This window comes from Pyrgilauda ruficollis, unplaced genomic scaffold (genome assembly GCF_017590135.1).
Source record: "Pyrgilauda ruficollis isolate IOZ18807 unplaced genomic scaffold, ASM1759013v1 scaffold26, whole genome shotgun sequence".
Lineage (NCBI taxonomy): Eukaryota > Metazoa > Chordata > Aves > Passeriformes > Passeridae > Pyrgilauda > Pyrgilauda ruficollis.
This window is the reverse complement of record NW_024523933.1, coordinates 7,314,459-7,386,547: the sequence shown is the minus strand read 5'-3', so window position 1 is coordinate 7,386,547 and position 72,089 is coordinate 7,314,459.

Below are 72,089 nucleotides of genomic sequence, written 5' to 3'. Positions count from 1 at the left end.
CATTTTCACTTGTCCCCTGCTGTTCTCCAGAGATCTGAAGTCATCCTAGGCACTCGAAAGCATTTAACTTTAACCTTCTTGGCCAATTAGAGAAATAAATTTCCTCTGCTTGCTCTTACCTTGATCATGCATGTTGCTCTACTAAGTTTTTCTCTGACCAACATGTATTTAATTCTCTCTGATTCATGGTTGATACACCTATATTGTCAGTGCAGATCACACACATTGAAATCCTGAACCTAATTCTAATGGACATTAATACCAAAGCCTGAGAATGTTTGTATTATTGCAGAGGCTGCCAGGTATCCAGTATGGGCAGAGGCATGTGAATGAAATTATTTATTTAATGACAAAGTCCAGCTTTTGGATAAACAGCATAAATAATTTTAAAAACCCCTCTCTTTTGCTTTAAAGTTTTCTGGTCTAATGATATTAAATATATGGTTAATTTTGCTGTATACTTTGACAAACACCTTCATTTTTAAATAATAATTTATTTTCCTAGTGCAGAAGAGGGACTCCATGGCAACAAGATAGTTTGAAGCAGAAAAGATATAGGCAGAAAACTCAGATGGTCTGTTTTCAGAAATACTCAAAATTAATAAGTAAAAGCACAGCATATGTAAAACAGGGTCTAAAGAATTTTACTTTGTTTAAAACAGCATGTAAACATGAAAGAAGTCCTTCAAATGCCAGTAGGTCAACTCACATTCAACAAAATATAAAGTCTCACAATTTAACTGTAAAGCTTTTATTACTGTTTTTTAAGGAAAACCCAAAATATCTCTACCTGAATGTAAAACACTGGCTGAAATGAAGGGGTTGAAATCTCAGTCTCACTGAAATAAGAGATATCTTTATTCACTGCTGTTTTCTGAGTGTGAATGTGACATTCTGTTCTCTAATTACACCTGAAGTCCCAGGTGTTCAACCTTCTCCATGAGAGCTGGGCCCCATCACAAGTAACAGTGCTTGGGAAAACAAATGCCATCACTCCAAAGGTCCCACACATTTACTCCTTCTTCTCCCCAGCTTTATATACTGAACATGATGTAAATGGCCTGGAATATCCCTTTGATTGGTCTGGGTCTCCTGTCCTGGCTGCCCCAACCTCCCACACAACCTCAACTTCCTCACCAGTGTGGCAACGTGGAAAGCAGAAAAGGCCTTGGCTCTGTGCAAGCCCTGCTCAGCAATAACAAAAGCATCTCTATATTGTTAACCTCATGCTCAGCAAAAATCAAAACCACAGCACATTCTAGCCATTGTGACGAAAATTTACTCTGCCAAGCCCAAACCATCACAGTGTGTCATTAACTCAATCCTAACCAGCCAAGTTTGCCTCTTGTTGTACAGATTATCAGTGTCTCAAAAGTAAGATGTAGTGTAAAATTCATCAGTCTAAATTTTGTACCAGGCAGCATCAATTATGAAAGAGAAGTATGTGCCAATATTTGAAACAGCATTTTTCATCCTAAGTTTTATGGGAAATAATAACGGGAAACAATTTCTAAGAAAGAATAATAGGAAAAATATATATTTATATATACATACAAGTATACATCATATGCATCCATTAGATATATATATTTATATATATATATACATATATATATATATATGCGTGTTGCTAGGTTGTTTTTTTTAGAACAGAAAATAATTAGTAAAACTTTTAATAATTATCATTCGTAAAATTAAATTTTATCCTCATTGTGATGGATTGGCACAAGCCAATTGGCAAGCAGCCACACAGCTCCTTGCTCACTGCATCCTGTGGGACATATGAGAAAATTTTTGAGTTGATAAGTTAATGCAAAGACAGTTAATGGATGAAGGAAACTAAAAAAAAAAATAATAATAAAAAAATAAAATAATAAGAAGAAGGAAATGACAGGCAATTCTTCAGACTTACACCTAGCCAGTCTCTGAGCAAGAGAGAGAAACAACATCTTAGGAGACAACATCCTGCTCCCTACTTCCTCTTCTTTCTCTGCTTTAGGCTTTATCACTGAGCATGGCATCATATGTTATGGAACATCCTTTGGAAAATTCATGTCACAGTCCCAGCTCTGTCCCCTCCTACCATGCCCATCCCCAGCCTTCTCTCTGAGAAAAACATAAAACTTTGAGCAAGAATAATTCAACAACAGCCAAAACATTAGTGTGTTATCAACTCTCAATTTTATAGACACAACTCCAAGACCAGAGAACTATACAGACTCCCATGAAGCTAGCTCCATCCCAGCCAGAGGCAGTACAATTATAATTGCTTTTCTTTGAAAGCAAAAAGCATATGGACTAAGGAATGCTATTATAATTAAAGGATTAATTTATTTTTTCTCTTTTCAGTAATCTTGTTCCTATCTCCTCCATATCTTCAATAAGAAAGGTTATTGGCAGTTTTTTTAGTGAAGATATTTTGTTATAAAGAGTATATATTTTTAGTCCAAATTTCATTTCTTAGATAATTGTTAAAAGCATGGTCCCGCCTTCATCTATTTATTCCTTCACATTATTTTCTCTACAACATACCCTTATACAACAAATCTGAGGGAATCCTTGTTGTGCTCTTAGAAGTAGTAAAATAGTTCAGAAATATACTTCAGCACCACTGGGTATTTCACTTCTGTACTTTGACTTAAAGATGTCACATAGGCTATGTCACTCTCAAGGACCTTAATTGAATGCAACACTCATTCATATTAAATATTATTTGAGATGTTTTTTATTTTTGTACCTGGAAGAACTGTAAACTAAAGTTCTTTACTATGGAAAGCTTTTACTATTGTATATGAAATGTTCAAAATAGCTGAAGAGCAGAGATGAATTGATAATCCCCAGCTTTTCTATAATACAAAAAGCTAAACTAATAGAGCCTTAATATTGTTCTGTATATATGAACAAAACAAAAAAAACATTACATTTAAAAAACATAAAACTTCTAAAAATTATATATGGGCTGACTACTATGAAAAATACTTTTATCAAAAAAAAAAAAAACAACAAAACAACAACAGCAAAACAATATCATGCCTGAAACATTTAAAATTGGATAGGTATCAGATTTCCAGGAAAAACTTGAGTAGTCACCTCTCAGAGCAGATCAGAGCAGGTTTCTCAGAGTTTTTTTGCAGCTGGGTCTTGATATCTTTCAAGAATGGAAGATGCAAGGCTCCAGTACTTGATTATACACATAGAGAATAGATTTTTGTTGAACTGACTCATAAACTTACCCCTTACCTGTTTTTCTCTTTCTTTTTGTTTCAGAAAAATACATAAAATGGCCATTAAATCTCTAGATAATGAATTTTTCGGTGAAACAATTGGTTTTCCATGAAGAATTACTGCTTCTATACCCTCCCATGATCTTATTTCTTTTAAAAGAAAATGAAGCACAACACAATTCATAAGAAAATGAGACCTTTGTAAAAAATGCAATGAGATCATAAGAACTATAAATGAATGTAGCTGTTATTGATGAGGATTAATATGATTTTGTGGAGTGACTTTTGCTTCATATTAATATAATATTCAATTTAGAGGTATGAAATAATGGATGTCAATATGAAACTTACCTAAGGTATAATTGTACCAGATGGTTATGTATCCAATTAATGAAGTAGTTGCCTAAGAGCATACAAGTAGTGCCATTTTTGCTGATTTGGGATAGTCTGCCTCTGCCAGTACACAAGGGGAATTTGCACAGATATTCAGTTGACAGATGACACGGTGACTGTAATTACTAGAAAGTCACATAATTTTATGAGGAAATGACAAGTAAATTATGGATCATTATTTCAAACTCTGAATATCAGAGTTGGTTTTTCCAAAAATAGTACTCAGCTAAACTGATCAACAAATTTAAGTCCAGACATGTGAAAAAAATCACGTCTTTGTTCCCCTTAAATATTTTTTAAAATTCTTACCTTAAAAGCATCTAATTTTTTTTATTAATTTTGTGTACTCTTGATAGGGTAGATAGAGTAATATTTATTCATTGCTGCTGTCAGGAACTTCTGATTCTTATGTCCACCTATACAGGCCCCACTTCACCTATACAGGCCTTACATGCCATGATAAATCGCACCTTAAAATGCCTTTTGCCTGGAAGCCCTGGAGATTCTTTTAAGCTCAGGGACTATACCTCTGTTGGTAAGATTGCTGTTCCCGCCTGTGTTGTGAAAAGGCTTGCCTCTGGCTCATTTCATGGAGCACTCCTGCTCTTGCTGCTCCCTTTCAGTTAAGCAGAACCTTCCAAGAGAAGACAATTAAGTGAAAGTATTTAAAAAGATCCAAAAAGAGAGAAAAAAAAGAAGGGTGAGCTTATCAAATATATAAAAAAGGAACCTTTTCATAAAAGAAGATCATGAGACCAAAAATAGCAGACAGATTGCATGGGAGTTAGCTCTCATGGGCTTAAAGGATTTGTTTCACTCATCCACACATAAGCATCTAACGACAGCTCAAATAACCCCAGACATCTAGAGCACCAGCCTAGATGTGAAAGATATGACAGGATCTGTGATACTCTTGCCTTCCAGAAGCAACAAGTGAACATAAAAAGTGCATCCTAGGACACATCACTGTGCAGATAACTGTATGGACTCTTGGTGTATAACATGTAAGTGGCTTTAAGTGAGTTAGCTGTGTCAACTCCCACAGAGATGAGCGAATCAATACACTCAATTGACCCACCTCACCCGAAAATAAACAGCTATTTTAAAACAAATGTGTAGCTCTCCATTGACTTTACTGACTATGAGATCAATTCATTCGTCAAAGGGAGGTCTGTAGTGTAATTTGGAACTCTCTTGGTTATCTGAGGAATCTGTATGAGGCTTTCAGTATTGACAACATTTGTGGAGACCCATGCCCTTCTGAATCAGCATCCAAAGAAGACATAAGTAGGTGTAGGAATTTAAATGGATCTGTATTCCTATGCTTAAAGAAATGAGTTGTCCTAGATCTTTACCAGTCATAATAGCAACTCGGTGCCTTACACTGTGTGATACACTCTAGACACCAATTTCATGACCAACGTGATTGCCATTCTCCAAAAATATAACCATCCCATATGTGTTACGGACTATATGTGTGGACAGTGAGGTGAATTGAGAACTGCTGAATGGCAGGTATCAGGAGATTGTAATCAGTCTCACAGTGTTGGAAGCCTGTTCACTAGTGGTGTTCAGTATTGTTCACCTTACCCATAAATGACTTGGATGAAAGGACAGATGCCTCCTCACCAAATTCTCTGATGATGCAAACCTGTGAGGCTGTGAGGAGTGGCTAATACCCCAGAGGGCTGTGCAGCCCTTCAGAGGTACCTGAACCTTTTTGAGAGATGTGCAGATAAGAAATAAAATTCAACACAGGCAAATGTGAGGTCCTGGACCTGGAGAAGAATAACTTCATGCACCAGCACAGGCTGGGGGTGGCGGGGGGAAACCTGCTGGAAAACAGCTCTGCTGAAAAGGACCTACGGATGCTGGTAAAAGACATACAAGCTGTCCATGAGGCAGCAGTGTGACTTTGTGGCCAAGGACAATAATGTTCTTGAGTACTTTAGGCCTAAACTTTGCCATCAGTTTAAGAGAGGTGATTCTGCCACTCTACTCAGCCCTAGTGATGCCACATCTGGAGTGCTGTGTCAAATTCTGGATTTCCAAGAGAGACCTGGAGCTTCTGGAGTGGGTCCAGTGGAGGGCAACAGAGATGACTGAGGGAGTGAAGCATCCATCTTATGAGCATCTTTTCTTGAAGGTAGGCTGAGGGGGCTGGACCTATTCATTCTCAAGACATGAGAATGCCAAGATTGTGAAGGGACCTCAGCAATGTCTAAATAAGTATCTGAAGGGAGGGTGTCAAGGGGAAGGTTGGGATCTTGGGGGTGGCAAGAAATAGGACAAGAGGCAATGGGCAGAGAAACCTCTATCTGAGCATGAGGAAGAACTTTACTGTGTGAGTGACCACCCACTGGACACAGCCTGCACAGAGAGGCTGGGAAGCCTCCCTCCCAGGAGATGTTCAAGAACCATCTGGACACAGTTCTGTCCCATGTGCTCCAGGATGGTCAGGGAGGTTGGCTCAGATGACATACTGTGGTCCCTTCCAGCCTTTACCATTCTGTAATTCTGTGATTTGCTCTGTTCTAATTAAAAATATGATTAAGTTGCTCACATGAATTCCTCTCATAATACTTGAAATATCCTGTGTATCTTACCTGGAATCCAGTCATCAGCTCAGAAGATTGATGATCTATCTGAGGCTCAGTATAATAGTTTACAGTCCCATGCAGATGATATAAATTGTTATGGCAAGGTGCTGGAGGCTTTTTATCAGCTGAATCTACTTCTGTATCTTCATCTGCTGCAAGAGGACTTTAGAGATAGCTTATTTGCATATAAAAAGATAGTTGATAATAAATTCTAAGTTTTAATCCCACCCTTGAAGTTTTATATATTAATTATATTATATTATATTATATTATATTATATTAATTATATTATATTAATTATGTCATATTACATATTAATTATATTGTATTGCATATTGTATTACATATCATATCACATCATATCATATCACATCACATCATATCATATCATATCATATCAATTTTCCTCCTTACTATCTAGTAGAGGAGTTTTTTCCCCTTTTGGACCTACAAAGACATGCAATATGAACCTGAACCTTTGTAATGAAATAGCCCCAGACTTCAAAATAATAGTAATAGTAGCAGTAGTAGTAACAGTAGTAGCAGTAGTAGTAGTGTTATTGTTGTTGTTGTTGTTGTTTTTGTTATTTAGGATGTCTTAATTATACTATATATGCATTAAAATTATGGGTTATGTTAGCAGTGTAAGCACTATCAGAGTCGTCTCCATTGTTTCATTCTGCCACTAAGACAAGAAGAACATTTCAATGATTTTCTAATGAAAAAGAAACATTTTCTGTTGATCTCTTTTAGCTTCCACTGGTATTTCTCTGCCTTGGGTGCAAGCTGTCAAGAGGAATTGCTCGACACACTTATTAATAGCACTAACAGTATGCCTAATGTGATACAATTAGCAGAATGTAGTAGTCTCACCCTGTGACTCCTTTAGGAAACTTGACATTGAATTTCAGCTCAGAACCTTAGAGGCTGTGTGAAGCTTATTCAAAAGATATAATTAGAAGGTTTTGGGATGGGGGCGGGTTGGTTTGGTTTTATTTTTAGAACACTTAATTCTGTTCATTATTGGTCTCTTTTTCAACCGTATCTCAGAAATTTTGAAAGCAGAAACCAAATCACAAACCAAAACACAAAACAGAAGAAAGCAACTTATTTTCACAGAAATATAAAAATAACTTAAAATATTTTTCAGGTTTAAATCTTGCTTGATAATACTGGCTTTTACAAACACTCTTGAAACATATTTGCACTGGAAAGGGCAAAGATATAATTGTAGCTACAGTAAATAAATAGAAATAATGACTGTCTTGGTAAAGATCTTGACATTGTATTTCTTGCCTGTAACCATTTAGAGACAAACACATGTCATCTCAGATGATACTTGAAAATGTTTTATGGAGTAGGAAACATAGTTTTTCTACAGGAATGATTAATAACAAAGCTTCCATAAGGCAATAATGAAATCTGAAAAGTATGAATCAGGGTATGAAAATGGGTAAGTGTATAGATCAGAAAGAAAGAAATTGGCAAGGCTTTATAGCCTGGTTTTCTATGCAGGTGAAGTTCACACTGAAATAAACTGAAAAACCTTTGCTTCAATAACAGGCACACAACTGGAGAATAGGTGAGTGGCTTGCCCATGATGTGATAGCTTTTCAACAGACTAAACTAGAAAACACCACTATAAAAGACTCTGTGGTCCAGGAGGAATCTTTGCTGTTTGTATCTGACATTTAAATGCCAGCTGTCCACAGTTCCCTATTTAATGCAAACTGATGGAGAGTGAGACAGTGGAAAAAAGTAGTGAAAGAAGCAAATATAGTGGGAATTTGATACAAGCTGTTCAGACATAATTTGCTCTGGAACTTGGCACTGTCTTGGTTTTGTGAAGATTTATTTCTACACTAAATTAAGCATAACCTGAAGAACTAGAGTAATTTTACCTAAAGTCCATATTCAAATTATTTTACTAGAGCAGAAAAATACTGGGATAGAAAACACTCAATTTCTTAAATGCATGAAGCTGTCTGTCAGTAGCCAGCTTTTTTGCAACTACTTTTTTTAAACTAATTTATCAGTGAAATATACTTTAGTATTTCATTCACCTGCTTCTCTTTCTTTCATGTATGCATTTGTTATTGTTGAACATCTTCCCTAAGTTTCTGTAAATCTTTTTTCTACAAAATCTTATTGGGTACGTGTGTTAAGATTTCACAATTATGTCAGTAAAAGAAATTATAAAATAAAAATATTTTGAGATCTCACTTTTTAACAGCATGAATGGATAGATGAAGCCAACCACTATTGCTGGTAGGGGAGAATGAAGAAAACCACATGAAAAATTAGTGTCATAGATGTCATTGCTCTGAGGAATACCTATCTAGAAGAGTGGGAAAATGAAAATATATTTAAACATTTAACTTGTATAAGCAAAGAACAAAGTAAGTTATTGCCATTTATATCCTGGGGATTTGGTTTAGAAAAATCAAAGACCTACTTCAGAAGTTGCCAGAATTCCCTTAAAAATTAACAATATCTTTAACAATATCAAAAGGCAAACAAACATAGTGGTATTATTTGTTCCACTGAGGCTCCTTTGTGCTAAGCATTTAGTACAACTATTTGATATTTCATCATTAGAAAAAAAAAACAAAAAACAAAAAAAACCCAAAAACTGGCCAGGCTGACATAATGAATTCCAAGTTTGAAATTCAACGGATAATTTTAAGGAGAAAATACTTTAGGTTTTGAAATATTTATGTCTTATCTTCTTAGTGAAAATGCTATCTTGAGTACAACTATATGTAAAAATTTCCTACGTGTTTTGATATGTCTTTTAAAAAAAAAATTTTAAATGGTAGCAGAGACCTCAATGTTTGAATTCATCATTAAATAGCCATACATTTTGTAAGAATTTTATTTCTACCATTAAATTACTGTGTCTATTTCAGTGATTTCCTTGGCCTTTATGACTTGGGCCTGAAATAAATCCCTAAACCCTAAAACTTACAATATGCAACATTCTAGTATATTTACTTTTTATTGATATAAGTGTCTCACCAAAGTTATTTATTTCATATTAATGCAACAAATCATTATCAATTAAGTGATCAAACTCAATTTTTAGAATTTTCATGAATATAGTTGCTTTATGCTTTTAACTTTTTCCCTCCTCACACAGCACTGATCAAAATATGTACATAATGTACTTTAAGTATTTTAGAAAATGTAGCATAAAAAAGTATCAATATTAATGTTTTATCACCAACAGATGATGAAAGCTCCAAGAAAATATAAATAAAATCAAGATCATACTAGCAGTGGTAAAAATCCCAAACAAGTTCTGTTAAAGTAATCTAAGTCAAGGCTTCTAAATACGAGGTATCTTATATTGTGAGAAAGTGAAGCAATGGGATAGATGATATTAAAAGTAACCACAAGGTAAGTGGAAGAAGCAATAAAAAGCAAAAAAAAAATTCTACCAGTAAACTGAAGTTCTCTTCTATAATTTTCATTCATGTAACTTCCACAATAATTCACAAGAGACTGCAGCAATATTTTTGGGTTTGTTTTCAATTCCTCCTCCTAGCTTTGAAAATTATGTAAGGAGAGTGGAGGTTTCCCTCTTTTCTCATTGTCTGTGCTGCGAAAACTCTCATCTGTCTGCACAGTATCTGTCGGTGAAGGTTCTAGGTGACTTAGGCTGCATCATGCTTCTTAACAGCAGTATATAATGAAAGGCACAGCAACACAGAGAGGCTATATGGCTTACAAGACATTTAGGAGATGGAAAAAAAAAAAGAAAAACAATTAAGATAGGAAGATGCAATCATTGTAAGAAAACTGTATTTATAGAACACAGACAGGTAATAAATAACAAGGAAAACAAATAGAAATATCAAAAGAAGGACAACAACAAAATCAGAAAAAGCAAGTCAGTTTGGATCAGGAGAGGGAATGAAAAGCTGCAAGAACACAGGAAAAGGGAATTTTGTTTGTAACACAGCAATGAGACTCAGGATCCCTGTATTTCCTCCTTAGCCACTTTTGCATTGGCTGCATTGGCTGCAAAGAAAACTTTGAGAATTTTTTTTTTTTTTTTTTTTTGCAAGGACTGCCTCTGGACAAACATAATATTTTTGTTTTCCTGACTGCTACTTGACACCATAGGTGTCACATAGACACTTTCAGACATCAAGTTAGTTCCCTTGGTGTGCTGTGATGAAAAAAAAATGGGAGAGAGGGAATATTGTTGAAAGACATGCTATGTCTATCCTTAAGCCCTTGTTTCACAGCAAGAATGTTTGAGATTGGAAAGCATTCCCATAGGTTTTCTTGCTCACACACACCTACTTGCCCCTCTTGCCACTGCCGTTGTTCAAGCACAATAAGCTACAGCAGGTTGCCCATGATGTTTTCCAGTTTGGTACTGAGTATCTCCAAGGATGGAGAATTTGCAATTTCTCTCGTTGGCTTGTTCTGGTGTTTGATCACCCTCACAGTAAGAAATTGTATTCATTGTATCCTGAATACAATACAAATTGTATTCAGGTGGATTTTCATGTGTTTTAGTTTGTCACTGGACACTGCAGAGAATGATCTGATTTCCTTGGTTTTGTTTGCACTGACCTGGTTGTGCCTGGGAGAGGATGAATTTTCTTCCTGGTAGCTGGTGAACTGCTGCATTTTAGATTAAGTACAAGATTAATGTTGGCAACACATTGAAAACTGATGTTTTAGTTATGGCTTACCCTCAGTCAAGATCTTCTGAGTTTCCCATGCTCTGGCAGTGAGGAGATGCACAAGAAGCCAGGAGAGAGCATGGCCAGGACAGCTGACACGATGTAGCAAAAGGGATATAGCATACCACAAAAATTGGTATATAAACTGGAGGGAGTTTTTTGGGATCCATAAATTGCTGCTCAGGGACAGGCTGGGCATTGATCAGTAAGTGCTAAACAGTTGTGCTGTTCATCACTTGTTTTGATTGTGCTTTATTCCTCCCTTTCTCTCACTTTTTCATATCTATTATGATTATTATTTTTATTATTGATATTGTTATTTTTTCCTTTGTTTCAATTATTTAACTATTCTTATCTCAACACATGGATTTTTATCTTTTTTTTTTACGATGGTACTGCCAATCCCACTGGAGTGGGGCATATGCAATGATAATTTTTTTGTTTGGTTTGTTTTAGTTTGGGGTTTTTTTTATGTACTTTGTTTTAGAAGCAGGCTTATTCAGAGACTGATTGTTGGCTTTCCAGGTTTTAAATCCAAAAGACAACACTTGAAATTCTCTTAAAAATTTTGCAGCTGGGATTCCTAGAGAGAACACACTCCTGAAGTTTATATTGTAACTTAAAAGAAACATAGCATAAAGGGAAGTGAGTGATGAAAATAATTTAAAAAAAGTAGTAGTTCTTGCTACATATGCAGTTTCCAGCATCATATGAGTATAGTAAACCATCTAGATTTCTAATAATGAATCCTGGTAAAAATGGGATAAATTAAGTATTTAAACTAAAAATGCAAGATATTGCTTTTCTTTTGTCATATTTTAATAACTCCTTTATGCTATCATATTCAGAGCTACTTATATTTCCAAAAGAGTTGAAATTAGATATCTGGATATTGAAAATCCTTTTCGGGGGCTAGATTTTGTCAGTGGAAGTGTAAAACTGGTGAGGTATTGGGTGGACAACTGGTATATGGGTGAGTCTTGAAGAGCTATAATAAATGGTGTTACATCAGGCTACCATCCAGTCTTCAGTGGGGTTCTCCAGGGCAACATTTTAGGGCCTGTGCTCTTTGATGTCTTTATAAGTTTTCTGGATGTGTGATTTGAATGTACACTGAGTTAGAAAGAGCTGTGAGAGTCCCTTGAGGATAGAGAGACCTTACAGAGAGATCTGAGTAGAATGAAGGGCTGGGAAACAACCAACCATGTGGAGGCATAATCCTTGTTATAGATACAAACTGGGAGACAAGAGGCTGAAGAAAAAAAAACAAAACAAAACAAAAAATCAGAAAGAGATCTGGACTTTCTGATCAACAGAAAGTTGAATATCAGTAAACACTGTGCCTTGGCAGCCAAAAGGACTAACCCTGCCCTGGGGTGCATCAGGCACAGAATTGCAGCCAGGCAAGGGAGGGGATTGTCCCACTCTGCTCTGCTCTGGGGTGGCCTCAGCTTGAGGATTGTGTGTTGATACAGGCACTTCAATATAACAGGCATGTCCAGAGTACGTCCAGAGGAGGGAGACCCGGATGGTGAAATGTCTGAAAGGCAGCACTTAGGAGGACTGGCTGAGATCACTTGGCTTGCTCACCTTAGAAAAAAGGTTGATGAAGTGTGACTTCATCACAGTCTTCAACTTGGTTAAGGGGGACACTGGATGGGAAGATGTTCATCTCCTCTCTCTGGTGACCAGCAACAGGATACAAAGAATTCGCATGAAGCTGTGCTAAGGGAAGTTCAGATTAGACATATGGAGAAGGTTCTTCACTAAGAGGGTGGTTAGTCACTGGAACAGGCTTCCCAGGGAAGTGGTCACAGCACCAAACCTGTCAGAGTTCAAGGAGCATCTGGATGATGCTTTTAATCATTTGGTTTTAGGCGTTCCTGAAGGAAGAAGGGGTTGGACTCGATCCTTAACCCATGTAAAAAACACCTGGAAAATTGTATGGCCTAAACTCATATGAAAATCTTTTCAAAGCATTACACTTTAAGACCTAGATTCTGCATAAAATTGAAAACTGGCATGGAGAAACAATCATTACTTTACAGTAATACAGGCAGTATTTAGAAATGTACACTGCTCTGTTTCATTGCACAACTAGGCAAAAAGTATAGAGGATGCTGTGCTAATGTCCTTTGGCTGTTGTGAATGAATGATTTATTAGAGAATTATGCCTATAAGAGTGAGAGTCAGAAAGATTACATGTGTCACATAGCTCATGTTATATTTGTACTTAATCTGCCTCATCCTACTGCATAATTTATAACCAAAAACTTAACCAGTGAATAATGTTGTAAAGGGCTGCAGTAAAACAAAATTTAAGCTGTCAAAATTTGCTATCAAATTAGTGTAGGAATAGGGAAATAAATCACATAATATGTAATTCATTAAGTCAATGACAATTCAAATGAGTGAAAATGTCCATTCAACCATATCTATGGCATCACACTAAAAATGAACCAGAAAACCTAAAAAGTTTAAAATCTGAATGAACTAAAAGTACATGGGCATTGCTTTCCCATACCCAAATGCAATTAGAGCTTTTATTTTGCAGAAAAAGGAAACTACATGAGTAATTGTAAATCAAGTTGGTACTTAACACTCTTTTCAACTATCTGTCTATACAAAGATTAATATATATTTTGTTTGAGGCTCATGAACTCTGATTTATACTTTTCAAATCTTTCAATATAATAATCACAAGGGTAATTCATAATCAGCTATATCATTATTCCACTAAATGAGAGATTGAAACTCAGCATCTGTATTAGTCTCATTCACCTAACATCAGTTTTTTAATGTTTCTGAATACCAACAATAAGAGAATTTAAATTAAAGACAGTGCATGAACAGGTGTTTTTATACCAATTTTATCACAAGCAAGAACACTCAATGACACACTCACCTACCAAAATCAGCTAGTGCAAATTTTGCTAGTGCAATATTATTCTGTTTTGTGTGACTACCCATTGTTGCTCCCTTTTTGTGAATGTGGATAAAAGACATGAGTGCTGTTATAAAGAGTTTTATAAAACAAGTTAGCAAATCAAAATATTTGAATATTTGCTGTGAACAAGTAGCTTGACATTTTTCTTTATGAGAAAAATCTCAAAGAATGGGCTATTTTTATAAATAATCTACAATATATACTTTCAAGGTCTTTATTTTAATAGGTGGAGAGAAGCGGAATTTTCAGTAGCATGATTCTGTAATCTATGTAGGTGTATTTTTAATGGTAAATTTTACTTTTGAATTGTAAAGTTTTCTATATTGATTGTAAAAGTGAATTTAAACAAATAGTTTAAATGTAAATTTTTATTTGGTGAAGTTTTGTCATGCATTGTCAATCTGCACTTCTGTTGGAAGTTGTAATTTCTCCCCATTTTACTTCACAAACTCAGTAAAATTTTCAAGATTATTTCAGCTTCGCCTTTCCTTTATTTATTTTATCATCTGTGAATTCAACTGCCACATCATTGCTGAAATGTAATATAATTTCAGTCTAGTATACTTCTTCCATTGGAGCAGACTTTTGTTTCATTTGATACCTTAACCGATCTTTATGCTTTTTCTTTCTCATAGTCGAGATTTAACTTGATTAACTGGTTAGAAACCAATAACCACTACAAATAAGCAACATATATATATTTCATCTCAAAAGCACTGCTCAGTGACTATTATTGTAATTTAAAGTAGATGGCATCTAAACATCTATTGTCAAATACAGCCTTCACCTGTCACATCATAAAAGAATGTCATCATACTGCCTGATTCCTTATTTAGCCTTTAATACAAAAAATATCACTAGCTGACAGTCTTTCCACCTACACTTGCCAAGAAACAAAATTGATAATTTTCCATCCAAAGGGAGCAATTTTTCATTGCTTCATAAAAAATTTTTCCTCTTGTGGTATTTTTTTCTGAAGGAAGTATGACAGGATCTTATTGATTTCCTTCCTCAATGTCATGTAAAAAAAAAAAAAAAAAAAGGGAAAGGACCAGCACAAAGAAAAAAGTTTCTCTTTTCCACACTTCCATTTATTTTTTGTTTTGAGTGTCAAAAAATTTGGCCCACATCCATCAGAATTCATGAATTCAGCTGTTTATAATTTATTTGCTTGTTGATTTATTTAACTCTGGTATCTCCCTAGGAGATCTGCCTTATCTTTTGTTTTCTTTCAGTGTCTAAACTGGTAACAAAGGAGGTCCAAAACACTGGTGGCCTTGGATCTATTTTGTTTATGGATAACATCCCATGTGTCATATTGGAATTGTCTTAAAAACTGTCTAAAATGGGAACAAAATATATTAAACAGTATTCATGAGCAGTGATACAGCAACCGAGCTTGTGTTTTTTTGCTTAGCAGTAAAAGTATAGTAGTGCCTTCCATTTGTTTTTGTTTTTTTTTTTAAATTTCAAAATAAATAGTTTGTCATATTCTGCCATAATTATTTTTAGTGTATACCTGCTATTTGTGTCTTCCCACTTGCCTGTTGTTATTCAGCATTTAACAAGAATATCTTTCACATTTTATCCTGGTTGTATTGAGGTTTATTTAAACTATTTTCAGCATCACTTGTGTCTTACAGCTCTCTCTGAAAAGAGAACAAAACAAGGGGTCTGTTTTAATATTCAGGGTTTTTTTACCATGTTCATATTGAATGTCTGCAGAAACTTCTACACATTGTTAGACAAGACCTACTGTGCATATACTGAAGCACATGACATTTTGTTTTAACATAAGTGGAATTAACTTTCAAATTAATATTTGGATCCTGACATGTTACAGCTACAGAGAGATACTATCTCTACAGGGAAACAGAGATACTACAGAGAGTCATTATCTCAGTTCAATTTTTTTCTGGATATCACAATTCAATTTATCTCCCCTTCTCCCTCACTGCCAATACTTTTTTATTTTGTTTAGGTTGTTTTTTTTTTTATTTTTTCTATTCTTTTCTGATTAGAGGCAGTATTTTAAAATCTTGTAATACTGGCCTAAAAGTGACCTTAAATAACACATTCTAGAGGAATGTGTTTTGCAGAAGGCCAATTTTTCAGCTTGTCTTTCACCATCCAGCTATGATGTCAAATCAGCCTGGAGGTGTGTTATTTTGTCAGGTTTTCTAACTAAAAACTACTCTTGATTTTGTTGACACAATGCAGTGTAGCCCAAGGGGCTTTCAAAAAGCCCTTTAGGCACACTGAACACTTTTAAATGTGTCTGTCAGCTAATCTTTCATGCATGAAACTAAAAGTTGCTAAAGTTAATAAGCTAATACTTATTTAAATTAGCATATTAGAAGAATAGAATACATTTAAAATAGTAAAAATATAATATATTCTTCAACTCAGACATACATATTTTAATATACATATTTCCCTTGACAGACTCAATTTTATATTAATCAGTATTCCTCCCCACATCTCGTTTGTGTCTATGATCCTCACTAAATGGTTTGTATTTAAATATCCAACTTAAATTTGCAAATCAATTATTATAAGTTTATATTATTCTTTTTTCCTGTTAAGATGAGGAAAAAGCACAAATTAAACAAGAGAGATAACACAGAATTTGAATGATCAATTAAACTTAAATTTAGATGGAGACAAAGCTCTTCTCAATTGATAATTTCACTGATTTGGGTTCAGACTTCTGAGTTATGTTAGATGAAATTATATTAGCCTCAATTGGTAATGACAACTGTCAGGTTTTATTCTTTTATATGATCACATAATGCAGAAACAGAGGTTTAATTTTTTTCTTCTTCTTCTTAAAGTTAATATTAAGCTTCAGCTGCAATTATGTTCGAACTCTACTTTATTAAATTACTTGAACTTTATGTAACTCAGCTGTCCTTACAAAAGCAACCCAGTACACTTTGTTCAGATATACTTTTAGATTACAAGAATACAGAATAAGATTATTTTCATTAATTTTTTAGTTCAATTTCTTGAATTGAACTTCCCATTTGTATTTTAAATTTATTAAACTGAAAAAGAGATATCTGAATATCGTTGAAAAGAAAGACTGAAAGACAAGCCCAAACCAAATTGAACCAAAAAAACTATTCAGATCAAGATAACTTCATAAAATACTGTTACGGAAACTGCTCAGGATTAGAGGATCATCTCTGAAGATTTTAACCCATCTTCTCAAGGCAATTACAGCTGAAAATATCCTGAGATCTATGGGAAGCAATTTGGCTCCAAATGAAGCAGTTAAATTCTTCCTCTATAGAGTTGCTAAGAAAAATGGGACTTTCTCAGGGAAGTGTGGGATTAGTCAGTCCATCAAAGTCTTTTTCTTGGAAACAAATTCTTGCACTTCTAATCACTGGTTGGAACATCAGAACACTTAGAAAACTAGAATATATTTCACATCTCATTGTTATTAATTTTGTTAAATTAAATAATAATAATCCCCTCCCACATGTAACTATGCATATTTTAGGTGTTGCTGCAAGTTCTAGATATTATTTTTGATCAATTTTTATTTATTTTTAATTTTTGGTCTAAACAGCTTAAATCCTTTGGGGGGCTAAAGACAAAGCCAGCTCACCAAGGTAAATACACAACCAACATCCAGGATTAATTAATTTTCACAAGATGAGTTTTGCCATATGACAACTCTTAGAGGAACCCCTGAAGCTGTGAAGTGCCCAGGGTTTATACAGATAACATCAGTTCAGATGAATCCCAGCCTGAGAGGTTTTTGTTATGGACAGGTGAACACAAGCTAAAGGTTTAATTCCAGGATATGTAGCTCATTATAATTCATGTTTGTCTAAATAAAATCAGATCAATGTTTTATTATTATCTAAATAAGAAAAGGTATTTTCACTTAGACAAGTGTGAGAAAAAAACAATAGTTTAAAAAGAGCAGAAAATGTACAACTTTTTCAATTTAAAAAAAATTTTTAGTGGTTTTGTCTTTAATATGTAATATTTTTATACGTTTTAGAGTTCTCAAATTTACCTAGCAGTTATTCTTAAACATGGCCAACACTCTAAATATCTTAGGAATATGTGGTTATATATGGATTTAAATTACATCAAGCAGTTTTTTAAAAAAATCTCTTGTTAAATTATTATTTTATGTACCAGCAACTATAATTTATAAACACATATATAAATAAGAGTGAAAATCACTTTTGGAAAGGGTAAGGATAAAATAAACATGGCCTAAAGACCCAACAACACTTAACTTATCTGAACTTAAACTCAACAGCATGTAACTTAGCTTAATTAATCACTTTGTTAAGCTAAACAAAGGACTAATATACAATTTACTTGTAGGCCTAACTTGTAAATCCAAATTAGTTGAGAACCCAGCATAGCAGCATTCCTAGTACATGTGATGTAACATCTTCACACTTACATGCACACAAAGAGTTTGTACAAAGCACCAGGGAAAAATTCTCCTTGTATTCAGTGAAATGCTTCAGATGCCCTTGCCTCTTCTCAACAGGCACAGGAGTGGGAGCATCAGCCCAGGATCCATTGTCATTCAGCATCCTCTGAGCAGAGCAGACTTGAGACTTCTCTGGCTCTGAGAGGCTCCACTCACAGCTGGTCACAGCTGCTGTGGTGCAGGAGAACTCAAAGGGTCTCATTTTTGACCACTATTTATAGCACTGCAAGAGAGTGGGTTACAGTCACAATAATTTTTTGTCCTGCCTGCAGTACATGTGGGTAAGTTTCTTTGAAAGTTTGATAACAAAAATACTATTCTATATGGATTGATAAAAAAATAAGTGTCCAAGGCTGTTCCTAAAAAAATCAGGAGCTCGTTAGACAACTCAAGTTCCTGGGAGCAGACAGTACTTCTGATAAGCTCAAGAGGAGCTCAGCGCAAGTGCTGTTCATCAAGGCTGAGGCCTAATGAGCATCTATTCAATGACACTGTTGCCTGGGAGGGGAGGGACGCACCACCAAAACTGGTCAGACATTTGCCTGGGTTCATGGTTGGGAATGTCATAGACATACTGCTGTACTAGAAGTTTTTAAGACAGTGAAGACAGCTGTAGACCATATGGGACTTAGGCACTAAATTTACAAGATAATTACCCTCTAGCTGGAGTTAACATGAATCTCAGAATAAAATTGTGACAGCCAAATAAACATAGGATTTCATTTAAAATTCTGTTATTCTTTATTATATTCTATTGGGGAATCTGACCTCCTTAAGCTTCCAAAGGTGGTCAGAAGTTTTCTTTCAGTCCTGTGCATTATGTATTGCATTATGTGACTAAAAAAATCCAAAAATTCCTTAAAAAAAGAATATCAAACATATGCATATATATTCAACAGACCTATGTTTTATATGAAAATCACAGAAAGTACAGGGATCCCACAGCAAAAATGTGTTTCAGTAAGTTTGATGTTGGAAGCAATCACAATCCTAAAAGGATACATTAGAACAGGAAAAGTTTCAGAGAGCAGCAAATGAGATTGATAAAACTGAGATTTACATGTGGAATGTCGAATAGTCTAGAACGTCTCAGCCTGCAAGAAAGAAATAACAGCAAAGTTATTAGTCTAAAAGTTTTTAAGTGGTAGAATCAAAGCATATGAGACATCTGTTCACAGTCTCTTCCAATAACAGAACTCCAGCCACCGAACAAAATCTGGGGTCTAAAGAAAAAGATGGTATCATTTCAGGAAGAGAATGGCAGACCTCTTTCTGCTTTGCAAAGGACTTTGTTTATCGTGTATAGGGGTTCGCTGTTATTCGTCTCTGCGTACGCCTCTGTCACGCCTTGTAAGGCTGACATAATCTCTAATTGTTCTTGTGAATGTGTTCCCCATGTTCTTAATTTTTGACCTTCTCACCAAGTTCTTGTCATCAGAGCAGTCCGAAGGCTCCTGGTTCCCGTACAGCAGGTGGCAGGAGATGGATTCAGATGGCCTTTCTGATTCCGCTCCGGGCTGTTCTGGTACAAGTTTTCTTCGGCAGAAGTGGAGTGTGATGTTCTCCCCGCTGCTGCTTCTTCTGACCTTTCTGGCTGCTTTCCCAAGGAGTTATCAGCGGTCTCCTGGGAACGAGTCCAGCTCCGGGAACTGCCCACTTGGATGTTCTCTTTGCAGCTCACCGCTTCTTGCTTGCCTCTTCGGAGCTCACCTTCGGTGCACGCTTCAGTGCCCACCTCGGGGCCCACCCAGGGACGCCAGGTATCGGGGTTCGCTGTTATTCGTCTCTGCACCGATATGGGAAAAGTGGTTCAGGGTGGCCGCACAAAGTCAAGCCACCAGACACTTTTGGCAACATTCCAAGGTCTCTGACCTCCCCCCCCAGAGGTTCTCTCGGTGACTCTGGACATCCAGAGCGATGTGTTGTGTTCCCACAGTCGTGGAATTTAAATAAGCTTGAGGAGCAGATAGACTAATTGTTGGAGGAGAGATCCACTGTAGGTTTACCAAGTAGAAAAGCTAAATGTTAGAACACAGAACAGAAAACAGTCAGAAGCTGAAAGAGTATTACAAGGAAAGTCTCACAGATCATTGCCTTTTAGCTTTGCTTGAATATCTATTTGTGGACACAATTTGAAAGAAAGTACGATGGATGAACAATATGTATGAATCAGAGTTGAATGCCATTCTTCCTTTCAATTCTTTCTTTGAATTGTAGATGGAGTAATTCCTTATCTTTCATCCCAATGTTACAGGCACTTCAACATTATCATCTTGAAGATAATAATTTTTGATGATGATTTTTGCCAAATTCTTGTCTCTTGGCAACGTTACTAAGAATGAACCAGGCAATTTCCAATGAGAGGGAATATTAAACTTGCAGGTTGATAAAGATTGATTGCTTTGACAATTAAGAATTCTGGACTTCCACTTATGTTACTCAGATGTATTTAAAAGTCATAGGACAAAAGAAGTAATGACTTACAAGAGAGCAGTCACAGGAACTTTCCCCTTTATTGAGCCACAGAATGATGACAAACACCTGACTTAATAGATACTGTCTAGAATTTCTCAAAATCTGTGGCTGAATTTATATAATGAATATCTAAAATACCATAGAGCAATAAGCCTAAAATTAAAAACCAGAGTCTACTAACTCCCCTTCCAGAAAAATATTCTATCATTTAAGCTACAGAGTCTATTCCATTTTATTTGGCATATGATCTTAAACTATTTTCTTTTACTGCAGCTAATTTTTAGCATGTCTCTACCCCTTTTGTTCCTTTTACTCCTTTTCTTGTGTAACTATGTGTAGTCCCACAAAATTTACAGGATGTTCAGCCTAGAAATGCCAAATTCTGAGTCAGTGCTCTAAAGTTTCAGTCAGTACAGTCAGAATTTCCCACAATGTTCATGTCATGTATAGAAAGAATTAAAATGTAAATGTATTTTGTAAAAAAACTGGTGAGGCACAGGAGAAGGTTGCCCAGAGAAGCTGTAAATGTTACATCCCTGAAAATGTTCAAAGTCATGCTGAGCAGGGTTTTGAGCAGGCTAATTTCATAGAAGGGGTTCCTGCCCACTGCAAGGGACACTGGTAATAAACTTTTAAGGTCACTTCATACACAAACCATTCTGTGGTGCCTTGATTCTGTGATTCTGTTGCCTGACTATGGCTTCCCTAATTAGCTCACAGGGATGAACCATGATACCAAAAGACAATCAGTGCCCATAGCTCTTACTGAGGAATTTAATCTTAGAGATAAATGGTGGAGGCTTCTCAGGGTCCAAAAAAGAAAAAAAGGTGGTATATGGCAAGTTAGAAGACAGATGTTACTACAAAAAATGAAATGTCAAACAGCTGTAACATCTAGCGAGAGGAAAAAATGAAGAGAACATGAGGCCAGACAGGGGAGTTGTAAAAATGCTCCACTGATCATAAAATTAAGCAGCACTTTGATGAACAACAGGATTCATAAATGAGAGTGCTACAAGTACCTAAGATGGTCAATGAAGGTTAAATTGAATATCTGTGTATTACCCTGTGATTTCAGAGTAAGCATACAATAAACTTTATCAAGAAACAGAAAATATTTTCATCAAGAATTGCTTTTGCGTTAAAAAATGTGTCAGTTCACAATACTTCTGTGAACCTTTCCCATTTATATAGGACTTGCTGAACACAGAGAGTGTTTCAACAAGTATTTCTTAGGCACCTTTATGAAATTTTTTCATGATTTTATTGAACAGTAAGTTCTGACTACATATTCACCTGTAATATTCAGAACTTGAAACCCAGATTCTATTGCATTTCACAATAAAACTCCAGAGGATAAAAAAACCCCAAATATATGCCTAACAAAACTCTGTTTCCCAGAAATAAATCTGTGTGGGTAAATTTTTCACAGAATTTTCATTAAATTCAGTCAGTAGTCCACATTTATGGAGAAGAAAAAAAAAAATTCCAAAGAAAAGTATAGTACAATTTGATCCAGAATTTTAATCAGATTTTCTATGGACTTTAGTGAAATTTATGAATAATTTTTAAGTAACACATGGAATTTTGACTGTCACAATCTGCTTGTGAATATGTCAAGGTAATATACCAGTGCTGCAGTTTACTGAGTTCTTACTTAACTCTTCATAAAAAAAAAAAAAAAAAAAAAAAAAAAAAAAAAAAAAAAAAAAAAAAATTAAAAAATCACAACTTATTTATGATTTCATATATTGGTATTTTTGTTTGATTCATATAACCTAAGGTTGATAGAAATATTTTCCAATGACTTATCATTCTGTAATACAGATTCAAGATCAGCTTGCTTGGGCTTTCTTAGCTGAACAATTACTGCTCAGTTCATAGAAGTAACAAAGTAACATATTTAGAAATTATAAGCAGTGAGGAATTATTATTTCTCATTATAACATTTTCTTTCCACATTTGCATGCCCAGTACTTTATGACCTCAACAGTAAAGCAGTCCTCAAAACATAAATAAAACCCACCACAACAAAAATAAACAAAACTGAAAACCCCCTTACAAGACCCTAGAAGATTCTGAACATCCACTCCTTTTGGAAGGAGTGAACTTTCCATGCCTGAAGTGAGCAGCTCTGGTGGGAGCATGATGTGCAGCACTCTTTTATTGAACAAGAGGTCACTCTTGCCCACAGTACCCAAAACCCTTTCTTTGCTAACTCAGTCCACCACTTCCTTGGCTGATTTTGCATCCTCCTCCCCCTGTTTTGTTCCTAGTTAAAAGTCTTATCTGCCTGCCAATAATGCTTTTCCCCTGCTTTAACAGGTGAATCCTAGGTCTCTTCCTAGCACTCTTCAGTCCTCAAAGGCATGATAGTAAAACCCAAACCTCTTTTGCTGACATGAACACATGAACTTTGCAAGCAGATGTTGACACACAGGATGAGTCTACTCCTCCTCAAGCCCTTTACCTGCAACATTAGGTTCAAGTGGGAAACAACCCTTGTTCCTTGTCCCTAGGGTCCCTATCCTGATATGCCTCAGGTCTTTCTTGGTATTATTGTGGGTGCCCATATGGAAGAATATCAAGGCATTAAAGGCCAGATGAGTTTTGACAGCCTCCCCACTATGTCAAGCTTCTGGCAAGCAGCAAAACTTGTAGACAGCTGATCAAATCATCAAATATGTACTGTATCTCCTTGAACAGGGACTCCCATTACTGTCACTCACCACTTCCTTCTAGTGTTGCTGTGTGTCTGAAGCTCAGCTGGTTCAAATGCTCTGTTGGACATACACTCCAGCCCCTCCTGTGAAATCAGGGCACAGGACCACATGTGTAGATACAAATTTGCAGCTGATGCTTATTGTGTTTCACTCTGGGAATATTGATAGGTTTTTGTACATAAATAATGACTGATCTATCTTAAAAATGTGTCACCCACTCAGATTTAGGTAATTATGTGCCACGTGTAGTTGCAGTTTATGTCTTTCGCAGTTTATGTCTTTTGCCTCTTGATTCCCTAATTCATCTCTTGCTGGCTTAGACTCCCCATTCTGCTCTTGAGCATCTAATTAATACAAGTACATTTTTTCTCAACATGTAGGTAAGTAATATAGAAAGAAAAACTTAACATCATGGTAAATAGCCACTAAATAAATGGAATCATAGAATAATCCGAGTTGGAAGGGACCCATCATGATCATTACCTCCTATTCCTGATCCTGAGGATAACATCATGTGCCTGGGACCATTGTCCAAACACTTCTTGAACTCTGTCAGGCTTTTTCTGTGACCACTTCCCTGGGGATTGGGATTCTGTTCCAGTGCCCAAACACTGTCAGTGTGAATAATCTTTTCCTGATATCAAACCTAAACAGGATATTTAGACTTTGTGATGTTTAACCTTAGAATTTGCTGCTTGGACTTTCGTGGCTTAATACATAGTATCAATTAGTCATGTCATTAAATTAATTTTCAGTCATCAGCAATATGATTTCTAATCAACTGTATCTTCGTAGTTAGTATAAATTGCAGAGTTTAAGTGGCAGTGGACTACAGGGGTGACTTGCGTGGGAAGAGACAGTGAACTGTGAAATGACAGTCACATCCCACTCCAGACAGCTCAAACTGCTGTTAGTAGCGTGTCATGCACCAAAACTTCAGAGCATCAGACAAGCACACAACACCCATACTCAGATGTATTTCAGAAATAAATTTGAAACTGCTAGAGGCTGGAGACACACCGCACATTTTTGGAAGTCCTGCTGGAGATATGCTCAGGGAGAAGAAATCTGAAGCCAAAAAGGTCAGGTCTTCTTCTTTTTCTTCATTTATTGCCTTATCAAAGATTCAAAATATATGATGCATTTGCTTGCTCAAAAATAGTTATCATAGTACTTATCAGCATGCACAAATTTCTGAATTCAGTCCCAAGTACCCTCTTAACCTACATGTTTCTCAGATAACACATTTTTCTCACAGGTCATGAAGTACAAAGGGTAGTCAGAAAATTATATCCCCCATGAGATTCTGTAATTCTTATTTTTTGCCTTATTTTCATTCATATGTTTCAAGCATTTACCATGATATTAAAAAATGTTTGCAAAATCTACTCATATGTATAATTTACATAAGTTATAGTGGAAAATTATTAAGACAAAGTTACCTTCTAAGTGTTTGAGCACACAAACACTTAGAAGTATGGTAGGGTTTTTAATTATTGATTAATGAACATTTAATAGTTTATCTTAATAGTTTACACTATTAATCACGTAATAGTTTCTTTTTTTTTCTGCATTGTCAGTTCTCAGTCTTTGTTTTAAAGAATTGTATTGCCAAATTGCAGAAGTTTCACGGTTAACAGGTGCAACAGTTCAAAAAGTTTCACAAATTTATGAAAAAATAGTTCCTCCATCTCTCTGTCCCTTTGATTTTTATTTGTTTTCAAACACTTTATACACTTTAGTGATTCTTTCTTAAACCCTTTTGCAAAGGCAGGTGAGAACTTTCTCAGAAACATGTTTTCACAGGGAAATGTAAAGGGATTTAGAATTAAACGTATTTTCAAAAGAAATTGTTTCAAAGGTAAAAGTTATTCTATATTTGATTAAGCTACTTTAATCTATAAAGCAATACTGTTATCACAAACTCAGTCTGAGATTCTTTAGTAGGAGATTAAAGAAAGTTCCTTTGAAATTAGAATGGATACACACTTTTCATGCTGCCATTTGATAAATTTTTGGATGTTAATTACATACTTGTTAAAGAATAAATTTGGAAAGTTTTCTACTTCTTGAATTTATCTGTCTGTATTTGGCTTTCCACTTCCAATTTTAATAAATGTTAGATTTGTGCTCAACCACCAGTTTCATAACTACCTTTAACCTCAGACATACTCTCTTCTATTCTATTTGTGGTTCTCTCTCCTTTTTTGAAAGGATTCTGTTATGAAAGCACTCAAGACTGTTAACAAAACTGTAGTATCCTAGGTGCCCTATTTGAACTTTTTTTTTTTATAATATCATCTTACATTTGGGAAAAATATTTTTTTAACCTCTCTGTTAGCTTATCTTTATCAGCTTTTCTATTTTCATGCTTATGTAGCTCCCCATAAAATTAGGACTAGATGATGAGAAAAAAAATCATATATTTATGTTTGTCATATCAAAGTGTTTTAGTAACTCAAGAGCTGGACTCACTAGAGCAATTTGAATACCAAAGAAAAGATTTCTAGATTAAATACAGTTCAGGAATATACAAATGCATTCATCTACTTACAGAACATGAGCAGAAGATATTATTGATAAAAATTTTTCTAAAGGGAACTCTGGATGTCCTCAATTTGTAGGCTTTTCCCTGGCAACCCATCACACTTACTGTCCTCCTAATTGTGCTTTTCATAAATGCCCATTCATATATTACTTCCTTCTGCTGTATTAGAACAGATACTGACCAATATTTATGATTAAATTCTTTCATCCCTGCTCTTTTTTGGATGTCTCAGGTCTCTCTTCCATCAAACACTATCAAAGGGTCAATGCTCCTATATCTTTGACAAATTGAATTTGTTGTTAGTAGTGAATATGTCTCCAGACTATTTGAAGTCTAGTTTTTCATAAATCCACTTCCTGTCTTTGCCCTGTGATGATAAGTTATAACAGACCACATAGATATTCAAACACTTTGGAGTACAAGTACTTTTTAGAGTTACAAATTCAGTGGCTTTGGGTCTGTGAAGAGGTTTGAAAATCCAGCTTTCTGCTGTAGCAAGTACTGAACATATATTCCTGTTCTATTATATCACATAAGAGGTTGCTACTACTGCTGCTATCATGAGTAGATGAACTGCAGGATGAAAGGAAGAGTGAAAACAGAAAGAAGCAGAGTGGTGGCAGCAGGTGCTGCTTCCCATTTTTCCATCAGTTTTCACTGGCAGCAAGAGCCTCCTTCCGGATGTTGTAGACACTGGCATTCACTGCTTAGGCAGCTGCCCTCTATTTTTTGAGAAGAAAGAAATTAAACTGTATGGAAAGGTCTGTCGAAATGTGGAATAAATCATTAATGCCATTTATAACTCTGTTTTCCAGGATGATATGCAATTCTAAGTCCAAAAAATAGCATGAGGAAGAAACATCTTGTGTCATCTAAGGTAAATCAGAAGTAAAAACCCACTGGAGAAGTAAATCAGCTTCAAATCAAATAAGTCTGTGATAGAAAAGGTGACAGACTTAAATTCTCATGTGGTCTCATTCTTGTTCTTCGACTACAGGCCTTTTTCATGGTTTGTGAATTGTCTACTAGGACTCTAGGTCTGTGAGGCTGAATATATAAACAAAAAGCATTGAGTAGTGACAGAATATTTTCTGAGTGAAAGAAAAAAATAATTACTCACAAAACGTGTTCTCTGTCTTTAGAATCATTATTAGTATGATCATGTTTCTTAACTTTCTAAATAGTCAAAAAATATTTAGATGCAATAAAAGTTTTTATAAAAAAAATAAATTGAGAATGGGATGTCAGCTATTACCTTTTCCAGTAAGAACTAAGTAAGGATCAAAAGTCAGAAAAAGCTAGTAAATATGGTCTAGGGAGCCAATGGAGTTTTCAAGGAAACACTGTATTCTTGCAACAGACTATGTTGTAGAGCATTGCAAGCTGTACTGCCAAATCATATACAGTATGAAATGTCAGTTAATAGTCTAAAGTTCAACAAATGTAAAGACAAAAGTATTCAAAAATGTGAAAGTGCTCGAACACATTTAAAATTCTGACACAATTTAGACTTTCTTTCTGTATTATAAAGGTGTTAAATTGTATCAGTAACAAAAAAAAAGTTCTTTCCTGAAATCTGTACCTTTTTTAAACTATGTTCAGCTGTGTAGAATTTAACACATATACATGTAAGAAATATGAATTAGCAGAATGAAAAATAATTAATGTATTAAATATTTACAAACATTTATTTGCATTATATTGATAAAACTGCAGAAAAAGAGATGTATAAATTGAAAGATCACAATTATCCCAGTTGAAATGTTTTAAAGTAACTATATAGTAATTGCTTGAAAATAACACTTGGAAACATTATGAACTGTCAAAATATTGTTTTGAAGCATTAAAATTAACTTAACAAATTACTGTTATATAGCAAACAGTCTCTACATTGAAAGAACCTTTGCATCCAGCACAGAACATCAAATGCTGATACTGACAATAGCAGCTGAAAAGGCAAATTGAAGTGTTTTTATCTCAGACACGAACACCAGCTGCCATAATGCAGAAATAAAAGTGACTGCACAGTCTGCAAAGGGATGTGTCATTTGGAAAGATCTGCAAATGCCAATTTGACTGGAAAGTAAATTGTGGAAATTTTTCCAATTTTCTCAGCCAGTCAGACACTGGCTTTACTCCTACATATGCGTACTGTAGTACATATACATACATAATTCAGAAATTCTCTTGAAATCTATTTTATCAGAAGCAGACTGACATTCATGATAATTTTAAACATCATTCCTGAAAATGGTTCCAATGTAAAAGGTAGCATAAAGAAAGCTTCAGAATAATAGGAAAAAGGCCTGGTGCACATTCTTGTAAATAAGAAAATTAAAAGCAAAGAAAACTCCATTAGACACAGGGATTGCCTGAACTCTACTTTTACTGCCTTTGTTTCATAGTAGCAATACTTTCCCTATGAATCTGGGTATTTTGGGCACAAGTGTGCCCAGCTGGATAAGCTTTTTTGAGAAGGTTGCCGATTAGCATGAAGAGCTCACCAGACATGTTCTAACTAGGGATCTCAGTAGGAGATGATGCGTAATACTGAGTGAGAATTAATCACTGACACCAACAGAATGGCAGTCCTGCCCAAAGTCTTTGCAAGCGGCAGAGAATGTAGCTTCCAAAACTGAGCTGACAGACTTGGCTGATCCACAACACAAGGGAGACTGGACTCTCATCTCTGCTCAAAGCAGACGGAAGACTCTCCCTCCTGTTATGAATGTGACCTTATGTGATAAGATACTCTGGAGCTGGAAGGTGAGGATGCTACATTAAGCAGTCAAGACCAAGAAAAAAACAGTGTTAAAAAGTTGGTGTGATCAACCACACATATTAGAATGAGTACCACCAAAAATGCACAAAGTGTGTTAGTAATTGGCGACTTCTCACTGAGAGGCCCTGAAGCACAGGTTTGCTGTCTGGACAACCTCTCCAAATGAGTTTGGTGCCTACTGGGGCCTGCAATAGCAATGCCACAAAGGCTACCAAGCCTTGTAAAGTCACAGGACTATCATCCACTACGCCTCCTTTGCATAGGGTCAAAGAATCTTCAATGAGAAGATTGCAAGATATTGAAAAAGACTTCATGTCTCGAAGGGATCAGAAGCACAGGTAGTGTTCTCTATCCTCCCATTTGAAGACTGGGACCTAGGAGGAAGGAGATGCATGGATCAGATGAATGACTAGAGGGGCTGGTGCTACAGTCAAGCTTTGGGGTAGTATGGTGTCAGTTGCATCTTTGAGAGAGTGGCAATATTGACAGTGAATGGAGCGCACATGACCAAGGGGTGTAAAAGTGCTCTGGGAAGCAAGCTGGCTGGACTTAAACCAGAACTTTTAATCAGTTTTGGCAGGCAAGGGGATGTACTTCTGAGTGTCAGAGAAACAATAACACTTTGGGAAGCAGCAGGGTCATACCAGTAAATTGTCCCAAAGAAATTAGGGAAGGTTCCTCCTGTTAGAGAAGGCTCCTCCCAAAAGGTGAAGAGGCCCGTAGCCCAGCTACAGTGCCTCTACACCAATGCACATGACATGGAAAACAAGCAAAAGGAGTTGGACACCATGATACAGTCACAAAACTATGACCTAGCTGCTATCATGGAAACATGATGGGATGAATCACACAACTAAAACTGAAATAAGAAGAGTACTACCAAAAAATGAAAACAGGAAAGGCATTGCTTGCTTAATATGGCAAGTTGAGAGAACAGCAATTGACTCATACTGATGTTGAATTTTGACTTTTCATCTGAAATAAAACTCAGTTTTTCTTTATGTTAAATCTTGCAGCTTAGTACATTTGCTATGTGTAGGAATGAGGTCAGAAGAGAATAAAGACAAAAGAAAATGCTTCTGTATATATCTTTCCTCTCATGGCACAGGAATTGCTTAATGCATGAGTAGTAATATCAGTCAGACTGTCACAAAGATTAAAGAAACAAACTGAAAAAGGGTAGACAAAAAATTGTTGTCTTGACATAGACTTGCCAGAAATTCAAGACATTCAGTGGTATCTCAGTGTGAGCTATAGCTGACTTGACTGTTTCTTTCCTGGATGTTGCTCACTAACTCATGTTCAGCTTCTGAATTCCTTAGCCAAAGTCAAATAAAAGGAACGTCATAGTGTTCTGCAATTTAAGAGAGATGCTTCAAATCTTGCACATCAATATTTAAACAATAGAGGAGCTACTTTAAAAATCTTGGTTTATAGTGCTGCATCTTGGCTGCAAGAAAGGATAAAAAAGTTACTAGTAAATTTAGAAGTCAAGCAAAATAAGAAAAAGGGTAATATTCAATAAAAAATTTGTTAATACGATTGAGTTCAGCAGATCTACCCTAAAGTTAAATTTAATGCAATATTTTACCAAGGAAATATCAAGTTAAATTCCTTGAGAATGACTGAATAATTTAGAACTATTGCTACATAAGATTCTTGCCAGAATATCTTAAAGACCCATGTAATAATGGTTGATTCTTAATGTAGAAATATTTTGAGAGGACTTTATTTAAAAATTACAAAAGGATTGTTCGATTCATAGAGAGACAGAAAAAGTGATGCAGCAGGCAGATTCTGTGCAGGCACAGAAAGGCCAGAGAGTCACAAGGGCAGAAAGTTCAAATATAAGTGTATGTGACGGCTATAAATGTTGTATCAGGGTCAGGGCATGAGAATTCACCTAAGATATTATTATCCTGTTAGTATCCTAAGTGTCAGAAGTAGTAGTTTATCTGGCTGTGCATTCCTGTTTCTGTTGTTAATTGTATTAGCCATCTGTCACCATCTTTGACATGAGAGTGATTCAGGAATGACCAAAGTTTGTTTTTTCATCAGTCTCAATGGGTTTTGGTGCATGAAGTTGCCCTTTGCAATCCTTCAAATGATGCAGAAAAGTTCTTCTTTCTCCTGTTCATTTTTCACCTGAAATTTTATGTCCTGGTTTCCAGCAAGGGTAGAGTTCATTTCTTCTCAGTAACTCTTCCAGTGCTGTGTTTTGGATTGTGATGAGAATGGTATTGATAACACACTGATGTTTTGTTTCTTGATAAGTTTTGTTTATCCTAAGCCAAAGATTATTTTCCTTCTTTTCTCATGCTCTGCCAGTGAGAAGCTATGCAAAAAGAGCTGGAGGGACCACAGCTGGCACAGGTGATCTGAGCAAACCAAAGGGATATTCCATACCATAGAATGCCCTGTGTATAAGCTGGGGGGAATTACACAGAAGGGTGGCTGATCTGCTTTTGGGAAGGGAAGTCTGGCATTGGTCAGCAGGTGTTGAGCAATTGCATTGTGCATTCCTTGTTTGTTTCCTTTTTATTATAATTATTATTACCACCATACATTTTGGAGGGGTGAGACAGAGCATACCATTTAAATAAAATGGAATACAACAATTACCATTTACCTTTATTACTCTAATTTACTTTATTTTCACTTATTAGACTGTTCTTATCCCAAAGTAAAAGTTTTATTTTGATTCTACTCCCCATTCCACTGGGGTGGGTTGGGGAAAAAGGGATTGGGTGAGTGACTGTGTGGCATTTCTTCTCCACCTGAGCTTAAAACCACAACTTATTACAGGGTTTCTCTTAAAAAAAATAATTTTGCTTGGCCATATGGCTCATACTTCAGAATGATTAAGTAAACCAACAGTAAGTTATGGGTGCCACCTTATCTGGTTTACGATTTGGGTGAATTTTATCCTATTAGGATAAAAGATATCAACACAAACAAGAAGCTTAAAATCAATGAAGTATAATACACTGGGACATGATGAATAAAGGTCTTGCAGTTAAGGCTTCAGGAGTATGCTTATAACTCCAAGAGCAGTTACTTCCTTTAGCAACTATCTGGACATAAATTGTGTCACTGAATATGTAGTAGAATATGTTATGCACCAACTTGTTTTTAAGAATGATATTTCAAGCCAGACTAATCCAGGCTACAAAAAAAATCCCAGTATACTTCCCATGATTGTAGGAAAAATTTCCTACATAGCTAAGAAGTTTTCACTGAAATATGTAACCTTTTTGTTTCTGGAAATTCAATTCAGCTGACCAGATATAGGTATACACATGGAAATTTTTGAACTATTTTTCTAGTCTTTTTTTTTAAACCAGTGGAAAAAGTAAAGTTTTGTTTAGTCCATGAATTTTCTCCTCTCAAGGCAAAGTAAAAGAATAGGTCAAAAATGCCTGATTTTGCCACTGACTACTAGACCACAAGAAGACTAGTTCCATCTGTAAATGTTGAGAATTAAGAAAGATGAATCCTATTTTGTTGCCTGCAGAGGATTGTGTCATGTTTTCATGTTTTCATGATGCCCTTAAAAAGGTCTGTCTGTTATTTCTTCTATCCAGTACTCACAGTAGCTGTATCACAGCTAACACTTAGAGGACTAGCTCTTGTATATTGGTTATGTGACATGCACATGTTCCTTGATAAAGATCCGTTTCTTGCAAAATCTAGGAATCAATTTGAGCATGTCTCCTTCAAACAAGGGAAATGCTCAAAGCTTTGGAATGTGTCTCAGAGAATTTTATTGGTGGTTTTAAAAGTAATAATTTGTTCATTTAACTAACCTAGGAGAAAAAAATCTGTCAGGCAAAATAAAAATAAAATTTTAAAAAGCAAAGAAACATTATGGGTTATCAAGAGATTAGAGAATTCCTCAAAGGATTTTAAGAAGGTATCTCAAATTTAATTTCTGCAATCAGTGGTTTATCCCAGAGACAGGCCATTGAGATCAGTTCCAGAAAGACAGAATTGTACCTCAGAATCCAATACTCAGCATGACAGAACAGGTGGCATAATGAATATATTTAAATAGTTTTTTAAACTATTTAAAAAATCTGAGCAGTGGCTTTCTACTTTGAAAACAAATTGAGCATTCCATCCTCAGTGTCATCAGCTGTCCTGATGGCATGTTAAAAATATTGTCTTTGCAAGAAACCTCCATTTCTTTAGAAGTTCATGTACAGTTTTCTGCAGTGGTAGGATTTCTAAGAGTACCCAATTTCCAAAATAAAATGTATTTACTGGAAAATACACAATTACTTATAGGAATAGGAAATATTTTCTTTAACAGGTAAAAAAAGATTCAGTAATTTTTTACATGTATAATACATGGAACAAGGAATGTGAATACTTCTTATTTCATCCTTCGTGGACTTCACCTTTCTCCATTGTAAGTTTATAATCTCCAGTCATTAAAATGAACCCTTTAAAACAGATCTGTTAAAATATAAGTGGTTCACATGCAGACTGGAGCTGGTGATCATATTTTCTAACTTTTATTTTAAGTGTTCCTATATTCGTATATATCACCTAGCTTAAGAAAAAATAAATAAACCAAAATGAAACAAAGCTAACTGCAACATTAGCACTATTTAAAATGCCTTATTGCATTCAGCAGTGTTCTGAGTAGTAAATTACACCTAACTGGTCTATCACAGCCAGCTCAGACAAATGATCTGGCAGCACATGATGGTGTTAAGTGCAATCAGGCACTTAGCAACACTGACATCAGACGCTGGCATCTTTTGTTTTGAAACAGGATTTGATCCAGAGAGAACTAGCTGTACTTGCAAATTTAGTGCAGTAAAGCAAAAAATTATGAGTCTTAGATTACACCTGGAAATTGGATATCCCCCAAGAAAAACTCAAAACTAAACACCTCATACATTTTGTAGAAGGGTTTTGAAGTCACTGAAAAAGGATTTCTCTTGCCTATTTTGACTTCTAGTTAGTGGAAAATGTTTAATGTTCCAGTGTGGAGTTTCATTTGGTTGGTTGGCTGGGTTGCTGGGTTTCTTTTTTTTGGTTTTTTTTTTTTGGTTTTTTTTTTTTTGGTTTTTTTTTTTTTTTTCAACTGTTAGCAATCCACAAGCAAGATATCCTGTTTGTCCACTAAGCCACACATCATGAGAATGGTAGAAATCAGTGCCACATTCACAAAGATAATTTTCCCTGTAGAATAAAAAGGAAAAAGAGACAAAATCCATTTGAAGAATACCAAACAGGAGTTGTAGTTGGGTTATGGAAATACTAAAAATGTAACCAAATTAAGTTTGAAATTCTGACAACTTATAAATCTGTCATATGTTTCTTTTCCTTGTATACATTCCTCTCCCATTTTTATTTCTTCATGGTTGCATTTGACAATGCACTAAGTGTTCACATTTCTCCTTATACAAATCCTTCTTCTTCTTTGTATGCTTGGTTGAAAAAAAAAAACTGTCTGAAAAAATCGTACTTTTTTAAAAATTACATTTACATATTATAATTAAAAACTTAGTTCACATTATGAAAGAAATACAAGCATTGTTCAAACTTTAAGAGTCTCTGCCATACCTAGGTTAATCTTCCCACAACAACTTGTTAATAAAAAACAGTTAGTTAACAAAAGTACCTTTGAATAGGTAGCTTATTTTAAAAGATCTGTAGAAACAGAACACGCCATAGTGCGAAGCTTTAGCCTCACAACTTCATGGATACTAAGACTGTAAATTAAATATTCCACTGAACTCTGAAATCTCATCAAATTAACATGATAATAGAAGCTTATATTACACATCTTTAAACTCAGTGATGATTTATTTATATTTTACTTCCTCAGTAAAGGAAGTAAAATATGCAGCAATAGAGTAATACAGTGAAGTTTCTAGGATAAAATATTTTTTCTATTTCCCTCAATTTTACACAAACAAATTTCTTATATTTTCCTTTAGCATTATCAGCTAGAAAAGAAGACAAACTGTCACCAGTTTGCCTCAATTAATTTTCTGTACATTTTTTTCCTCAAAATATTTCTTACAGACAGTACAACAGTGCTTCATATACACGTAGTTATCTATTGCTATCAGAAATATGTAGGTATATCCACACTTTAAGACTTCAGTTACTATAAAGGAAACATAGGCCACTTTCAGTCAAGTTTCAGTCTGTTTCTCAAATGGAAGAGAACTGTCACACTGACAGCACTAGAAAATATTTGGTCCTGTCAAGATGCAACCTTGTAGTTTTAAGAGAACAGTCATGGTACAGATCCTTTTCCTCCATTGCAGGCTGTAAAACTAGGAAGGCCATTTTGGTGACTCCTGCCCTGGCTCTTCACACATACTTGCAAAGTAAGGAGTTAACATATTAAGGCCCTATTTAAAGCTATTTCAAGTTATCTTATGGCTTTTAACAAATTGTGGGGTTATTTTATATCACAAATGCATTAGATCTGTAATATAAAAATTATTTTAGCTTTACTATAATCAAATATATTAATACATCAAAGTTAGTAGTTTTTTCTTTTATGTTTTGGGATAGTACTTGATAGAGGAAGAGAAAAGCAACACTAGTAATCCATTTATTACTGAAGGAACTTATATTGTTCTGTGACTAAGATTTACTTAATTCAGTGAGTGATCTGAATCGCTCACTGAATTCTACTGGCAGATCAAGGCTGAATCTGTCCATTGCCCTTGACACCACACAAATCATGGATCTTAGACCGTGCTTTATTTTGAAATACCTTGCATGACTCCTGTTCTCTGCTATGATATTCCTTTAACTACAAAGATTATAAGTAACTCAAAAATTATAAATCAGATACTAGTTACTGTAAAATTGCATAGCTGACTCAGCTAGTAAAGAATCTGCTTATTGATTACCTAAAGCTATTTGTTTGCTTAAGCTGTTGTAAAGAGTGGACCTCTAAAGATTAAATTCTTTAAAATTGAACTAATACTTTAAATTTGGTCATATAGAACTCAGAGCTTAATCACTGAGTATTAATTAACATATACTATATAAATATTTTTAGTATATTTCCATGACTATTTGATTCACTCTGCTTATCATCTCACAATGTGTGCTGGATTTTTTTATATCTTTTTCTTAGGTAATCAAAGTGTTGTTGGTTACATCTGACATACATACAGAGAATCATGTAAATAGCTGAATTTTGTAGTGTATATAAGTGGTCAGGTGGTCTACCATATTTCTCCAAGAGTGAACAAGGGGTCTGAAGAATTAAGTCATGCATTGTCACTTTATTGTCAAATGATGCATTGTCACTTTGTTTTTAGAATTAGGATGTTAACCTGACAGATACTACAAAGCTACAACTCTCAATTTGAAAAATATCCTGGGTTCAGCTCAACAGCTATCAGATATCAAACCAAAGCATCTAAAATTGTCTTCCAGGAAGGCATTCATGACCTAAAAAAGGAGGTCATGAAGGTACACTCCAAGATTATTTTGTGAGAATAATTCATAGAGAAGTCACCTTAATTCACATAGTTAATAGGGAGAAATGCATTGCTCCAAACTAATACTCAGAAGAAGCAAAATTAGATTCCTTCCATGAATCATCTTCATGATAAACCTCTTGATTTACTAAAGGGATTATTTTGATTGATGCTTAAATTCTTAAGAACACGACAGTAGGTGTTTTTGTGAATATTTCAACAGCTGCCTTAAGCTCCTGCTAAAATCAAGTAAAAACACTTCTAGGAATGGGGCATCCATAATCTCCGCTGTCCCAGAACTTCACCACCTGCTGAGTAAAGAATTCTTCCTAACATCTGCCTTCTTTCAGTTTACACCATTGTCCCTTATCCTGTCACATCTGCCCCTATATCTGCCACTCTCCCTCCTTTTTTTTAAGTTCCCTTCAGGTCCTGGAAAGCTGTAGCCCCCAGGTCTCCCTGAGGTCTTTTCCTCTCCATGTTGACCAGCCAGAGCTCTCTCATCCTGCCAGTTTCTGCAGTCAACCAGTGCCAGTGTTTGGCCACTCCCACTGCAGCAAAATAGAAGTTTTCCTATACTAGAGTGGAACTTCCTATATTTAAGTATGTGTCCTTTGCCTCTTATTCTATCATTAGGTACTGACCAGTGACAAGAGTCTGTCTTCAGCATCTTCATTTCATTCCATGAGGTATTTATAAACAGGGCTGAGATGTTTTCCTATTTACTTGAAGGGAGGTAGCAACTGTTGAATGACTAGGAGAAACGTTTTACTCTTCAATCAGGGGACATGATTGTAGCAATAAGTGTGCAATTTCCTCTGTGAGAAAAGTACTAACAAATACAAGTAGAGATAGAAGTTCTTATAACACTTAAAAGTGTTCTTATCACACCATTCTTTAAATATATGCTTTGGGGCTTTCGTGCTGAAAGCTGTCTTTGTACTTTAGGATGGTAGTGGAGAAAATGTTTCATCTCACTTTCAAACTCAGGTCTCAAATTTTTTTTTTCAGGTGGAAAAAAGAAAAAAAAAAAAACCTAAACCAAATCAACACAAAAAGAAACAACCTAAAATCCACTACAGGTCAAAGATCTAAATCAATTGTATGTGGTACTAATTAAAAACAAGTAAAAATAAAGCAATGTATTGTGGACATTTTTAACTCACATTTACTCTTTTCCCTTCCTCCTTCTTATCTGAATTGCACACTTGCAAAACCTAAGCTGGAACTTTCTGTGAAAGTTTCATTCAAAAGCAAAGCCATATTTTGATTCTACGTTCTCTTTTAATAAAAGTATGAAGTAAAGCATTAACATCACAAAATTCCCCCAAAACCCCAAAACAACAACAAAACCAGACAGGACAGAATGTAATGAAAAGGAATCTGTAAGAAGGATCGATGCTCTGTCATAACATGGGATTCCCACAAGTGCAAGAATGGATTTTGTTATTCTTTGTTTATGGTGATTTTTCTGCATTTCATCTTTGGTTGCTTTCATAACGTCTAGAAAAGAAATTTCTGAGCCATTTTTTTTTTTGTTTTGCTACATTTTTATAGGTATCATAATTAATTTCTTAGTTTTTCATTCTGGCCTGGGTCACTCACTGAAAGATATTCAACTGAAAGATATTCACTGAAAGATATCTATACATAATTATAGATATAGATTTTTTGTCTCTGCTTTAAACTGCTGAATTCCCTCAGACTGTTGCAGGTTGTTACATATAAAATGTGTTTTGGCTTATTTTTTTCCAAGAAGTAATCAAATGTTTATTGTGAATGTTTTTAAGCTAAGGGCTTTTGATCTCCTAAAGGTCTTTGATGATTATGAAAGAATTTGTCACCATGGAGTTTGCGGTAACTCTCCAACTGTGTATCTGCAATTTCAGATAAAGTTGTTAGATTGTCTTTGTTACACTCCTGTTCTTATTCCATGCTGCCATGCTTTCAGTTTTATTTAATTTGTTTTGGTCAGTGTCCTAATAATAGCTGCTGGTAGTTTTGAATATCAAAAGCTGAGGTAACATACAACTCAAATGACTAATTACAAAATGACTTGCTTGTAACTAGAATAAATTCAGTTTAGAGAGAGTCCTTTTCACAGAATAACTTATGCTTGCATTTGTGCTGATGCTTATTCAAGAGGGCACTTCACTGCCAACAGCACAAACTACATGAACTCTGTCTGCTTGCACTGTGGCGCTGGTTCCATTTTATAGCCATTGCAAGATGCCTTGATGAAGAAGTCACGCTGTCCTGGCTTTTCAAGTGTAACATTTGAATTGCTAAGCTGACCACCAACAGCTGTACTTTCTGCATGGATGGTTAGCACAGGAGGATATAAAACTGCTGGCAAATCCAATCCACTCTTGGAAAGCACAAGGTATCATGGGGCCTGTTTAATGTGAACCTTGCTACTTTTTTGTTTATATTAACATAATCCACCTAAACCTGTTGTAACTAAAGTTTAAATGACTAAAATTAATTATACTGGCTCAAAAGGTTTCTGCTCCTACCATCTAGTTAGTAACTTAATTCAGTGTTCTATTTTACCTTTAGTTAGGAAGCCAGTACCTTGAGATTTCTGTCACTAGCCAATAGCCGTAAACTGGAATGCTCACTGTGACAATGTTATATGGCATTCATTAATCACATGCTTATACAGCACTTACAAAATTACTGATATGTTAGAAAGTTTAACAGGTTAACATTATGACAAGGAAATCCTAGATCTTTGCTTTGTGGATTGTTAATTTTGTTTTGGTTTAGTTGTTTGGGGGTTTTTTTGAGTTTTTTCCTTTGTGGGGGAGTGGGGGAGGGTTTGGATGGGCTGGAATTTGGTTTTGTTTTTTTCCCCCTGCCATTTACCTGTTTCTCATTTCTCTCCTTACCTTTGGATAAATAGACATTAAAAATAATATTTAACATCTGGCATAAAGATTAATTTTTTTTTTTTTAAGGAAAGCATGCATTACCTAAATCAAAGGTTAAAGTCTTGTGAGAGTCCTCCTGAGACACCAAATTCTCTCCTGTAATTGCACAATCATAATATTTTGGTCTAATTTCTGATTGATACTTAAAAGAAATTCTCACTTACCTGCAGCCACCTTTCTTCCTCAGAAGCCTGGGTCAGATTTTATTCTGACTTCATTTCTGGTCAGAACTTTAGCTAAAAACTCACTGGTTTTATTCATTTATGCCATGTAAGTACCATATATTTTACAAATAGATATGGCTGTTGCAAACATATTTTTATTGACTGTAAATAATCCTAAAACTTAACAGGGAAGAAAAAGGATGTCATACTGCCCAACGTTTTAGGTTTTTGGGTTTTTTTCCCCTCATTCCCCCCTTCTTTTTCAGTTATTCTTGCTTTGGGACAGCAGAGCTTCATCTGTTCACCTGTTACAGGTTCTCCTAATGTGTCCAAATAATAGTTTAAAAAAATGTATATATGCTTACTTATTTTTGCCTTTTTTTTTAGTATTTCTAAATCTGAATACTACACTTTTGTAAAATCCTAAATTTCAATAAATATTAAAACATGGTCAATATTTAAAAGATAGGAAATCTTTTGTCAGTAGACACTGGGGAGGTATAGGTCACAAAATTCCAAGAGTTTTCAAGTATGTAAGGCTGTATAACAAGCAATCGCAAAGCATTGTGTGGAATCCTGGAAGCTCAAAGAAACTAAATATTCTCATTTCTTATTTCCATTGTGATATCTGTGCATCTGAGTAAACTAACTAAAAAAACCCCATGACATTTAAACTCTGTGTTTCAGTTCTTCCAATTCTTGGTTTCAACAGTGTATGCCAGGTCTAGATGTATGCAGCATCTATATAAATCATCTCATATCACTAAATTCTCATAAAAAATAAAAGGAACTGTCCTTAATGAGCATTGTTTTGTTAATAATTAGGGAGTGATTCAACAAGCTTTGGATGAGCTTTTAAAAATGTAGGAGGGAATTCAACATGTCTTGTTAATTTGAAGTATACTGTGTGTACCATTGAACTTATTATTCATCATCATCAAACAGATGATATTCCCAGACATGAGTCATTGCAATTAAATGCAGCAACAACAAAAATATGCACATCATATCTTATCTATGTATTCACACTTGGCTCATTTGCACAGTTTGTCAAAGAATCATTTTGACTACTTTATAACTTCAGTGGACATGTAGTTAAGTAACAGTTTTTATATGAAAATAGAATGTTATTTTAAAGCCCTGTTATTATCCCTGTATTTATCCTTCAGCAAAAGACTCAGATATAAAAGAACAGAATACAAAAAAGTGTTTAATGACAGACTTGAGTTACATAGGATGTGAAATAAATTAAGGGTGCTACAATATAAATCTATTAGGACTATGAGAAAAATCAGAGAAATTTCTTACTCAGGAACCTTATATTCTCTCTTGGAGAATGATCATAGTGAGATTACCATTGTTAACCATTTTATCACAGAAAGTGATAAAGTTTTGTTGGATGTTGGGATACAATTAAATGGAAAATTACTGGGTAACTGAAAGTAGTGCTGAAAGCAATTGCTGAAAGCAAATTCTTCATGACAAGATATTTACAGGCCCAGAGTGCATATTTTTGTGGTGTGAAACCATAGTCTTTCTCATGGAAAATTAAACATGATGATCTACCACTGATAGGAAAAAACTTTTCTGACAATATTCTTGGTCTGGATTCTCTCTTTTCTCTCCCTCCTTCTCCTTTTCTGCTTATTCTGAGTGTAAGATTCCCATCTTTTAGGTCCTCACAGAACATCTCTGCATCCTCAGTGAGTGCTTTCAAATCCATCCATAGAAGATGTACACCATAGTAATAACACACCATCTGGATAACTCACCATCCTGCACCAAGTTTCTTCAAAGGATCTTATTCTTTAAAGTTCCTTTCTGAAGTCTCTTAATGTAATCTGGACCATGTTCAAGTATGTCTACTGAGGTATCAATCAAGTTTTGGATCCCTGATTCTTCACCGTGGGGATGTAGATTTTTTTTTTTTTTTCTCCTCAAAGCCTCTGGTAAGGAAGTGAATAACATTTCCATGTGCTCATTTTACATAAAAGTAAGAAATTACTGTTGTGCACCTTTAGTAGTTCACAGTATAGTACAGAAGTAGTCTTGTTATGTCAGTCTCTCTCTTTTTATAGGGAGACTAGCCTCAGAATTTAAGTTTCATAAGCAGTGTAGTTATCTATTGCATTTTCTTCAGGCTGTGATGAGAAAATCCACTGAGGTCTAAAATACTGTTTCCACAATAGCAGAAACATAGCAATAATTTAAAAAGAAGTCTGATATAATTTAGAAAATATTGTTCAAGATGAAATAGTGATTTGTTAGACAGCTATCTAAATATAAATCTGTAGTGAATGCACAATATAGTTTCTGATTTATTTGCTTTCTAAGTTTGTGATGGAAAGAAAGCTTATGTTTGAATGACAGTTAAATTTTTAATGTCAGTATGAAGCAAAGATCCTCAAGAATATTTTAATAATCTTATCATCCAAACATTCCCTCCTGTTATATTTTGAAAATCCAGGACAATTAACACTTTTTAAAATAAAAGGTTAAAAATAAAAAGGGTGAGAAAATGATCAATTATGGACTAAGTTACCATAAATAAATTTAACTAGCTGACAGATTTACTAGGGATTTAAAATGATATTCAGTCTACTGAGTTTGAGGGTGGCTGTTAAGATTAAATAATTATAAAATTATATTTTTTTAACAAATAGAATCCTTCAGTAATTTTTCTTCCTAATTATAAATTTCTAAATGTCCTTTTAACTAACAGCTGTGGAAGAATGGGGGAGCTTAAGCCATATTGATCCACATGCCACTGCTAATTATATTAAATTCAAAGGAAGATAGAAGGACAGATCATCTTTCTGAAAAGCATGCAGATAGACCACAGGAGATGTAACTTCTGAATTTTTCTTAAGGCATGAAAAAGCTTGGATTTGAGCCTTTTTAACTTCAGTACTTATCATATTCTTGTGATCAGAATGTACAAAAAAAGGATGATGATAAAATCCTTAGTAATACATTCATTAATCCAGAGGTTATCCCTTCCTTTTACAATCCCCTCAAGCACTGCTTCTGTCTGAATTTTAAACATGATCATCTTGGAGCCTGACCTAAGTCACACATTGAAATTCAGTATATCCTGAATAATTCATAGTATTGATGTGCATTGGCGTTTAAAATAAAATAGATAATGCTTAGGGTCATGAACCTCCTCTTCATAAATACTTTGGGATTGTATAAATGTTAGCTGAGGACTCTGATACCCACACAGAAGAGCAGTCAATTCTAATTCGGGGATGCTCAGACTTTTATCCCGAGTCAAAACTCCATTGACACATTGCCTTGGGATTTTGGATGTGCTTGATCATTTACCTTGTAAGCTTGTACGGTGGGTTCAGTGACATTTATTAACTATTCTGATCACCTGAAATAACTGTAAGAAAAATAATGAGGAACCCTTTGAAGGATTAGGGAAATTGCTGTTTCATCTGCAAATGAAATGTTATAGGAATGATAATATATATTAAAAAAAACTAAAACAAAACAAACAAAGAACCCCCAGAATTTTGTCAATGCATGAAATCCAATGGAAGCTGCACCACTAGCATCACTTTGATGTTTGCCAACTAGAGTTCTTCTCGTGGTTATGCAGTACACATAAATTTTTTGGCAGTCAGTAAAATGACATCTTTACCAGACAAATCCATCACTCTCAGTAAAGCCACAGTAAAAAAAAAGATGGAGTATATATGTAAATTAATATTTTTAGAGGTGTTTTTTTTTTTTTGTTAGACCACATGTAATGAAGGAGCAAATGTTCCTTTGAGGTTATATGATTAAAGACCTCATCAAAATGGGATGCTAAGATGAAGTAGCAGCCAAAAACATGGTAACAGAGACAATACTGAGAAAAAAAACTTGGTCAGTTAGGTCAGTTTGTAAGAATGTGTGAAATGTGAGCACAATGTCATTGAGACCTGTCTGAGTGAGGACAAAAAACCAAACCATATGTAGACACAGACGTGACAAAAAACAATGGAGCTCATGAAACCCTGTCAGATACACAAATTTATGGGCTATCAACAAAATGCAGGAATCATTTCAGAGAGGACCATCATGGGTTTTGCAATCCATTAGAGTGCCAGCCTGGGGTTACAGGCTGTTGATTGGCGTGTGCAAAGAAATGAAGGAATGTGCAGCAGAAAGGAGGAGCTGTAAGGACCAGAGTGGGGATAGAGAGCCTGGAACATGAAAGGGGACATTGTGTGTTAAATGGGGCCTGTCAGTGTGCTTCTCTGCTCACTGTGAGCCTGGTCTGTCTTTTTGTATCTTATTAGTTCCTTAACTGTCTTCCCGCCTAATGACACTGTTGCCTGTGCCTGTGAGCTGCAGGGACTCAGGGTCAGCTGGTGAGATGTGAGTGTGGAATGAAACTTGGTGCCAGCTACTGGAGTCAGACTTGTGTTACAGGCGCCCCAGCCTGTGAGGTCTCAGAGTCAGCTACTGGAGATAATGGGGACCTTTGTCTTACAACGACTGAGGCAGGAACACAGAGAGAGACAGAGATAGAGACAAGAGACAGAGACAGAGAGAGAGACAGAGACAGAGACAAGAGACAGAGACAGAGAGACAGAGAAAAAGAGAGTCAGAGAGAGACAGAGTTCCAAAATCAACTACTGGTGGAATTAGGGTGAATGAGGCAGATTTTAGGAATCAGCACCAGAGGCTGGAAAAGAACTATGGGTTCTGTGTGCCTGGTTCCAGGTGAGGGGTGTCTGTATCTTCCCAAATCAGCTATTCATGGGGTTTGCCTTTGACTTCCCTGTCAAACTTCAAACTGGAGAAGCCATCAAATTGAGGGGCTGGCATTCAGACAGGGCTGCTGGGGCAGGTAGAAGACCTGTGCCAGTACCGCCAGTGTTGAGAAAATTGGTGAGTGAACGCGTGATTGCAAACCTGGAGAGAGCTGTATGCGCTGCACTAGTGACCTCCTGCCTCTACCAACACAAGAGAGCACAGGACACAGCTGTCTGAGCTTGTGTTTGTATGTGGCTGCTGCTGAAGGCAGCACCTTGTCTTTGGCTATCTCTGTGTCCTGCAATGTCAGTGTTGTCTGCGTAGGTCTGCATGTTTTTGTTTTACGTTGGGGTTTTTTGTTTGGTTGGTTTTTGGTGTGGGTTGTGGTTTTTTTGTTTTTGTTTTTGTTTTTTTTTTTTCTTTTTGGTTTTCTTGAGGGAGGTTGTGGGGAGAGATTTGGTTGTGTTTTTCTTTTTTTGGTTTTTTTTTTTTTTACAGTATGACTATTTCTGTGTATATAACCCAAAACCCGAGATTAAATACTGTACTTCAAATTATGTTCTAAGAATTGCCTTTGTTTATTTCTCCTATGTACTATAAATTGCTTAATGTCAGCTGAAGAAGCAAAACAATAGTTATGTTGCAAATTATATCATCTTCTCTTTTCTGAAATGAATTATGGAGCAGCAAGAAAAGAACTAACCCAAACTTGGTCCAATACTTGAAATGTAGTTAACCAACATCAAAAAGATATTTTTACCCCATAAATGACAATCTTATTTAATTAATTTTTATAAGAAGGCAAGATGGAAAATTTGTGCAAACAGAAGAAATCAATGATATTTTTACATTCAATCAATCATGCACAAAACATAAAACAATCTGAAACATTATAGGTAAGGATACAATGGTCTTCTGTGGCAACACAATTATTCCACAATTTGTAATGGAAATTTTCTTTCTTTCTCCCTCCTATAAATTCAGTAGCATCTGCTCTCAGAAAAGAGTGAAAATGCAAACAGGTTTTTCTTCAATTAGATATGACTATTCCTCAGTTTTCTAATGGAAGTATGATTGTTCAGTCAGCCTTCTTCATAGTTAAATAGTTATAAAACTACAAAAGAACTAAAATCTCCAGATTGCATGATCTGTTTAAACAAAGAAACAAAATCCTTGATATCTGAGTTAAAGGCTAGAATAAAAATTGTGTTCTTCCCTATTCAGATAATATGGAGTATGGTTTCTTACAACTTTTATGCTACAATTCTTGCTGCAGAACAAAATATTTAAAGCACAGTTCTTTCTTAATAGTAGTATAGTCTAAAGGAAAAACAAACACATAAACAAATAAGCTCCCCTAACTGTAATTACCAAGTAAAGAAAAATATATTAAAAAGTGACTATTTGCATGTAGAACAAATAAAGAAATCATACTGGGAAATCAGCCACAGAAAAATGAAAATGATCCAAGCTTCTCACAATTTTAATTAATTTTTTTACTTTTTTTTAAAAAAATCACTACTTAAATATCAAGATGAATATGCATAGCATATTTGTTTGTGTATATATAGTATGTATCCAGTCAGCTTTGTATGAGATAGAATTACCTAATTTACATTTTTAAAACTAATTATATTTCATTAATACTGAACCTTACCTTCAGTTTCCTGTTTATTCTTTCTGGCCCCTATTTCATTCCTGCCCTCATATTTGTGCTCACTACTTTTCTGTAGTGATGCTCCCCAAATGCTGATGTTCGTCTTCTTCTTTGTATCATTTCAGAGAAAAGTGTTTGTATTTTTGCTCCCCCAAAATTCATTAAATCTTACATGGTTTGAGAGGTCCAAACAACACATAGCAACTGGATTTTTTTTCCATTAGACATCTTAAAGTAAGGACTGACATAAACAGAACAATATGTTTATTTAATATGTCTCAGAATACATAAGCTCTCTGTTACTTGTTCATGAAATCTTAAACATGATAGCAGATTTTCTCTGTATGTTTTACAAAATCTCCCAGATGGCTGCAACTGAAAGCTCACAGATCAATGTAATTAATGTTTTAATGTTCAATATTTATAATTTCATTATTTTGTCAATTTGACAGCATTTAATTTGAATTAAACCTCTACTTTAATTTTTAAACATAACAGAGGACATACTCCCTCATGTTTTGCTGCTTCCTCTCTTCTCCCCTTCCTCCAAAATTAATAATTAAAATTCCTTAATATGTAAAGGAATACCAATAATTTTTTTTAATATGCTTAATTATAAACTATTAGTGTCTGAGCAAAAGCAGGAGTAATTAAAAATTTTAACCACCAAAACAACAACAAAAATCCAAACCAAAAAACCCCCAACACTTCCCCTGCAAAAAGGAACCCAAAAAAATTTTTGGGAAAGCCAGGAGAGGGCTGATGTAGCTCTTTGTAGCTGGATGTGCAGTTGTTAGTTAGTTAGATGTGCAGATAGGAAGTCGTGGGCTGCTGTACTGAGTGCTACTCTTTGCACTAACAACCATCTTATAGAGTATTTGGGGGGTTTGTTCACTTGTGAAGATATAAAATACAAAAATATTAAAAAGAACATAATTTAAGATTTTGAAGATTTTTTGCACTGGAGCAGAAATAGACCTTGACATCCACCAGGGCTAAAGAATGAAAAAGAAAAGGGATAAAAAAAAAAAAAAAAAATTATCCTCCTATCTGTGGGCATTTCAATTATGCAAGGTGAACCCAACTGCTGTTTTGTACCAGATCTGAATAAGAAATGCTAATATAGAATAATTTCATATTCCTTCAATAGCTCTCTACAATCTCAGTCAAAAAATTATATGGATTACTGACCTTCACTGTAAAAACTAACCTTAATTGCTTTCACTCTGCATTGATAAAAAGATTTTAAATGTTAACTTGTTCATTACCAACAGGAACTGGAAATACAGATAAAATCTGGCAATTGTTAATGCTGTTTATATGCCATGCTTTACCTCTTTTTCATTTTTTAAATAAATCCTCATATTTTAAGTTTTAATAAACCACATATTTGAAGTAGATTTCTTAGAGAAATGGAAATTACTATCAATCAATTTTATATAATTTTGCAGGGATACAGAGAACTTAAGATCAGTGATTTTCTTCTTTCATGACACACTAAAGACCAGCCAGCTGAGCAGAGGAGACAGAATGAACTCCGCAAATTTGACCCTGAAGTTCCCAAAAGGAAACATTGTAGCTTTATACATCAAAGGACAGCAGGGAATCCAGCTATCAAAGAAAATGGTCTCGGAGAGCAGGCTTCATTTGCTTTACTGCTTGGGGAGCATATTTATTTAGAGTGAGTCTTAACTCATCCTTGGTCTTACAAGAAATTTTTTTGAATTTTGAGGAGTCAGGAAATTCAGATGCAGTCATAGATAGATAAGTAACAGGTCCACACTCCAAAGGCAATGCATAAAGACATTTTTTTTTCTTTAGCTGTCTTTCAGATGCTCAGCAAGGCTCTTTGTAGAGTTATTGTGGGTCATTTGTTATGATCTTTGACATTATATTGGTAGTTATCAAGTAACATGTGGTGTTCTGGGAACTCTCCAGTGATCTTGGTAACAAAACAGAAAAGTCAGCAAACTTCAGATTAACATCTGAGAGGGAAGAGATGATTTTATGTGCATTGCTACAGTAGTCTGCAATTAACCTAACAATTACAGGATGAAAATTCTTGTCTATATTTAGGTCTGATACTTATGTAAGCAGAAAGCATTTTAATGCCTGAGAAATCAAGATAATTAAGCATGCCTTTATTTGCAAAAGAGGAAAAAAAGAATGTAGGATAGCATACATGAGGTTGTTTGGTTTTTGTTTGATTGGATTTTTACATTTGCTTCATTTGCTTTTTTGTGTGGTTTTTTGTTTTTTCTTTTTTCTTTTTTCTTTTTTTTTTTAACTGCATTGACCTGTTTAATAAAAATATGTGTAAGGTGGTTTTCAGTCTTGAAGCATTCTGTTGTAACATTTAGGTCAGGACTTTGTTAATTCCAAGCTCTGTGATATACTTGCAAAGCTGGATTCTGGCAACATTGTGGCCTTTCTGAAGCTGTTAGAGCAGAGGTGATGAAAGTGCAATGTCAAATCAATGAAAAGCTGTTGAGACGTCAGGATATGTCAGTCTGTTCGCTAGAACAGAATACACAAACTAGACATAAGGTGGCAATAAAATATCCATTCCTTATTATTTTCTCCAAGGCTATTTTTATGACATCTGCCCCTTTCTATCTTGCTGTAGAAGAAAGCAAAATACTTATTAGGGAAAATAGCTTTTTCATTAAAATTTTCCTGCTCCCACATGCACTTGAGGATCTTGTTTTTTTTTCTAAATTTCTAAGGAATGTGGTTACTTGAGAGGAAACACAGATTTTTGTCTGAATTACTCTATTGGGGGGGGGGGGGGGAAGGTGAAGCAAAACTTGTATTAGAAGGATCCAAAGACATATGTAATATAGGAATTAATTTCTAGTCAGTGATAAAGCTCTTTTCTATTAAGATCAAGAATTTTGTCAAGTTACATATATCTATTTATGACTACTGATGAATCAGAGCCTAGCGATAACAGCCATAAACATGAAAACTGAAAGATTCAGGTAAATCAGCATCAGCTCACCAGGAGCATGATAAATATGTGTCATACCTATGCAGGAGATGGGTCTCAGGTGATTTGGTATTGTGAATTCAGAAAACATATGACATTTTTTAAATCCTGATGTGAAGGTAACTGTGGAGCTGGAGCTGAAAGACTGAAATGTGTTCATCTACTGATGATTGGAATCTGAGAAACCTAAAACATAGAGTTTTTATAATAGTCCACTCAGTCCCTAAGGAGCCCGTGTGACATGCCTGTGCCTTTATGGCTTCACCTTGTTCTAAGCAACATAACCGCTGCAATTATTCAGACCGTGTTGAAAATGAACATTCAGAAAATAAATCTGAACATTTAAAAGCTGCAACCAGGTGGAAATTGTGAGAACAGTTATCTCCATCCCATTGTTTCTCATTCATACTCTCCAAATGTTTGCCTGGAATTTATTTGAAGTACCTTGAGAGTTTGTAGGAAAAATGGGTCATGCCTGAAACTGAGAATATAACAGCATTCTTTGTATGTTAACTCTGTACAGCCTTTTTTTTCTGAAAGCCTGAAAGACATGAATTTGAACAGATGTTTGTGAAGAAAGCTACACTGAGGCTAAGACATTATATTTATAGGTTATAGGAATCCTTGTAATCCTTAGCAGCTTTCTAACTCCAGAAGGAAAAAACTCAAGGACAGCAGAGAAAGGAGTAATTAATAGGGATAAAAGAGTAGTGCAAGGAGTAAACTTGTGCATACATTAAAAAATCAGCAATGAAAAATTCAAATTATTTTCTTTTCTATAGACACAGGGTTCCAAGGTTGATTTATCATACAGTACCTGTTCAAAATGGTATGATTACAAATGCACAGGTCTCTATTGCACTGGCACACAAAATGCATTTATAAAAAGATAGATAAAGAACAAAAATAATGCTGCAAATATGTGGTATATCATTTCATGAAATATTGATTATATTAATTTAAAAAATCTAACATTTTTGTCTTCATTGGTATGAGATTTGTTTTTCTTAGGGTTTTTATTTGGATATCACTTCTTTAGATGACTTTTGACAGAAAAATTGTCTAAGAGCACTTTAGCATAAATGAAAATTCCCATTCTTTCTGCTTAGCTATTCACAGGAATGAAATGACAGTTTAACAAATGAACCAGACTTGTAGATATTTGATTTGTGCAAACACGTAAGTGCTTAGCTATTTATAATTTGGGATCAAAAATTAAAAATATTGATGATAATTTAGTTTTTCTTTGTTTGTTTTGTTGTAATGCCTTTTCAGAGTGAATAAGCATCCTAATCAGTGAACTGACATATTTTCTCTGTCTTCAATAAGCTGACTGTTGAAAAAACAAAGAAAACATCTTGGGTTATCATGCCATTTTTATTAACATTCACAAGATGCAACAGCTGTATCTGGCAGCAATATTTGCAGTTTTTATTTTTAGTTTGCTGACTATTGGCAACAACAGCCCCAGAATCAGTTACCTACTTATGATAAGTTTCATAATATTGTTGTTGTTATAGAATACAAAAATCCTTGACAACAACACCAGAGATTTAATTAATCCAATTTAATTTCCTGCATAAGATCCTTCTAATATGTGTAGATAAGCCATTGACAACTTTTGTATTGCATTAAGATGTCCCCTTATATAACAAGAAGAAATTAATAATCTGGGAAGAGTTTATAGAACTGTTAATGTCAATGGTAAGGCTTCTTATGACTTCAAAAACTATGGAGGAAAATTTGTATTATGTCAGTTATGCACATGATTAATATTTGGGCTTAGGTTTTGATGTAATATTTTTCATATCTCTTCTGGATATCAGATAAGTATATAAAAAGAATGTTTATTTTCTTTTACTCTATTTAAAGCCTCATTAAGGGCCATTAAAGTGTGTGCATCCATTGAAGCTGTTGATGATGAAGAGTCAACTACAGTGAAGGCTGAATTGCACTTTGAGATTTTCTATAAAGAAACAAAGCCTACAATTGCACAAATGATGCTGTTTTATAATGCAGTTTGCACTAAAAGATGCTTAGTATCCTGGCTTGGGACAACATCAGCAAGAAGATCTATTCAGCTTTCAGAGAGGCTCAAAGTCTGCCAAGGCTTTTCTTAATTTTGCAGTGCATGCTTTTCTCCAAACTTTTTGGAGAGGGGTTTCTGTGTGTAGTGTCATTACTAGAAGATCAGTTAAATCTGTGATTAAAATTTTCTTCACCCTTTTTTTCATTTTTAAATGTTACTCCTCATAGCTGCTACTATGTTCACACTGTTGCACAAATAAATTATCTTAAGTAATTATTTTTTGCAATCAAGTCTTCTAAATGCTTGGTTTTGGTTTCGTTTTTGTTTTATTTTATTTTTTTTTTCTTTTTAAATTAAGAAGTTTTTGTTTTTATTGTCTTCTTCTCTGTTATCTCAATTGGTAGTTGCTACTAATCAAACTCTTTGTAATTTCCCAAATCTCAGTAAAACTTCTGCAAACCATTCCGCTACCATTTATACTCTATGTGGCCATGATGGTCTTCTGCTGCAAGCTGGGCTACATCTATAATTACAAATGCCCAGCTCTCATCTAAAAAAGTCATCTGGAAGAGAAACATGAATTTATTAATACTTAGTGAAGGGTAATAAATGTTCTTTTGGAAGGAATACAATCTTACTGTTTATTTATTTTGGTGTTAAAGAGAAACAAGTAAAGAGAGATTGCAATTCAGTTAGGTGTTTTTACATGCAACAACTATTATCTAGGACATAGTCAAGATAAATCTCTGAATGTAATAGCCTTGCAACCAATTTTCTACTGTTTTCTGAAAAGGTCAGAGGAACATGTGTTGTGCCTTGAAGGACAAATTAGATGGGAAAGAGGTGGAGCTGTGCAATAAAAGCACCACAGCAATAATCATTCTTTTGTATAGCTGCTCAAAGAAATACACTTGACAAATCTGTGTCAACATGTGGCTCTGAACAAACCACTTTTCACCTGTCAAAGCTGCGTGCTGTTTGAGCAATTTCTTCTTTTAGTGAATCAGAAGAGTGATTCTAGTGATAGGGGTACACAATGCATGCATTGAGGCACATTTATGATTCGCAATTTTGTTATGCTTAAGGAAAATTCCTAAACAAATTCTAGTCTTTAAGAAATGAAGCACTATCTAGAAAATAGTTCTTCAGTGCTTGGTAGATGCTGCTTAAATGTGTTCTTTTTTTTTTTTTTTTTTTTTTCTGCATGCAATATAATTGAATGCATAATTTTGTAAGAAGTTTTTTTAAAAGTAAAAATAAACATTCCGGTCTGCCTGGCTTTTGCCTAATTTTTTTCTGCCTGCTGTACCAGAAATCCTAAACACCAATTAATGTAAAGAGGTCCATTTCTTCTTCTATTACACAGAAAAATAAATTCAAAAGCTAATCAATTAATTGAGACTGGATATCTTCAAGTAGTGAAGCTTTGGAAAAAAGTACACAATTTCTCATATGCTTAGCAGTATGATCTCTTTCATCACATTATAAGTTCCTAATAACTACTCGGTAACTGTTGTTTGTCTGGATATCTCTATTTGATAATTTGACTCAGGGGGGAAAATCACCTATTTTTGTTTTTATAAGAAAATAACAATAATTGTATCTAAGATAATTAAGATGATATATAAACATCTCAACAAGAATGTTCCAGTTAAGTAGGATAAAGTCCATTCTCATACTAAGCTTATTTTCTTGGACACCATATCTATTTCCACTCTGTTAAAGGAGCATGAAAGAATAAGCACTGATCTATGACTTACAGCGTTAGCTAGCACATAAAACTAAGTTCTACTCTAAATTGCCTGTATTGTCAGCAGAGAGGGTTAGATAAATTTTTAAGCTTCCAAAAGGAAAAAGGCTCTGATAAACTTTTATGAAACAGTCAGGTGAATATGATCCTTCCCATGATATCTTCTTAAATGTGCCCATTGATTAGATCGTGAAGTTCAAGAAAACTTTTATAACCAATTTAATTTCAAAAGACAGCCGCAGTTTTCATGCATGATAGATGTTTAAATTAGATTGGATCTCACTTCCACTTTCCATTTTATAAACTTATTTTTTATTCTTTTTACATTACATTATACATGGCAAGATATTTTAATATTTTCACACCATCTAACCAGTTCCTGGGGAAGCTAATATTATCACAGCTGTGGACCACAGATATGACTTTTTGTAGATAAGATATTTTGCTCTATCCAGTTGAAAGATAAAATTCCGTTACACTGCAAAGTAAAATTTGAAGCCTAAATTTATGTTTTTCAGTTTAGGAGTTAATTTGGAAAAAAAAAAAAAAAAAAAAAAAAGAAAAAGAAAAGAACAAGCCTGTAAAAAACTTGTATATATTTCTACTGTCTTTAAGCTCTGCTATGAAAGTTACTGATAAATTATCAGAAAAATAACATAACTCTTTTTAGACTATTGTTTCTGATGTATAAGTGTATAATTCACAGAATCACAGAATATTGAGTTGGAAGGGACCCACAGGGGTTATTGGGTGCAGCTTTTAAGTGAATGTCTTCCCCATGCAGGGGCAGAGAATGAGCCCACAGCATGAGCATGCTTTAATCAATGGAGCTAATCAGTTGGGATGCATTCAAATATACTGCCATTTGAAGATCTTGTCAACTTAGAAAAGGTGTTGGCTACATTGTTCTTTTATAATATCAGTTGCCTTTGATGTGGTAGCCAAAGAGATGAACAGAATACTATAAAATATTGTGGAAAGAAAAATGAGCAAAATAAAGAAAATAAATATTTGCATTATTATGCAAATAAATAAATGCATCACCTCTTTCTTGGTTATATATGATTTCAGCCACTTCAGCTATAAAGCAGAAAATAATAATAAAAAAAAATAAAAAGCCACAACAAACTAAAAACAAACAAAGAAAACAATGAAACAACAACAACAATTTAATGGGTACTCTTGAAATGAAAGGGACTCTTCAGTTTAAATAAAAGATATCTGAGGCATACAGGATACACACATACAAAATCAGGAATTCGACAAACAGTGAACCCTGAATCACTGTATATTATGTCATACAGTGCAAGAACTTGAGAGTATCATATGATAGAAGCTTAAAATATGTGAATCACTTTTCTTGCATGATTTGCCTCTGGTACATTTTGCCAGAGATATTGAAGATAATAACAGTGTGAATCTCTGAAAAAAAAAAAAAAAAAGTAAGAAAAATCATGAAAGTTAGGACAGCCAGGAGTTTTCTATCATCATACAGCTGATAAAAGCAGTTCTAAAAAATCTTGTGATTCAGAATGTCTCTGAAGCATTTACGTGAGGGGGGGGGGGGGGGGAAACCCAGACAACCAAAAATATTTTTTTAGGCGGGGGGGGGGGGGGGGGGGGGGGGGGGGAAACCCAGACAACCAAAAATATTTTTCTTGGTTTACTCTTCTCTGAAGACATTGCATGATCTCCATCAAGATTTGCTCCGAGCTGATTGTTAGCCTAAGACCATATATAAATACTGCTGAAAATTTTCTTATATGCAAAGGTGACCACCGTTTCTGAACTGGTATGTAAATGCTATTTGGTACAGATAAGCATTAAAAGTGATCACTACTCATATTTGCCTGAAGAAAAATGCAACACATCATCCTTTCCTTCAAGAAGCCCAGCAATCCATATTACAAGTTTTCCTGCGGGGTTCTTTATCTTGCTGTCTTTATTACCGAGCAGTAAATGATGAATGTCTCCTCTCTCCTCCACCGTACAGTGTTGCAAGATTGTACCTGCCCTTCTGGAGCACTAGAAAGAAGTTTATTTCATATTTTACATAAACATTTTTTATCTGATCTCTCCTTATGCTAGACAAGAATTCTCATAGGTAACAAATCTGAGGAACAACACACAAACAAATGATCAATCTTGCTATTAAGTTTTTAATTTTACTGTATTTTGTTCACCATTTTTTAAATATATATTTATGGAAGCTATTGTTATTCTGTTTCTTTTTCTGCTTCTTTTTAGTGGATCCTAAACTCCTAAAAATAATATTTATACAGAACTATATATTACAAGTTCTGTCACTTATTCCTTCTCTTACACAATAAAAGAATGTCCAAAAGACTGCTCTCACTTTGATTCTGTAAATGTGTAACATCCTCACAGTGTGAACTAGCATGTTTTCTGCTCTCAGAAGTTTCAAGGAACAATATATATTTCTGCCTAGCTCTATGAGACCATATTTTTCTTTGTTTACTGGGTTTTTTTCCACTTCTTTACTTGTATTTTTCCTTCATGGAAAAGGAAAGGTTAGTTTTGAATGCACAGTGATTTCACTGAAGAGACATTTGAGCAGAATGTTTTGGTCCTTATTCTGTCTCATTGAACTGAAATATGTACATGTCACGGTTTTTCTAGTTTTATAGCATTATGACATATTCTGAAAGTGACCGACATGATTCTGAAAGTGAAAGCTAATATGTAGAGAATAAACATTGCCACTTTTTTTCATTGTTATGTATTGAGTATTTTTAGAGGAAAATGATGTTAATTATGTTTGTTTGAGACCATTTGACCTGTTGTAAGGAAGATGTTCCTCATTTTATTACTTAGCTAGGAATTTTGACAGATGACAGAAAAATCTAAGCAAAAAAAGTGCACACAAATGTTATTAATTATTACTGGGATTTTTTTATGTTTTTCTTATATCTAATCTTTCTTCTCATTAATTTCACTTTTTTTTAAATTTTTTTAAATTTTTTTTTCTGTTTATTCTTCCAAATAGAGAAATAATGGTTCCCCTTTCCTAGTTATTCTTGTAATTAATACAATCATAGAATATCCTGGGAGGGAAGGGATCCAATAGGATCATTAAGTCCTACTTATAGCCTTGTACAGGACGCCCTAAGAATCATACCATATGCCTGAGAGCATTGGCCAAATGCTTCTTGAACTCTATCAGGCTGGTGCTGGGACCACTCCCTCCCTGGGAACCTATTCGAGTACCCAGCCTCCCTTGGAGTGATGAACCTTTCCAAAGGTTCCTAAGATACTGTGGTTAGGTCTGACCTTACCCCAGCTTTGATCAATTTAAAGTAAAGCATCTAGTTTAAATTATTTCAAAAGATTCCCTTAAAAATCAATAAAGTTGAATTGCCAATTTCATAACTTAGAATATGTTCAATTTCACCCTGGCTGACTCATCCTCTCTCTCTCTCTCTCTCTCTCTAATAGTTTTGGGGTTTTTTCCCCAGTTTATTGAAAAAAAATACTGTCTCAGAAGTAATGCATGCTTAGGTCAAACAGCCCAGCAGTGAAAAGGTCCAGGTAGCATAGTTCTAGTGTAATTGTGGTACTCAGCCAGGATAGCTGTTTTACAGGCTCAGTCAGAGCTGAATGATTTTAAATGGTTTCTTTAATTCCTGGCTAATCTATGGTTATGCAGCTACAGGTTTTTGGGTTTTTTTTTTCAGTTCAGAATAACACCTCTAGTTCTACATTGTCAGAGCTTATAAAAAAACCCATAAAGAAACAGTAAGTGTTGCCAGCTTTCTCAAAGGAAGATTTTCTTTCTTATTTGTCATTGACTTCCTAGTAATAAGGTAAGACTCCACTACACCGTGTTAGTAGCAGCCATAGATTATTTCTGGCTTCCCACACACTACCAAATTACCATGCATCACAAGCCCTATTGAAGGGCTAAGGCTAGAACAGAACAGGAAGATGAAGCAGAAAAGTTAGTAATTCGTGACCTGAACACAGTGATCTGGGTCAAAATAATACAGAGACTATGGGTGGTTACAGAAAATAAAAGAATCTTAAATAAATCTTATGAAGTATCTGCTGAAGCATGAACACCAAAAAAAAAAAAAAAAAAAAAAATCCACACAGAAAGACTAAACTTCTATTCCATGATTTCACTTTGAGGAAACAATTTGGGGGTTTTCCATGTCCTACTGGAGTGAGAAGCACCATGGCAGGATAGCCAAGGGCAAGGCTCTAGGAAATGGAAACAATTTGAGCAACACCAGGGACCTCCCCTAAGTGTTAATGAGGAGCCAAAAATTTGGATGTGCTCGTTTCTTTTGCCCTTGATCCCTTACAAGCCTTTTTACCTGGTTCTTATTGATCATGCCTTCTCCACTATCTTGTCTTCATTTCTCTTTCCACAATGCTAATGTTACAGATAATTGAAGGCTTCATTACCCACAGAATTATCTTGATGTCTTCTTCTATGATATTTCCTTTGCTGCATATCTTAGTGTCAAGCAATTTGCACAGGGTTACATAAAAAGGAGAAATCTCATAATCTATAAAATGGGACTAAAAGTGACCCACCTCAAGCGTATGCACACAAATTAGGAAAGATCTGTAGGACAGTATAACAGGGGAAACGTCTCATATCTTCACTGGGAAATCAGCACAATTTAAATGCCTATATTTCTCTGTCTGCATGCAGACAGAGAAGAAAGAGGAAGAATGAGATTTCTGTCAGCAATTGAAGGGGTTTGATCTCACTTGGATGACAGAAACAAGGTCAGATAACTCACTCAACTGGAGGGCTGCAGTGGACAAGACAGTCTGGGCTGGTGAACAGGGGGAGCTATCATTTATGTGAAAGAGCATCAGGAGTGCATGGAGCTCTGTCTCAGGTCACATGAGGAGCCAGCTGAAAGCTTGTGGTTCGGGATTACTGGAAAGAGCTGCACAGGTGATAATGCACTGAATGACTGCTGCATGTCACATAAGGACGAAGTAGCAGAAACCTTATTCAGACACTGTAAGAAGCCTCATGTTCGCAGACACTGGTGCTTACAGGTGACTTTAGCACATCCATATCTGCTAGAACAGCAGCACACTAGGGCACAAGCAGCCCAAATATTTTATGGAGTGCACTGATGACAGCTTCCTGGAACAAACAATTGGGAAGACATTGATGGGTGATGCTTTTGTCAAAGTGACACAAATAAACAAGGAAGACCAGGTTGGGGTCAGCCTTGGCTGCTCTGACTGTGAGATGGAGTTTGGGTTCCTCAGAGGAGAAAGCAAGCCAACTAGCAGACTGCTGACCCTGGCTTTTTGGAGAGTATACTTTGGTCTTTTCAGAGATCTGCTTGGATGAATCCAAGGTAAGAGGAGTCTGGAGAGAAGAGAACTCTCTACAAGAGCTGATTCATTTTCAAAGGTTGACCTCTCCAAGTTCAGACCAATGAGCAGAATATCAAGCACATATGGGAGGAAACTTGCATGAATGAGCAAGCATTCCCTGACACAATTCAGCCATTGATGGTGTACATACAAGGAGTGCCTCCTAGGCATTCCTAATAAACTATTTTTGATTTCTTCAGTTTTAATAGAAATGGTGGTATGACTAAAGCAAATTCCAGAAATCGTTGGTGAGCGAGTGAGTGGAATAAAACTACTGATTTATAGTCCATTCTTTTTATGGCAACCAGAGAGTGAAGGACAGTATTTGACAATAGAAACATGTCTTCTGAGGCACTCTAGAACCCTCTATAGGTCAGCATCAAATATATGCAGTCTCGATACAGCTTCTTTTAAAATAAAGCCTTTTATAGTTACAATGTTCTAGAAATTACTTTAATAGTTGTAACTTGGTATCTTCATACAGGTCTCCATTAGAATCAAAGTGGTCTCAAGCAAGTTCATAGGCTAAAAACCAGACTTGCTTGAAGAAAAGAGGATTCAGTCTCAGCCTTGTATAACAGACACACCCTCACCTGTGTTGAATGAATGGCACAACCACATGCTTCAAAAGACTAACATTTAGCATTTCAATAAAGTGAAATCAAGTGGACTTCTCTGCTGCATTTAATAAAGACTTTTGAATTCATAGTTGTGCTAAAATGTGACTTTTAGGATATCTCTAAAAAACGTAGGAAACAATCTGCTTAGCATGTTCGCGCGTTACCATTTAAGAACGGCAGTCTAATGTGCATATATATACATACATTAAATTGTTATTTTAAAAAGTGATAAGGAATACAGAAATCAAGTGTTTGTCATCAATTATTTAATTCAGTAATTAAATAATTACTCCAGAAATGATAAGCAGATAAGAAGTTGCCAGAAAAATCAATGACTGTCAAAACTTTGATTTTCTTGTCAGGAAATTAACTTCAATACTTCTTCTTGCTTCTTTGCTTGTCTTTTGCTGTCTGAAAGGCCTGTTTCAGTAAAATCACTGTTCTTTCTTATTTTGCCTAATGTGTAGTGAATACCAATCAGCTTCTGAAGAGATTTGAAATGTTTGTTTACAGTTTCCTCCAAAGGCAGATATTCTTTTCAGGAACTTTTCAGGAATTCTTTTTCCAGTTATTTAAAGAAGATTCCACCTAACTTCCCCTTTTTTATCAGGATTTTTGCAACAGATTCCCCAACTCACTCATTCTGGTCTATCATCCTGTCCTCAAGCAGCTCATTCTCATTTCCATTTTTTCTCCACTGCAAACAATGAAGATGCATTAATTGTAAGCATTCTTCCTCAAATTTTTCACCTACCTTCCTGAAAACTTTGCACTCAGACACTAAGGCTCCACCCATGCAATTTGCTCCTCCACTTCTCTGCAATCCCAATGAGGTCAAAACTTTGCAGCTGTGGACAGATTTTAGCTTCTTCTGCTTGTTCTCCATGACGCATGGGTTTAAGTGAAGGTATTCAAGATGGTCCTATTTTCCTCAAAGGCCCTAAAAGCAGTCAGCTTCCTTTCCACTGATGAGGTGTCTCACATTCCTCTGTTCACCCTGTTCTATGTGTTTTGAGTGATTATCCTTCATCCACCCAGCCCAGCTCTCACCACCTTCATTGCAGAATCTTGAGGAGGAATTCTGGTCCCCTGTGCATCCTCGCTGCACTGTCTGATGAGAAAAATGCTCAGCTTGCCATTGAGATGTATGGTTCAGTATGGATATATAGTGTAGTATATTGCATATATTATTGCCAAAATGTTCCTGAAAGAGAATAACATCCCAGGGAAAATGTTCTTGATACATAGATACCCTGCTGGAAAAAGAGACAGTTTTCTTTAACATGCATGGTTTTTTTTCTGAAGGACTTGTTTAAATTCATGTTTCTTAGACTAATTATTGAGCAGATTGTTGCGGTTTTTATCAAAAAAGTAATTTGAAAAAAAAGTTATTTAATGCACATAGAAGATCTTGCTATCTTTCATTCATCTTTCTGAGTGAAAATTAGCATAATTCTAACACAAACCCAACAAAAAGTATTTTACTGAAACTAACATGATGTGTGGTGCATGCATAATTATGATTTTCAGCTTTAAAAACCAGTTTAATATACAGTGAAATTCAGTTTTGCTTTCACAGACATGAAAACTTTCTGCAGTAAACAAAAATGCAGATTTTCAAGCTACATAGATAAGATTAATAAAGCAGACATATTGTGGAGTATTTTTGGAAATATTTATGGGAATCTGTTGATTGAACATCAAAAAATATACTTATAAGTAGGCATATTGGTCAGGAGATTTTTAAAGGATATGAACATTTATTGTAAATCCATATAGATCAAATCGCCAAGAACAAATATGATCAGATAGAGTAAGATAGTTCCTAAATTTGTCTCAGAAAACACAGTCATAATTTGCTTTCAGCTTTTGATAAGAATCGTTCTGAAGATTCGGTTGTCTACTTGCAGTGTCAAAAATAGTCTTGAGTATATTTTACACTTAATTTAAGTTAAAGGCCATTGATAACAGTCCCTTCCCTGAAAGATGTGAAGACATTAAGTTTACCTTTCACAATATAAATCAGAAACTGCCAGATGGAATTAAGATTCTAAGTCTATTCCTCCCTGCCACGCACCTCAATAAGAATGGTTTTATCATGGCTGAAGCCACAATCCCATTTGCATAGTCACTGTCACCCTTACACCCCTAGCAGTGCCAAGAGGGATGGGGGACAAGATGTTGTAAAATAACTCAGAAACACCCTGGAAACGGAAGAAATACTATGATGTCCCTTAAACCAAATAGGGCTTTTCTGTAGAATAATCATTCACACCAGTTATGTAAATTATGAAAAATCCTGATAGGAAACTTATGCCTTCTGCCTTTTTAAGACATTGAGCCCTTTTTTCACTGCAGCCTACAGTGCAGAAAAGCTAAGTGATAGGCTCTTCTGTAGCCAAAACAGATACCTCAAAGCACGAATGTATGACTATTGTTATATTCCTAGGAGATTTTCATGCTAAATGGAGAAGAACTTAAATGGTATAGCTCCCTACAGGTTAGTCAGCTTTAGAAAATAAGCAGATTGGAATACTTGTAGGTAATCAGGACAATTTGGCACCTGACTCCTTGCATTGGCAGGATTTTCATGGATTAAATTATTTTCCCTTTTCATGTTGAAGTCTTTTTACCTTGCAGGCTTATTTCTATATTACCTGAATTTACAGACAAAAATCTCTAAAATCTTGTGATGACTAATAAACTATTGTTTTCCTGCCTTTGGAATTAACAAATTAACATAATTAATCTTTTTTTAATAAAGCTTCTTTATAAAGACTAGTTTGACATAAAAGAAAATAAGAAGATTAAAATTGCAAGCAACTTTCGTTGTTTTGACTTCTGAGTTTTAAAAATACACATGACTAAAAAATGGGTTAAAAAGAGATTAATTATCATGTAAAGTAGATCTCTATTTAATTTCACAGAACTGTTACCATCTATTTGATAAAGAGAAAATAATCCGTATGTTGAATATTTTGTAGTAGGTATTATTTTCAGTTTCAGTGAATCGAAACAGGATCAATGAAAAGATATTAATATTGTCAGTTTTTGATTTTCAGGGCAGGTAGAAGTAGAACACTAAAACAAATGAGAAAAAAAAGCCATATCTTGGCAACAATAGTCCAGTCTTATGGATTTTCTCCTTTATGCCATCATAGCTGGTGTTACCAAAATAAATAATGCTTACACTTGATGGTAGCCTTCACAGTGGTCATATAGAAGAGAAGCTGTCTCACAGGAGAGACAAGGGATCAGACACAGACAGCATGGGTTTAGGAAAGGCCTGACCAACCTGATCTCCTTTTATGACCAGGTGACCTGCCTGATGGGTGAGGGGAAAGCACTGGATCTTGTCTACCTGGAACTTCAGGAAAGCCCTTGATGCTGTCTCCCATGGCATTCTCCTGGGAAAGCTGTTTGCCCATGGCAGGTTTTCTCTTTGCTGAATGGCTGTGCCCAGAGAGTGGTGGTGAATGGTGTTGCATCCAGTTGGAGGCCAGTCACTAATGGGGTTCCCCAGGCCTCAGTGTTGAGCACAGTCCTATTTAATATCTTTATTCATGGTCTGGGTAAGGGGATTGGGTCTGCCATCAGTAATTTCACAGACAAGGCTCAGCTGGGTAGCAGAGCCAGGTCCTCCACTTTGGTCACAACAATCCCACGCATCACTACAGGCTGGAGAAAGAGTGTGTGGAAAGCTTCCCAGTGGAAAAGGACCTGGGAGTCCAGGCTGACTGTTGGCTAAACATGAGCCAGCAGTGTGCCCAGGTGGCCAAGAAGGCCGATTGCTACCTGGTCTGTATCGGCAATAGTGTGGCCAGCAGGACCAGGGCAGTGATTGTTTCCCTGTTCTCAGAACTGCTGAGGCCACGCCTTGAATTCTGTTTCCAGGTCTGGGTCCCTCACTACAACAAAGACACTGAAGGGCTGGAAAGTGTCCAGAGAAGGACGTCAGAGCTGATGAAGGTTCTAGAAGGAAAGTTCTATGAAAAGCAGCTGAAGCAAACCCCAAAACAAAGCAAAAAAAACCAAACCAAAACAAAAAAAAACCCTTCCAAAACCAAGCAAACAAACACACACACATTAAAAAAAAAAAAAAAAAAAAAATCCCAGAAACCCCGCAAGCAAACCCCTTTTTTTCTGTTTATATATCTGAGAAGGGTTTGTTCCCCAAAAGTGTTGTTTTTTTTTTTTTTTGGTTTGGGTTATTTAATAGCCTTTGTTCTAAAGTGTTTTCATGCTTTCTAGAATGATGTATTTCTTCAGTTAACTTGGGTGTTTTGTTATTTTATGAAGATGGGCTTTGTGTGTTTCATATTTATTTTACTAGAAAGCTGAACCTGCATCACACTCCATGGGATATATTCATAGCCACCAAAGTTCCTTCATTCTTTCATGGAAGAATTTGTGATTCAAAACATTTTCAAAATTCACAAAGATGAAAAAAATGATTAGAGAGGAACTGATTTTCCGAGGAAGAGCAGGTAAGAAATAGAAGTATGAAAGGTGCATGTCTATTTCTCCAGCTGCATTCTGCTACACCCAGAAGAGATGAATTTTTATATTGTGTCTGCTCCATAGAATAAGTTCTATCTAGAACAAAGCAATGGAACAGCACCTCACCCCTCCATATTAGTATAAATACATTATTCTTGTCCACAGTTTAGAGTTAATCTCAACTTTTTCCTTATATATTAATAACTCTGAAAACTGAATAGCGAAGCAATGTGCAGATTTTTTTCCTTTTCAAAATAAAAGGGGAGAACAGTTTTTGTTACTATTATAGTCTTTTTAAATGTTGCAAAGATAGTGCATAAAATTTAAAGAGTGTATTTATTTCACCTTTTAATAACAAAATAGGAAAGGGATATAGTAAGGCCAGATAATCCACGGTTAAGTTTCTAAAATCACTTAACATTTTAAAATTCCTAATATTTCAATAGCAATCCATGACTGAGGCATAATTATACATTTTTCTCTTTTTAACCCTTTCAGACTTTCATTATTTATTAGAAAATGCAATGGTTCATTATCATTTATACATGTAAGCACAAATATTAAAAGTATTTATTTCCAGGATGTTCTGGAACCAGAAAAAGTGAAGTAAAATTCCCACTTAAATTGCTACCAACAATTTCTTGCCAATTTCCTTTGTCTGAGATCCTTAGTGGGAATAATCCCCACAACATGACTCCCTCTGTCTAAGATTTACTCAGTTTCAGGTACACAGACTGTCCTACATTTCTACAAGGACATCACTCACAGAGAGAAGAATTAATGCAAGCCAGTGAAAATAAACTCACTGAGATAAAGAATAAAATATCAGCAAAAATTATACATCCTTTATTCCAGAAAATAATTTATTTATTTCCCAACAGCTCTGAAAAATTGAAGGATTTTTTTTTTTTTTTTGCTAGCAGTTTAAATACAGGATAGATTTAATCAAGGAGCTAAAATTACTTTCCTTTGAAATGTTAAGTTTTATAGTTAATAATATCCTTAACACTTGAAATTTTACTAATCTTCTTTGTTTAGGATTTTCGTTTGGAATGTATGAGTGCTGTAACAATAGGTTCACAGGAAAAACAAAATCCTCACTGAGCTGACTTGATTTTGTCATTTTTAGACAAGTTTCAGATTAATGAACTCTGTTTTTATAGTTAATATACATTTTGACTGCAAAGAAAATGTCAGTGGAAATTAATAAGGACATCAGTTTTCTGGAAGGTTTGAATTTTTTTTTTTTTTTTTGTGAAAAACACTATATTGATTATCATAAAAAGCATAATTAAAAAAATTACATGCGTGTCATAGATAGTATATACTGATTAGTTGTCTTTTTCTAATTTCATTTTGATTTTCCTGTTACTCAATTTAAGAAAGTTCCTTTGTCACATATTCTTTATAATTTTCCAGGTATTATTTCCTTGACTGTCTAATCTGTTCTTTTCTCAGATGACTATAAATAGCTGCAGCTAAACATTTTAGGAGGTGACATGATCTGAACAAGAAAGTTTTGTGTCAGGATGATCATTATCTAGCAGGTGAATAGGGAGAATAGCAGATATTTAGGCTACACTAGCTCTTAGCAGTTATCCTGAAGTTAATTTTGGGAATTGCAATATATTTTTCTTTAAAAGCAATCTTTTTCTATGACTTCACACCAAGGTTTCAGCTACATTTTTTCTTTATGGCTACCTAAATAAATATCTACAAACATTCTGGCCTCAGTGTGTGGAATATTTTTAAGATCCAAAGGAAGATTTGGTTTTGCAACTCATTTAAAAAATAGCAAAGATTTATATTTTACCTAAACAGTTATTCCATAGTTAACAGAAAAATTTCCTTATTTGCAATTCTTTCTCTCAGCTAAGAAAGTGATCTGTCTAGGAATTTGTTGTCTTAATGGAGTTTATGGTAATTCAGGTTCCTATGGTATTCCTCAAAACTAAATTTATTATTTTTTTTAGAGTATCACACATCCTGCCTCTGACAACTACTGATTTGGAGCTTCTGATTTAATTCATACTCTGGCCAGGAAGCAATACATGGAAGAGTGATGCCTTTAGTGCTAACTCTATATTCAAAATATTTTTATAAACACTCATAACTGAAACAAATGTATATGTTCTATTCCCTGGCATAGATTCAATAGGTCGGCCTTAATTTGAAATGTTACGTGTATACGTCTTCTTCATAAAATTTTTGAAGTAAAGTGATGTAGTCAGATGTTCTTTGAAGGTGTAGGTCTGGCAGGATGAGAGTAAGAAAGAAAAGAAAGCTTTGGCGGTGTTGTGGAGAAATCAATCATCTTCCATCAGCTCTAGAAAGCTTGGGAAAAAAGGTGGTTAATTAATGGAAACAGAAAGAATGTGCTTTTTTTCCTAGTACTATTTTAAAAGTGAATAAATCAACAAGATTTAAATTAAAGCTCTCTACAGATGGGTAGAACAGCAATATATTAGCATTACTGGCTACTTCTGATGGCTCTGAACTTTTGGAAACCTATCACTTTATAATGGGTTTAAAAAAAGGATTTTATTTAGAATAGTGGCGTAAAAAATGTAATATCTTCTGAAGAGACAATCTAGCGACTTTATAAGGGATTTCTTTTATAAAAATATGCAATCAGACAAGGTTGTTCTTTTTTTAATTCCTAAATACCAAGTTAAAAAGCTAAATTACTAAGGGAGATCTAAACCCTTAAACATTGTATTAAACCTGCTAAAGTCTGTCTTATTTCCCAAATGAAATGCATACAACCACACAAGCTCAATGTATCTAGAAATTCCTGTACAAAACCAAGAGCTAAACTTGGGGAGGAAAAGCAAACTTCACAAGTCATGATTAAATACTTCAGTCTTGCAAGATTCTTTAGTTTCAGTTCCTATAACAGAACAGTTCAGTGAAAATCCACACTTGAAATGTGAAACAAAACATTTATAAAACCTCCAGTTTCCACAGATGTTTCTTATTAACTCTTTTGAGGTAAAACTGTGAAATCTCATGGACTGATGAAGGGTAAAACCAAAAGAAAAAGAAGTTTCTGAGTTATTCAGTTTTTCTGCTGAAAAAATGATGTGCCAAATCAAAGTATGGCAATATATTAGTGAATATAATACTTAGAAACCACTGGAAGAAAAACAACTTTAGGCTTATATCACAGTATGAGATGAATGAGGAAATGTCTTCAGACAGAAGTGAAGCACTTTTTATATCTGTGGTGGGGGGGATAGGGTTGTGCTGGGACAAAGGTAATTTTTTCAAATATCATCCATAGAATTTGTTGTTAATGAGTGCCATTTGTAGAAACACATTAATTTCAGTATATGGATTATCAGGAAAACTAAGGTATTGTTTGTTAAAAACACGCAAATCTGACTTGTTTGTGGTGAGAAGGAAGATAGGACAAATGATAATGGATGAAATCAAAAACAAAACTGATGACCCTGTAATGTCACTCAGGCAAAGGCCTAAATACCACCATTGATATTTAGGAAAGCAAATTGCAAAATACAGTATCAAACCTTAACCTTCTTAGTAACATAAGGTATCAATCATGCTGATATTTTCTGCTGGAAAAGGCTTAGTCTTAGAGTGTTGTGAATGAAGTGATCACCTATGTGTTCAAACTTGTCCTCAGAGGACATACCTTAACTGGATCTCATGGAGGTCTTGGATCCTTCAGGATGAGCACAGCACAATGCAATTCAGTGGTTAAATGTTTACACTTCCCTAATAATTTTTTGTCTGGATAGCTCATTGGAAAGTGATGGTGGGGTTGGATGGGTTGGATACACTGGTCCTGTGGAGCAGCAGTTGTGGGTCAGGATTACTGCTGCCTTTTGGTCATAGCTGAGTAACTACACCCATATCATACAGAACATGCCAAGATGGAAAGAAAGAGGAAGTAAGCTCAGATAACACATCTTTATTGTCCTAAACTGAAGTAAGGCATTTAATATAAGTCAGATAAGTCCCTTTAACTCAAGTTGAGCAGCAAAACATGTCCTAAAACTTTCTGAAAGGAACTGTATTGGGAATCTCAAAAAACTTCATGTCTTTCCAATAAAAGAGTTTTTTGTTTTTTTTTTATTTTGTATGCCAGCTATGTTGTTGAAGGAAACTGATCTTTAGAACTCACTTGGGAGTTGAAGAAGGTCATAATTATGTAACAAGTTTATGTCTAAATTTAAGGTGCTCAATCTGACAGCTTCACTAACATTCATAAGCACTTTGTTAAGTTTTATAGGACATAAGATGCACTTTTCCAGAATAAAAGAAAAAAAAATACATTCCTAAAATATGAAATAAAATAGGCCTCTAGGTTAAGCAGATGTTTCCCTTAGCTTAAAAAGAAATTAGTGAAGATGAAATCTTCATCATTCAAATGGTGATAAAAAGGAGCCATGAAATAATTTCTAGGACTTTGAAATATATGCTATTTTAAATACCCTGTCATTATTTCAGATTCCTCAACCAGCTATTGAGTGTATTGAGAAAACTTAAGTTAATAGATAAAAAAATAAAAAAATTAAAAAATTAAAAAAAAAAAAGAAATTATGAAAAGGGAAAAAGAGAAAACCCAAACTAACCCAAAGTCCCTCACAAAGATATATATATTTTTTTACATAGGTTTTGGCTCTGAGAGCTAGCCACAATGTTACAATATGCTGTTCTGCAAATTTCCTTATGGAAAAGAAAAACATCCCTCTTTTTATTTTTTTCTTTTGTAAAAACTGAAATTTCACAAAAATTACAAAAGAAAATTTATTTTATTTTACATAGGTTTCAGTCTTCATTGAAGTGAATTTAATTATTCTTGAGGACTAATGTTCTATGATAAACATATCTCATTTAATTTTGCATAATGCCTTTATCTGCATCAGGGGTGTGCTGAAAGATGGTCTCCTTAGTGTGCATTGCTCTGATACCAACAGATGGAAGACATTATATTTCAGTTAACTTCTAAGCTTTAAAAATATATGTTCATTTCCACAGTAATTATATCAGCCCTTCCAGCATTGTCTTTAAGGCAGTTTGATTGTGGGAGAAAAGATCTTGTCCTCTACCAGAGCTTATCAGAAAGTTAAACAAAGACATGAAAAGACTAACACTTATATTTTTAAGGCATAACTTCACATTGTCTACCTATACATAATTTCATTAAACTAAAGTAGTGAACAAAACCAGTAGTCTTTTCTTAAATAGGAAAATTTCCCATTTAAGTTCTGTTTTTTTCTATAGTTGTGCATGTCTGGATAACTTCTGGTAATATACTTACATATCGCAGCAAAAATCCAACATAAAATACCACCTGTTCTTTTAGATAAACTTTCTGTTTTCATCTTTGAATGGAGCCACATATGGTAAATTAGATTAGCATGAAAACCAACAAATTCTGTGATTAAAAAAAAAAAAAAGGTTAAAATGGGGTAGTTCACAAAGGATCAGTAATGTATTTATTTTTATTTATTTCTTAATGAGATGAGGGATAACTGGACATTGAAATTCTTTTTTATTAGAAGCCTTTTTATGTTCTGTTTTGGGCATGTTTACTTAAGAACTAAGACGGATTTGTCTTTTTATATCAACAACTATATTATTAGATGATTTTAAAAAATAACAAAAAAAAATCCCAAAAACCCTCCTTACCTCTCTGGAAATTGATTATGTCTAAGAGAGACAAAATAGCAAAAAATAGAAACCCAGCAACAACAACAAACAAACAAAGAAAACAAATGCCCAAAACATCCCAACCAACAAACCAACCAACCAACCCCAGCACTCAAGATTATATAAAGGGAAAAGAAATGATGATTCTGTTGATGTCAGGGCCTAGTTTGTGGACTAGAGAATCTTTCCCTCTTCAGAATTTTCAGATCAATTCTGTCTGTGCAGGAATAGTTTTTACTTCTTGTTGTTGCTTTTTTTTTTTTTTTTCAAGCTGGGGTTCTTTGTGTATAAACACTTGTGAAGGACCACTCAATCTATTTAAGAAAGATCTGCTCCTTCCTTACCTGTTGCCCAGCAACAAGGATCTAAATCCAACTTTTCCATCCCCTGCAAACTCCTGTGACTGCCCTGCAGGGAAACAACCTTTTATGAGGGCAACTTTACCATTTCTCATCCTCAGTTTCAAGACCTGTCAAGTGTACAGGATTTGACTAAGATCTTCTTCCAGGAAACTAAGAAGGCACAAGCCTTCTTACTAAAAGTGCTGTTTCCCCACTGTGAAGCAAAACAACTGGAAAGGAAAGTGAAATAATCCAATTTTTACTGATTTGATTTTTAATCTTGCCTGTATACATAGACATAGTCTTCAAGTTAGTTGTTTCAGATTCTCTCATAACAATGCCAGAACTGGCAGCAATGTTAGCAATTTATAAACTTGAACATGAAAATTCGCAGAAATTTATAATTGCTGTCAGTTCCTTTGAAGAGAGATGAATGATCTGCACCATCAAAATAGGGGTTGCCATAGATTTATGAAGACCCTCAGCATAAGTTAAAGCTGCAACAGGTGACTCCTGCATACTGAATTTTTGTCTGAAACATGTGGGCCTATATCTGAAGCTGGGGTTCTTCTTAATAATTGTCACATCAAGGAGAGGAGACAAAGTGACCGGGAAGGGAGAGAAGAAGAGGGGAGAGAAAAGGAAAGAGAAGGGGAAAGGAAGGGAAAGGGAAGATCAAGCAAGGCAAGGCTGCAAATGTCTATTTTTCTATATCTCTTAACCATGACATTTACAACTTTATATCATTATGTTTCTTCCTTCTTGTACTGGGACATTTCTTGTACAAACATTTCTTTTCTTTTACAATAGCATTGAAGCCCCCTACCATTTCAATGCACTGTACTTCTAGAGAGATCCAAACAGCAATGAAGATAAAGCACAAGCTGGAAATTGGATTTTCTAATTTTAATTTTAAAAATTATGGATTTTCTAAAAAAATTTATTCAAACACACTTTCAGTGGGAAGTTAGTGATAATTTTTTTTATTGTTGCTTTATTTTATTTAAACAGTGGATCTTTTTGCATAAGTTTTGTTTGTCACTTGAGTTTTGTAGGTAATATGGAGCAAATAATCAGTGTTTCTTTTTCAATTTGTTTTTTTATGTTTCTGGTACCATAAAATAAATATTTTGTATAAAATTGCATTATTCATTACTATTGTATGGGATCATGAACTATTTATTTAGTCATTCTGTATCTGACTATGAAAAGTATGAATTTATTTATAGACATGGTGAGTACAATTAAATGTTATGGTCTTAAAAAAATTATAAAAATTTTAATTATTTCTAATGACATCAATACTTGTTTAGTTTACTTCCTGGTTTAGTAATCAATTGAAAAATTGTGATATAAGATATATATTTAAAGTTACTAAGAACAATTACAATAATCTTGAATAAAAAGCTCAAAAATTGTGAATATTAGTTCTATCACATAATGAGTGTAATCTTGAGTAATATGTACATTTACTTCACAGTACTTGAAAGTTTCAGCCTTATTCTCCTCTTTATTACTTATAAAATAGTATGATGATTCAAAGTCATGCCTTTTATTATATGGTAGGTACCTCCAATTCAAAACTTAAAAATATAACCTCCTCACTGATTAAACAAGAAACAAGACTAGAAGCATCTGTTTTCAGTAGGGACACAACTAATAACTAAATCAGGAAGACTAAAGGCTCTTACCTGCCTGCCTTAATAGTCTGTTTGTTTCTGCACTGCTAACAGTTTTCTCACATTGAAAATCATATTTCATGCTGCACTTCAGACCAAGCAAGCTTGTAAGACAGTTGCTGAAACCCTTTTGCTTTAATATAAGCATAACTGTTCTGTTCCTATTGCAGCTATATAAATCCACCTTCTGCTTAACCACCTGTAGAAAATTGCACCTAAAGTTATGCAGAAAGTTTGCTCTGAACCTTGAAGACATGTACTCTGACATCCAGCTGGAAATTCAAACTGTTCTAAGCTAAGAAAGTTTCTAAATAGTAAGTAGTTGAAATCATTAAAGAGTTTGGTCCAGCAACCAGAGCAACAAAAAAACAGGGGTAAAAAGTGAGAATAAAAACTGGGAGCATGTACTGTCCCTGTGACAGTTGGAGGAGACAGTGGCAGACTAGCTTATTTCTTCAAAACAGGGTAAGAGGACATCAAAGTTCACTGGATTAAAAATTATTAGTTCTGTGACCAAAAATTACCCTAAGATGGGTATATTTTTTTATTCTTCCAAGATCATATAACGAATTATAATGCTTGCTTACTTCATATCACATATAATTATATATATATATATATAATTATAATGCTTGCATCATATCACATATTTCATCCAGATATATGTAAAGTTTCTTCTGAAAAACAACTGCTAGGTTTTTACATCCAAGGATCCTTTATTTTGGCTTGTATTCCCAGCCTCATTAGACATTCAAGACTCAGAGTGTGAAAGGCGATGCTTGGGTGATAAAAATTGCTGCTACTGGAAGACAGCCATTCCACCTTAATGTTTAGGGTTGGTTTGTAAGGCCAATTCAGACTAACATTGTGAACAGGTGACATTTTGCTTTCAGCTGTCATCCTGAAATCAACAAACTGAATTTACTATTGTGCTATTGTAATGCCTTCGCAGCAAATAATTTCCAACTTTGGAAGGAAAGCTGACTGAATAAACATAGTGTGATGAAATTTAGGGCATTTGCTAAATCTTGCCTCAAGGTGATTATAGAATAACCTGAAGTGTTACAGCAGCAGCAGCTATGTTGGGGACTTCTGGGGGCTGCTCATCACATTTTGAAAAGTTAGGATGATGTGTGATCAAGAGGAATCAACACTGGTGTTTTAGAACGTGGGTTGTTCATAACTACCCAAATTCAATTTAAATAGGGTGTACTGTTCTGTTCTTGACAGTAAAGCTATTTTTGGTCATACTAATGAGGAAACTACTGATCAGGGTGGTTTGGTTCTTGATTAGTTTTCA